The sequence below is a fragment of the Onychomys torridus genome, chromosome 7, assembly GCF_903995425.1.
Source record: "Onychomys torridus chromosome 7, mOncTor1.1, whole genome shotgun sequence".
Classification (NCBI taxonomy): Eukaryota; Metazoa; Chordata; class Mammalia; order Rodentia; family Cricetidae; genus Onychomys; species Onychomys torridus.
The window spans coordinates 115,124,245-115,196,333 of record NC_050449.1 but is presented as its reverse complement, the minus strand read 5'-3'; positions in this window follow the sequence as shown (position 1 = coordinate 115,196,333).

The window sequence follows — 72,089 nt, the reverse complement described above, 5'->3', positions numbered from 1 at the left end:
ATGACAAATCAAAGTGTGATTCCACCAGAGAGGGAACCAATGGGTTTATTGGACTTACTCACAAAGCAGTGGGGGTTGGGTTGCTGATAGAGGCATAGGTGAATCTAAAGCAGCTACGTTTCACTCAGTGTAGATGATGGCTTCCCCATGGCTGCACAGATGGAGTCCCCAGCCCTTTCCATTAACCTCCCTCAGCATTTATACTGCAGCACCTCTAGAGACCCAGAGGCCATAGTGCAGTCAGGGAAGAACTGTATACAAATGGCTGGGGGAAGTGGCTGCAAACCCAGATGAGGGTCCAGTGACTCTCTCTACCCTCTCCTTCTCTGAGGAGAGATCAACAGTCCACAGGCTCATTTCTGAAGGCCTCCTGCAAACAGGTACAGCTAATCTGATGAAAATGGTGGCTGTTTTGTTAATTCTACAGCAATTTTATCATGAAACAGTGGCAGGTTAATTGGTTAGCTTGCAGGTAGGGTAAAATCCAGAGTGATATTCCAATACAAGGGTACATTCTATTAAACAAGCTTGCTGCTGGGTGCAGTCTATTGTGTTTCATGAGTATGAACTTGTCCAGGTTGTTCATAGGACAAGCAGGTCTTACCACACTTCCCCTTTACACTTACTTATTTAGCATGTATATATGTGGGCTTACATGTGTGGGCTCATGTGTAGGTCAGATGACAACTTGCATGTGTTGGTTCTCTCCTTATACCATGTGAGTTCTGGAGACTGGACTCAGGTCATTAAGGTTGGTGGCAAGTACTTTTATCTGCTGAGCTATCTCATTGGTTCTTTTAGTGTTATAAATTGTTAGCTGGGTATGGTGGCACACTACTTTAATCCCAGCACTTAGGAGGCAGAGGCAGGCAGATTTCTGAGTTCAAGGCCTGCCTGCTCTACAGAGTGAGTTCCAGGAAAGCCAGGGCTACACAGAGAAACCCTGTCTCAAAAGAAACCAACTAACTAACGAAATAAACTGTTTTGTTCTTGGTCACAGCATTGAATGAGTATCTAATGAAAAGTGAGTAGCACGAGGAACATAAGTGAAATACATATAAAAAGATAACGATAATTCCTCAAGTTAGCTTTGAGACGCTCTCTCTAGATCTGAAAGTGACACCGATTATGGTCTTCACAAGAGTCAACATATCTTTCTGAAGCATCCAGTGCTAGAAAACAATGTGGTGCAAACCACTCTGAATTACCTTCCTATGCAATCGTTTGTAGGAGGAAACACTATACTATACACATCTGTGCTGTGCTGTTTATAGAGAAATGCCTACAAACAGCATCCTGAAGTTTCTAATCTTATCATCTTTACAAAATCTCCTAATGGTTGAGTGCAGTGGTCCATGTCATGTTCAGAATGATCCCCACAACATTCCCAACCCTGACCTCTGGCTGTTACAATCTAAAGCAGCCTTTTGAAAAGAGAAATCAGCATTCATTATTCTGAGAGCTTGGGAGTCATCCTTTTATTCATCCTTGAATCCTTGTTTCAGAGTTGTGCCTTGTCCCCTTTCCTATATAGCCAGGAGTGAGGTGAGGCCAAGGACAAGTGGGTGTTTGCCACCAGGCTGGGAGAAGGAAGCAAACTTGAATCTGCTATTTCCCTGAGGCACCTCAAGGTCTGTGTGAATGGAGAGAGACGAAACCCTCCATGTGACTCACCTGCAGCAGGCTTTGGGACATCAAACGATAGTTACAGAAAAGTAAGAAGCAACTGCAGAAGCCCATCAGAAAAACCCCAAGGAAGTGGCGTCTGCCGGGGCTGGTGAGACAGCTGGTGAAGGTGCTGACATGCAAGCCTGATGACCCAAGTTCTAACCCTGGAACCCACATCACAAAGTCAGACTCAGTGGCATGCAACTGTAAGCCCAGCACTCCTGGGATGGGAGATGGAAGCAGGAGAATCACCTGGAAGTTCTTGGGCCCGGTAGCCTGGAGTGGGCAGCACAGTGGGAGAAATGAGAGACCCTGCCTCAGCAAAGCAGGAGAGAACCACCTCCCAAAAGTTGTCCTCTGACATCCACACACGTGCTGGGGTATGTGTGCACACACACAGTTAGATTTAAAAAAAAAATCCATGGGTTTTATTTGTTTGTTGTTTATTTTCTAGATTTGGAGGAGAGACATTTTTGAAATATTATGGATTTGTAGAAATTCCCATTTGAGACCTCAGTATGGATAAACACAAGTCACCTGGAAGTTAGTGCTGCTGGATGGAGTATTGATGGAACCTTCACCCCATCCTTCATATTTCAGACATTTGTTTTGAAGAACACAGTGTGATTGGTACACAAGTGACCTATGTCCCAATAAGAGCAGCAACCTCATTAACAGTGCTCAGTGTGGGCACTTACAATTGCATTTCATAAATGCCTCCAAAGACATTGCAAAAGTTACAACTTTCATACTTGGAAAGATCAAAATGCCAAGAAAGCATTTTATTTCTTCTCTGTATTACAGGTTATCTTCTGACCCCAGGCAAGTGGGCAGTGAAGCCCCTCCCATAATTACTAAATTACAACCCACTTGCCCTGTGTTTTTCTGCTGTAGTCCAAAGAGCACTTAAGGTGACCTTGAGAAGTATAAATAGTACTTCTGTGTACAAATAGTACAGTCTGTGTGTGGGTTGAAACTTCTACAGTGTGGTTATCCCTATGACGATGTCTCCAGGACAACAGACTGAGAAAGATATGCAGTCATTTATCAGAAGGGAAACAGTTGGGCAATAGTATTTCCTTTTTACAATAGGAAAGTAGTTCTGAGAGGTTAAATGTCTTGCCTGAAATCACCCAGCAACTAACCAACAGGGCAGGATTCGAATGCAGGTCTGGACAAGAAAGCTGTGATTCTTTTTGCCTTGCATCTGGGCCCTTCACTGTGCCCCCGTGCTGACTGTGGCAAGTCCTTCTATCGCTCATCAGAACTTAGATTCAGATTTTGATTTCCTAAGAGATATCACTGTGAAATGATGTGAGTAGATGGCAGACTGGGCGACTCATCGCAGTTAGCTGGAAATTCCTGTCTGACGTAGGAACCGAGAGCTGACTGGATGTCATGGGCCTGACGTTCTGTCAGTCATGTTTCTAAGTGTATCAGGAGGAGCTGGTGTGTATTTGTGCAAGCCTCATGTTGTAAGGCTGGGTCAAGGAGACCTATGCGCTGCCTCATTGGGGCCTCTCTCCATCAGTGGCCTCAGGGCTCAGCCCCGAACCCTCTTTCAGCTGACATCTGTGTTGTTACTTGATCTCATGTTTGAATCTTCCAAATTTTATAGCCGTCTTTGTTTCTCCTTTGAGAATTTGGCCTCAATCCTCCACACACCCACTCGGCATCTCCATTTAGGTCCTACAAGTAAAGTGGTGGATTTGTCTCCTTAACTTCCTCTTGTCTTAATTTTCCAAGCTTAGCAAAGGGCTCCACACCCTGTTAGGGACCAAGATTTCAGGAACCAAACATGAACCATGGAAAGTAGTAGCTAAGCCAGAGAACAAGTCATAAACCCACCACCCTTCCTTAGAGCAGTAACACCTGTTTACTAACCGGAGGCTCCCAAAGATAAGAACATTCCACAGTCAGGTGCCATGACAACCAAATGTAAAGAGCATTCCATGGTCAGGTAGCCTAGCAACAGAACAAATGGCCCCTGACCAGTCACCTTAGCAGACTTCTTGCAGTTGCACGACCTGCACGTCTCCCATGTTCTGCACACCTTCCATGTCCCTTCCCCTTCCCTCCTTCCTGCCCCTTCCCCTCTTATGCTATATAAGCCATGCGGAGAGAAATAAAGTTTGGCAGCTTGACCAGAATACTGTCTTGCTGCTGTCTCTTGTGTCCCCTGTTCTTTCATTTGCTCCCACAGGTGGGTCGCCTCTGTTGAAACCCCGCTGGCTGGGACAACACCCCACTTGCTTCCTATATGCAGAGATGGTCTTCTACCGTCCACTTGTTAAGAAGCCGAAGAACTCCTTAAAATTTGAAAGGTGTGTTGGAAAGTTGGCTCAGTTGTTAGAGCACTGGCTGCTCTTGCAGAAGACTGGGGTTCAGTTCCCAACACTCACATGGTGGCTCACAACCATCTATAACTCCAGTTCAGGGCATCTGGTATTCTCTTCTGACCTCTGAGGGCACTAGGCATGCATTTGGTGTACAGATACACATGCAGGCAAAACACTCATATATGCAAAATAAAGTAAATAAATCTTTAAAAAAATTAAAATTTTAGAAAGGAGTACAGATTGAGAACAAAAATATAAAACTGTCTTTATTTGTAGGTGATGTGTTTTTCTGTGTGGAAAAAAAAACCAAACAAAAAACTCAAGGTATCTTAAAAAAAAAAAAAAAAAAAAACAACAACAACAAAAAACAAAACCAAAAACCTAGAACCAGTAAGCAATTTGGGTGAGGGAGACAATAAGAGAACTTGAAATTTATATGCCAATAACAAACTAAAATGAAACTAAATGAAAAAAACACAATACTATTTACAGTCACATTAAAAAACTTAGGTATAAATCTGGAGTGTGCATAGGAACCCTTTGTTGAAAATAGCAAAATACTAGTACAAGAAATCAAAGACATAAACAATGGAAAGTCAAGCTGTGTCCAGGGACTTCACATAGCAAGGATGTCAGTTCTGTACAAACAGATCCATAGAAACAATGACCTATCACCACATACTGCCCACCCCCCATTGGCTACATAAATTAACCCATTTATTGTGGGCTAGGGATGACTCAAATGGAAGTTTCTACTGGTCTTTCAGTTCTCTCAGTCTTCTGGTGGCAGACTTGTCTGTGACAGCAGAAATGGTATTGCAGGTCCAGGCCCTACAAGCCACTGTTTTCACATGGAAATCGCAGTGCCAGATGCCAACAGCCCATCTCTTCAGCTTGCCACAGAAGCAGCGAGTATATATGAGGTGTAGCTGGTTTCCACAGAGAGGCCCTATAGTGTATCTGGTGTTTATTAGGGATGCCAACTTCTTGGTTCACTTAGTCATATCACCATGACCTAGGCTTGAGCCCAGAGAGAGTTCTCTTTCTCTTAAGTAGCCAAGGGTTCACTACACTTGAGGAACCCCGGAGAACTGGAAAATGAGATTGTCACTACCCAGGCAGTTCATGCTGTAGGAAAGAATCAGAGTCCTTATCCCAGGGCCTTTTGCAAGGTGGCTAGAATGTGGTGCTGTGAGCACATCTCTAGCAAGAGGTTAGGATCAAATTCCACCCCCATCCCCAACAAGGCCTGGTTTAGCTCCCAGATGCCCTAGCTCCTGTAGCCCCTCCCCATCCCTCTGCTGACAGCAAAAGTAGCTCCTGCTACTTTTGATTCTACAGTGATGGCTTGCTTCTGACCTAGCCATTTCTTTTTATGACCTCTCTGATGTTTGGGGACATCATCATTCTCTTTGTCACTCTGTTGCCCCAGCATCTACTTGATAGGGTGGCACGGCTGTCCTTTGCCTATTTTAAAAATCATGCCTAAAAGATCCACATCTTGGCTAAATATGTTTTCCTTTCCAGAGCATGCAGCAAGGGACATCCACAGAGCTTTAAAAAGTTGAGTGTGCTTTTCTTTTTTCTTCAAAGACACTTTAAACTCTTTGGTCAACATTTTCATCATTTCCCTTCAGATACCCGGAGTCAAGGGCTATTTTTAGCCATTGTTCTCCCCAGTGGGGTTATCCTCAGAGCATCCTAACTGCTGGGGCTCCCCTTTCATAAGTTTCTTCACAGCATCTGCATCTCACCCCCTCACCCTTTGAAGTGGGTGGAATCATTTGCTTATTGCTTTTCTAGCTATTTTTCATTAACTGAGAAAACTGATTGGCGGGATAAGAAGAAATGTAGCTATGGTTGCTTTGAAGGAGTGCATTGTTTACCAGATGTCCTAGGGAGACACTGGTGCATTCGAAAGCAGTACTTTGTCAAACTGTTGGGAAGTGTTAGGAATCTCTAGGTGCCTGAGAACAGAGTAATCTGAGAAAGAAAAGAGCAGGAATTTGCAGGTTGGTCATGATTTTTTGAAAAGGGGAAGCACAGAAAGGAAGGAGAAGGAAGAGGCACAAAGGGATAGCTGCTAAGACAATATAAGGTCACATGTTCCAAGATACAACCCATCACATGGTGGCAGGAATCGCTGGCAATGTGAAACTGTATTAGTCACTGTGTGGGTGATGTGACGAAATATCTGAAAGAAGCAACCAAAGTTTGTTTTGGCTCTCAGTTTGAGGGAAACAGTCTATCATATGGTAGCAGGAACACGAGGCAAATGGTCACTTGACCTCTATCTCTGGCTATCGACAGGGATTGTTCCATGACCTCCATTCCTGGCTGTGATCTGCAGGCAGAGCTTTATAGAAAGGTCTTATTCAAGCAGACACTGGATTTTCAGGCCGTAATCTCCTCAAGACTAGTGAGCTCAGGTGTACAGTTTCATTTCCTTGTCTGTGACTGTGACACACTTTGGTTAGACCCAAAGTGTCCCCAGAACTCTCCCAAGGTGTTGATCCCCTGGCACCCTGGGAGGGGGCATTGTCTGATACTCTATACTGTTTACAGTCTGGTTTCTTCTCACTCTTCTGTCTACTGTTTCCTGGGAGTGTTTTCTGATAAATACTTAGTTGTGTATCCTTACATCTGGGTCTTTTAGAAGAGATTCAGGCTGAGGCAGCCTATTTTCTTTTTATTCAGCATCCAGTTAGAAACCCAGTAATTCTACTCTACCTAAGGAACCACATTAGTTGGGTTATTGATTTGACTCCAACAGAACCTCACAAAACTCGATTTATCATGATGAATGATTCTTTCTGGTCCTGAGACAACCTTTGGGGCTGCATGATATTGAGACCTGGGTTGAGAGGTCCCCCATTCCTCTGGGTTGGTGGCTTTTCACCTCCATGGTATAGACAGCTCCCTTCACTTTCACCCTGGACACGAGGAAGGTAGGAAAGTTGCTGTCTTCACAGATGCATGGCCACATTTCACAGGAATGGATGCTAGCTGAGTGAACACATCTAGATTATAACCTTGGGCTCTGTCATTGCTGGGGAAGATGGAGAAGCTGACACACTCACACCTTGCTTATGTGCTGGAGAGAGGTTGGATCATCATCTACATTGCTCTGTTTCACTCCCTTTCATCCTGTCCCCATACAGGCTCAAATGCTGAGGTATGAGTTCTCCAGGGAGACTTGATCTTAAGTTGGTCTTTCCAGAAATGGAGTTTACTCCAGGTTTGGCATTCATCTCAAAGCGTGCTATTTGCCTTCTATACTGAGATGTCGGAGCCTCGGTGCAATGATCTTAGAAAGAGTGACATGAAAGAAGAGGTTTGGGTTTTATTTTTTTCTTAGTTTGTAATTCTTGCAGGATAAGAAAGCAGCGAGGAGTGGAGGATACAGAAAAAGAGAGAGGGTGATTCAGAAGGGGAGATTTGGGCTAGTGAGATGGCTCAGTGGGTAAAGGCAATTGCTGCCAAGCCTTAAGACCTAAGTTTGATCCCTGGAACCCATGTAGTAGGAGAGAATCAACTCTAACCCCAACATGCATACTATGCACAAGCAAATACACATACATGTGGAGTAAGTGAAATATAATAAAAGTTTAAAGATTTTAAAAGAAAAAAAAAAGGTGAGAAAGAGTTCAGGTGAAGCTACATTTTGTCTTAACCAGAAGTCCTGGAGCATGAAGCTTGTTGGAGTAGAGGCATGTAAGCTGAGTGCTCTTGCATTCTTTTTCACCTGCCACGCATCAGCTACAGAGCCCAAGGAGGCCAGCTGCAGGGGAGCTACAAGGAGCCAGCGGGTTCCCTCTTATGGATTCTCTTCTTGGAAGGAGTAACTTCCAGTTCTGGGGGCAGTATTCAGACTCCTTGCACTTCATTTCTGGGCTTTCTTCTGGATTCCATTTGCTCACTCCAGAGGCAGGAATAAATGGGGATGGATTGTTGAGATCTGGAGTCCTGTGTCTGCAGGGATGGCTGACTTGACCATCTATCTACCCAAAGGTATAAATGCCATGACACTGGGGCCCCCAATCCAGGCATATCCCATCAAATAAAGTGGGTGGTAGATAGAGTTTAAGGGAGTCTCCATGTGTCTGTTTCTAGGTATGACTTTTAAATTAGTTATGCTTAAATTAGCCGTGATCTGCCTTTAATATTCTTCTCTCAAAGCAGCTACTGCAGTTTCAATCAGGCACCTGATTAATATGCAAAATGATTTGTTTTGATTTGTCTAGTAGGCTTTTTTCTTTCCTTCCTTCCTTCCTCCTTCCTTCCTTCCTTCCTTCCTTCCTTCCTTCCTTCCTTCCTTCCTTCCTCCTTCCTTCCTTCCTTCCTTCCTCCTTCCTTCCTTCCTTCCTTCCTTCCTTCCTTCCTTCCTTCTTCCTTCCTTCCTTCCTTCCTCCCTTCCTTCCTCCTTCCTTCCTTTCTTTCTTAAAGGCAGCTTCTTTACCAAGTTTCTTTGCTTATAAAGGACAAGAAGAAACACCTCTCCTTGAGTTCAGAGGGTGCAATTTCTTTGAGAGTGCAGATAGGAAGGCCTCTTGGAGCTGGTGTGAAATCCCAACAGCATGGCCTAGTCAATGGCAAGACTTTTTTTTTTTTTTTAAATAGTTTTCAGTCTGTTAAAAAGTGCCAGGCCTCAGCTTTAGAGATAGCTCAGTCAGTAAAGTGTTTGCTGTGCAAGCATGAATTCAATCCCATTGGCATGATGGCATGGGTTTGCAATCCTAGTGATTGTGAGGCAGAGACAGGAAGGTCCCTGGGACTTGATATCCAGCCAGGCTCTCTGACCTCTGGTTTCCACATGAATGTTCATGTACTTTCACACTCAAGTCCCAGCCCTACCTTAAGGTATAATCAGCCCCCATCAATACTAAATCTGGCCTACTATGAGTCATAATCCACATTTTGTTCTGTCAGTCTTTGTAGTTTGCTGTTGACTGTTTTGCTCTTGAGTTATTTAACATCTCCAAATGTAACCTACTATCTTTAAAAGGGATTAATATTACTGGGGACTGTGTGAAATATAAATCTGTAATCCTTTGTCTCAAAACCTCAGTATATCCAGAGTTCAGAATTTTGGGGGTTGTAGCATGTATATCATACTCTTAGCACCCACAGTGGAGCCTGGAGAGGCATGATATCATCAACATATTAATATTTCTGCAGCCAAATTCATGAATATTCATGTAGCATAGCATCAAGACTAAAAATAACCTCCCATCAGTGGAGGGCAAGGTTTGTAACTGAGTTACAAATGAGTCTTTCAGAGCCTTTGGTTGCTGGGGCTGGAAACTAGAGGCTGTGACTCTGTCAAGAGACAGCTTCTGTGTCCATCTACCCCTTTCTCAGCAAGTTGGAAGACCAGAGGACCAAAAGGGGTGCATGACATGGGGGACACAGTTTGCACTTGCTGTTTCACATCCCTCCTGCTTGGGCTAGGCTGGGCCTTTGTTAAGTCTTTTCTTCTCTGACACTTTAAATATTGTATGTGCTAAGTGTGATTCCTATAAGCACACACAAACTCTACTCTTTGGACACAATAGAAGAGACACTTGAGAGGAGACCAGTACTCAGAAGGCCAAAGCAGGAGGACCACAGGGATTTCTAGGTTGGTCTGGGCTATATAGAGACCCTGCCTTGAAATATATGAAAGCAATCAGGCATACAAAACCAACCAAACCCAAATACATAAACAGTTGCTGGTTTTAAAAATCAATATGCAGGAATGTAGAAAGCTCTAATTTTCTAAATGATATTTTTCAAAGTTCAGAACTAAATACACAGTCAAAGATAACACTTCCAGTGGCTGAAAGTCTGTGGTAAATTTCCAGAGTCCCATGGTTCCTCCCTGCTCTGCACATAGTCTGCAACTCCTGGCTAGCCATGCTTGACTCTGACAATGTTTCATCTTGGTTTGTTATGATATCTCCAAATATATGATACACAGTGTTTATGGTAATTTATCAATGTGATGAATCCCCTACACAATTCCACTTACACCACACATTCTCCTGAATATTTCTTGTGAAAATTTAAGTTGGAATAAATAAAAAATAAATAAAATGTTGTCTCAGGGATAGTGAATCAGAGGCCTAGACTACTTTTGGGTTGTTGGTTTGAGGTATAGTATTGGTGAAATTATTAAGGTGACTCCACGTAGTTAAAAGGGAGATATATTTTGTGGCGTAACTTACAAATGAAGGGATCGGTAGATTGTATGGTCTGACAAAGATATGGCACAGTCTGGCAGTGTTCTCTGGAGAACTCTGCTAGGTCTACCTACAGCATCCAGGGTCCAGGCACCAAGAGATCCTTCTCCTTTGGATCCTGGGTCTTCAGTGTCCTCTCTCGGCCCTGCCTTGTAGGGCGTGACCGTTACCGAAGCCTCAATGGGGGTTGGAACTTCAGGCCAATGCTGGGATGGCTACCCACTACAGTGCTGTCTTATTCTACTACATTTTATTTATTTTGCATTTATTAAGCAGTTACGTATGCTAGGGAGCATTGTTAGCATCTATAGTACAAGCTCAAGGATTCCTTATATAAATCAGTTAGGGCCAGGTGCCTTTGTGGGTTTTATCTTTTTATTACTTTACTTGAAAATGAACACATAAATAATCATACATATGAATGGGCTAAGTGTGATTCTTATAAGCACACACTGATCAATTCCAGCTCACGCTCTCTACCCTCCCCTTTCACCAAACTTCTAGCAATCCCTATTCTACTTTCAGGCTGACTTTTCTTTTCACGTAGCCTTCCATATGTGAGGGGAAACATGGTATTTCTTTTCCTGTGTCTGTCTTATTTCCTATACATGACACCCTAGTCATCCTTACTGCTGCAAATGACAGGATTTCATTCTTTAGTATAACATACACACACACACACACACACACACACACACACACACGCATAGTGTAGTGACACACACCTTTAATTCTAGCATTTGGGCATGGACTACATAGCAAGTTCTGGGTCAGTCAAGGCTATATAGTAACATCTCCCTGTTTTGTTTGAGACAGGGCTTCTCTGTGTAGCCCTGGCTATCCTGGAACTTGCTCTGTAGACCATGTTGGCCTTGAACTCAGAGATGAGCCTGCCTCTGCCTCCCCAGTGCTGGGATTAAAGGAGAGTGCCTCCACGAACAACCTATTTCAACCATGTACAACAGACAAAGGAATACATACACAGAGATATATTGTGCCTGCACTGTCATTGCAGCAGTTTCTGATTTCAGTACCACGGGGGTGGACAGCTCCAAGCCAGCTGAGATGTCAGTTCAGTGCTAAGAAGCAGATGCTGAAACAGAACTAGAGGAGAAAGGGATTTATTTAGGGAAAGCTGCGAAGGATAAAGGGAAAGAAGCAGGAGTGAGTAGAAGGAGCCTCAGACGACAACAGGAGTATAACCTCTGAATAGTTACCCACGTGTGTGTGTGTGTGTGTGTGTGTGTGTGTGTGTGTGTATGTGTGTGTGTGTGCGTGGTGTCTATGGCTCCCTTCATATCTTGTCTTTACTAGGCTAACAGAGAGACCATGAGCAAAGACTGTCCTCCAGAGGGGTTTTGCACAAGGTCAGAAGGTCCTGGTTCCAGTATTGCTGTTATGGTCAGTGGTTGACTGGGAAGAGTCAAGAGTCAATACATAGCCATGGCACGTGTGCACATGTGTATGGTGTGTGCAGTAGGTGGCTTACACCTCTGAGCAAGTTCCACAGAAGCACAGTGGTAGATGTCTATGGATGATCCAAGGAAGCCCAGAGCTCCTAAGCTTTTCTCAAGCTGAAGGGCTAACTGGACTTGCACAGACACTTTGTCCAAAAGCACAGGAAAGATCACGGGGACCTGTGGATGAGTGTACAGCTTCCCACCTGAGGCAGGGTCCCAGTAGAACTGAGATCACTGTCCACAGCAGTGACCTGTTTATTCACATACAATTCCTCCACTTCCCACTGCCTGGCTCTTGGTTTTTTTTGTTTTTGTTTTTGTTTTTGTTTTTGTTTTTGTTTTTGTTTTTGAGATCACTCTTTAGATGCCCTATTTGCACACAAACTCTTATTTTAGAATCTGAATTTGAAGGGAGATGTGAATAGACTGAGATTGAGCACCCTAGAGGAGCTTGGTGGTGGTGTTCAGGGTAAGAGAGTTGTAAGACTGGGGGAATGGGGATGACACTCCAGGGAAGAGCTGAGGCTTCCACCAGAGGAGATGTTGAATGGTAATAGAATTTTTTAAAATTTCATGTGTATATATGTGTGTATGTAAAAGTACACATGCATGCAGGTCCACATGGAGACCAGGGGACAACCTTGAGAGTTGGTCTTCAGTCCACTGAAGATTTTGGAGGCAGGATCTCACATTGGCCTGGGACTGTGAAAACAGTTTTCTCCAGTGCTGGGACTATAGATACATGCCAACACCAACAGAAAGGAACCTAGGACAGAGGTTATCTTCTGTATCTGTGTGGGTATCTAAGGCTCCCTATGTGTCTCTGACAGCATTGGTTGATGAGGAGAGGAACTTATTGGAGCTTTCTTTACCTGGAATTATGAGGCTTCTTGACCTTTGGCCCTTCTCCTATCAATCTAGTTTGAAATATGTGTCCAAACCAGAAGGCTCCTTTGTTCTATCCCTTTTACCCACTGCAAAGAGGAAGCTTTTGTTTAGTGGCCACTGGAGCTGAGACATTGTCCTCCTGGGCTGCTGCTGGGCCAGCTGCACTGAAAACTGTTCAGTGGATCTCTGTGCATCTATCTAACACCACTTTAAACAATATTACTTCAATACTTTTAAAAACATTCCTTTATGGCATCATTAACTGCTGGACATTGTGGTGCACACTTTTAATTCTCAGTGCTTTGGATGCAGAGGCAGTTGGATCTCTGTGAATTAGAGGCTAGCTTCTCATAGTGAGTTACAGGTCAGCCAGGGCTACATAGTGAGGCACTGTCTAGAGACAAAACACAATAGAACACAATACAACCCAACACAGGGAAGAATGAACTCAGAGGATTTGAAGGGGGCATTTTTTCTTTTTTAAAGTAGGGTGTGCTGGATAGTTTTATTTGATATAAGCTAAAGTCATCTGAGAGGATGAACCTCAACTGAGAAAATGCCTCCATAAGATCTAGAGGTAGATAAGCCTGTATTAGTGATTGATGGGGAAGGCCCCAGCCCATTGTGGGTGGTGCCACCTTTGGGCTGGTGGTCCTGGGTTCTATAAGAAAGCAGGCTGAGCAAGCCATGAGGAATAAGCCAGTAAACAGCACACTTTTGTGGCCTCTGCATCAGCTCCTGCCTGTTTGAGTTCCTGTCCTGATTTCCTTTAATGATAAATAGTGATGTGGAATTGTAAGTAAAACAAACCCTTTCCCCCAAAGTTACTTTTGGTCACAGTGTTTCATCGCAGCAATAGAAATCCTAATTAAGACACAGTATTTCTCTATGGAACTCACTATGTAGAGCAGGCTGGCCTTGGGCTCAGAGATAAGCCTGCCTCTGCCTCCCTAGTGCTGAGAATAAAGGTGTGTGCTACCACACTCAGATAGAGGTCTTTTTACTTTAACATTATTTTCTATCTTCTAAAAATAATGATTTACTTAAAATATTTATTTACTTTTGTTAATGTGTGCATGTGCCACAGCAAGCATGTAGACAATCAGAACAGAGGACAGCTTGTGGGATCAGATCTTCTCCTTCTGCCGTGTGGGCCCCAGGGATGGTGCTCACATTGTTACAAGCACCTTTACCACTGAGACCTCTCACCAGCCCTTTATTAGCTATTTTGATGCAGATACTTTTCTATTTTGATCCAAATGGAGGTTATTATGTGCCAAAACAAACAGGAATCTAAGGTGTGTACAGATGGACTATTCCTGGGCATAAGTACTGAGTGGAGGGATGAAGTGTTCCTCTTCTGAGGTCAAGAAACCTAAGAACTGTCTGCAGTGTCCACCTGCCACATCTCTGGCAAACACCTCCAAGGGCAGCCTGTGTGTCTCTGTTGGCTACACACCATGGCAAGCTCAAGCTCCTGAAATCTATAAATAACTACAGATTTAAAAATCATATTCATTTGCCAGAATAGGAATGAATAAATGGTTCATTTGTGGGTTTTTAATCCTCGAGGTACACATGTTTTGTAGAGGATCATATTTCCAAACTGTTTTGTTTGCTTTTGATACACAAGCAGTAGTATCCTGTGATCTGTTCAAATACCTGTGGGTGCTGAGTGGAACCAGGGCTGGGGGTGGGGTGGGTGTGTGTGTTCTAGGGACACCTCTCTTTGAGAGATGCTAATGTAAGGGAACACAGCCAGAATCTAAAGGTGACCTTCACTGAAAAGGACCAGCATTCCAGGTGGTAAAGAATCTCAAAGCCCCTTGGGGTGGGACAGAGAAATTGCATTTAAAAGTATCCACCTTTCCTCCAATGCTCATCTGTACTAAAATCTGAAGATCTCTCGCTGTAAATGGGGATGGGCATAGCAGGTGAAGCAGGAAAGCCTTACTTCAGATTTCTGATTCAAATGCCCTGCTGCAGGTGTCTGATCCCCTTTGTTTCCTTTTCTGTAAACACACAAAACAGCCCAGTACAATTAAAGACACACAGGCTGACGGTTAACAGAATCAAGGAAGTTCATATTAGGGGTCAGAAAATGTGGCTTCTATTCAACGTGTTTGCAGGTTTGTGACCCCAGTTCTATTATTCTAAAATATGGGTAGACTGTGGAGTAGAATTTAAAAATCCATGCTAGTGGCTGGGAAGAAGGCTCAGTCAGAAAAGTGCTCAGTGCACAAGCTGGAGGACCTGGTTTGATCCTTGAGACTAGGAAGCTCCCAGAAGCTGGGGTGGGGGATACTCAGTTGGCACAGCTCTGGGAAGACAGAGACAGGAGGATCCCTGGGGCTGGCTAGTCTTGCCCCATCTGTGAACTCAGGTTTAGAGAGAGACCCTGTCTTACAGAACAAGGTGAGTGACTTCTGAGAAAGAGGATGGCTTGCCAATGACCTGCTGCTAGCCCCAGACAGCCACGGCACGCGTTCCTTTCCCTCCAAAATTAGAGACAGTCAGCTACACCTTAGCACAGATTTGCCCAGGGCATACCTCTGGTTTTCATAGTTGAGGTAAGATAGATTGCAGGAGCAGAACAGTGCTCTCCTGCATGGCAGAAGGCAGGTCAACAGAAGGGTGCTGGAGTGAGTCTGAGGTATGAAAGGAAGAGGAAGCTGAGCACATTGTTTTGCCTGAGGACTTACCTCTGCTTTGTGTAATTGGGGCTTTTTATTAGGGAAACTGTTCTCAAGATGCAATCCTTTTCTTCTGTCCTTTCTTTTTTTGAGACAGGGTCTCACTATGTAGCCTTGGCTGGTCTGAAACTCACAGAGACCCACCTGGCCATCTCTGAAGTCCAGGGTTTCCTTTTCTACCATCCTTATGAGTTTAGGGAATTTGTCACAGGAGCATTTGTAGCCCAATAGAATCTCAAAGCAGAGGCCCTTCAGAGAGTGTAGATGCCTGACAATCCTATAAAGAGCCCACTGTGCTGACAGCTTCGTGCCTTCCTGGCTCCTCTGCTGCACTCATGGCCCTGGGGTGCTGACTCCCTACAGGGCTGTGAGCAGGACCTCCTGGCCACTCCTCTTCCCTTCGTCCATTAGAGTCTTGCCAAATGGTTGAATTCACAGCGGAAGAAACACCCAGGGAGCACCTGCAGTTTGCAAGCCACCTGGACAGAACACAGACTCCCCCAGGCCTCTCTGAACCTTGGTACTGACTGCAAGGTGAGACACAGGGAAAGACATGTGCAAGCACTGAAGGCCAGTTTCCCAGCCAGGAATGGCCTGTTTCCTGTTTGAGCCCCAGGGTGGCCCTGCTCACTAGGGCTTCTCATTCTCCCTTCCAGAGGGTGTTTTCTGTGTGACTTAGAATAAAGATTGGACTATGTAGTTGTTACCATGGCAACTGGTGTTTTAAATAAAAATAGTGCTACACCCCCGGTAGCCTGTCAGTGTGAAATGTGCCTATCAGCATGGAGGGCTGGGGGCATCTTATTTCTTCAGCTCCCAGCATCCATCTCCTGCACTTCTCCAGGCCTAGTGGGTAGAACTGGCTACACTGACAGATGCCTGACTCTGGGGCCCCTTGGGAAGAAAGTGGGTGCCTGGTACATGCAGGCCCTCCTCAGCCAGCCAGGGGACTCTGCTTGGTGCCTCTTTCCAGGGCATCTGCCAGTGCAGGAGGGTGTTATCTTCTCTGTCTTTCTGGAGAGAAACTTTGATGGAAGACTGGTTTTGCCTGTTTCTAGGAGGAGCACAGACCAGGGTGCATATGTTAGTGTTAGGTCTCAAACCTGGGACAAAGGCTGAGGTGCTTACTTAACATATCAAAGCAGACCGGGCTGTCAGGTTCTTCCAGCATCCCTCAGTCCCTACCCTACTCTAAACTTCTCCAATCCAGGGGCTGGGCTGCTCTTCCCCCAGCTGCCCCTCCTTATATAATGTAATCATTTTCGGTTACCTGGTCTCTTTTTGTCTACCCTTTACCTTCCCAGCCTCTTGGTCTGGCTTTCCCTTTCCCCTCCCACCTCTCCTCACATGGCTCAGGGTCATGTCTACTCTGGATTCTTCTAGATGTCCCTGCCTCTGGCTATGCTCTCCCTTTCATCTATAATAAACTTCCTCTTGTACATACCTAGGAGCAGTTATATTTTTCCTTTTTTATTTCTGTTTTCGTTTTCATTCATCTGGTGCTGAAATTTTGGACCAGCCATGTCCCTTCCTTTATTTCTTCTTCTTTTTTTTCATTCAGTTAGTAAAGGTAATTTTGTGAGAGTGATTGTATGGACAAGCGGAGGACAGTCTTGCCAAGACCAGGTTGCTCAGTTATCCCCTGGGCAAGAGAACAGCTATCACTATCATTAGGTGCAGCTCCTTTCTGAGGCATTAACTTTGCACTTTCAGCCTGACCTTTTTTCTTTTTATTAAGAGATTTTTCTATTTATTTACTTATCAACCATGGATTCCCCTGTCCTCCCTCCTCCCACCCCCCAGCCTTCTCCCCCAACCTACCCCCCATTCCCACCTCTTCCAAGGCATGGTCTCCCTTGGAGAGTCAGCAGAACCTGGTACACTCAGTTGAGGCAGATCCAAGCCCTTTCTCCTTGTACTAAGACTGGGCAAAGTGTCTCAGCATAGGCACTAGGTTCCAAAAAGCCGGCTCATGCACTAAGGACAGGTCCTGGTCTCACTGCCTGGGGGCCCCCTAAACAGTTCAAGCTAAACAACTGTCTCACTTATCCAGAGGGCCTAGTCCAGTACCATGGGGGTGCCTCAGCTATTGGTTCACAGTTCATGTGTTTCCACTAACTAGTTTGGCTAGTTGTCTGTGTACTTTTTCCAATCATGGTCTCGATATCTCTTACTCATATAATCCCTCCTCTCTCTCTCTCTCTCTCTCTCTCTCTCTCTCTCTCTCTCTCTCCCCCTCCCTCCCTCTCTCTCATCGATTGGACTCCTGGAGCTCCACCTGGGGCTTGGCCGTGGATCTCTGCATCTTCAAGCCTGTTTGAACGATCAAAACTAAAACTTCTGAAAACCCACAGAAGTCCCCAGGCAGAGAGCCAAGAGGTTAAAGCCTATGGCTTTAGAGGTGAGTAGCTACCTAAGAGGGTGTGGGCCCAGGGCCACATCACCTGCTAGGGGCCTCCCTGACAAGCTGCAGCACAGTGGACTCCCCACAGATCAGATCACTGTGTTGGGAAGAGGAGCCTGATCTGAAAATCTGGAGGGATCTGAAACAATGTTTAAATGTGACAGTCAGCCCGAGTCTTGTGAGAGCCTATCAGGTCAGCTGCTCGCTATCACAGCAACTGGGGAAGGGCTGTGTTGGGGAGGGTAACCCAAACAGGTGTTTTCTGTTTCTGTAGGTGTTTAAAGCTGGGCTTGGGGCACTCACTTGTAATGCTGTCACTTAGGAAGCAGAGGCAGATAAATCATGGGTTCAATATTATAAAGTGAACAACAACAACAAAAAAATCTAAAAAGTCATCATTATACACAGTTCCAACCATACAGTCTCTCTGGGAAAGGACAACCAAAGCAATGAAGAGAGAGAGCGAGAACGGGAGCGAGAGCGTGTAAAGATGGAGCCTTCAAGGGTACTACTAACACTGACACACTGAAGAGTGTGTCTCACATTGAGTGAATCCTGATGTGAACTACCGGCTTTGGGCAATAATGATGCATCTGTGTAGGCTCCTCAGTTATAATAAACGTGTCACTCTGGTTGGAGGTGTTGATAATAGTGGAGGCAATGAGTGTGAGTAAATTTCTGCCCCTTTTACTCAGTTTTGCTGTCAGACCCAGACTTCTCTTAAAAAAACAAAAAAAACCCCAAATCTATTAACAAAACAAAACAAAACAAAACAAAAAAAACCAACAAAAGCAAAAGGGGGTGGCCAGTGAGATGGCTCAGCTGGCAAAGGTGTTTGGCACTAAGCCTGACAGCTTGAGTTGCATCCCTGAGACCCACATGGTGGAAGGAGAGAACCAGCTTCTGTGAGTTGTCCTCTACCTTCACAAATGTGTCCTGGCCTGTGCTCACCCCACAAATAAATAAATGTAAAATAAAGCAAAATGGGGTTGGGGATTTAGCTCAGTGGTAGAGCACTTGCCTAGCAAGTACAAGGCCCTAGGTTCGATCCTCAGCTCCAAAAAATAAAAAATAAAAAAATTAAAAATTAAAAAAATAAAGCAAAATGGGAAAAAGCAACAAACCAGACCAGGAAACTACACAACTGTCTCCTGTTTGGATCCCTCAAAGCAGACTCTGAGACCACAGTTTATTTGAGAGAACATTCCGGGAATCACAAGTCTGGGGTAAGCAAGGAATGGATGAACCTTTTAGGGGCATCATGGGCAATGAGGCTCCATCTGCAGGAGAAAGCCTGGGAGCTGTTCTGAGTGTGGGGTGACCATCACCCCCTCCATGGTGGAAGGCAGCAGGGGTTGTAGGAGAGGGTAAAGGAGAGAGGCATTAGCTCCCAGGCACTTCCTGGATGACAGGGCTTGCCCCCAAGCTGCACTGGCTCTCAGGCACATGCACGGGGCTTAGAAAGGCTAGGGTGAGACTGTGGCACATGTCTCAAGAACTCAGAGGTGGCTGGGATGATGGCAGGGTGTCTATTGCCCCTGACATATGTGTATTTGAGATTTATGGAAAGAATCTGACTTCAGTTTCAGAGTGTGTGGTATGACTTAGGTTTTGGGAGAGTAGCAGCCATGAGTACCCCATGGCCCAGGGCTTTCATAACACAACCCACCAACAGGTTAGCTAAAGCAGCAGGTGTTTCTTAGGTGCTTCTTTGTTTGGAGTCCAGAGGTATCCAGGATCAGGGTGTCTGAGGGTTTGCTCTCTTCCAGAGCCTCTCCTGCTGGTAGATAGACACACTCCTGCTGTGTATAAGGCTTTTACTCAACTCTCTATTTATATAGAGGTCACTGGTTGTATTGGATTAAGGCCCTACCCTTATGACCTAATTTAGTATTAATTACTTCTTTAAAGGTCCTATTCAAGGGCTCGGCGCTTCATCATATACTCTTAGGGGGACACAATTCAGTCAACAATTGGAAAGAGGAGAAATCCTTATGCTCGACTTCTTCTGTCTACTGGTACTAGAAAACGCTTGGTAAGAAGCCAGAGGCCACACAGCTAGAGTGGCAACATTATGTTGAGTTAGAATTAAAGCTGTATGCCTAGGGTGCCTAACACACTAGGGACCTTTGAGACCCATGGCCTACTTCATGGCCACCATGTCTCCAAGCTTGAGATCCTGGGGCTAACCTCTGGTTCTGAGGCCTAGGCTCCAGGGCTAGCCTTGCTGCAGGCCTGTGCAAGTGCTTCTTTCTGACCTCAGCTGGGCAATCAGCTTAAATTGCCAGCAGATGGGTCTGCTCCCCTGTGACCCATTTCTCAGGTTGGTGAAAACTTTGGGGGAATGGGCATCTGTATCTGTTAGTGGGCAGGTACACTGAGCCCTCCACAAGGAAGGCAAGTTGGCTCATATTCAGAAGCTCTCAGGAGTCTGCCATAGTCTCAGAAGAGAGCTACTGGACCCAAGATTTAGCTGTAAGTTGAGCTAGGTCATTTTCTCCCATTTTCTCTTTTATTAACATCAGAACGATTAATACCAAGGGACCTGGCAAATAACACCTTATTCAAGGGTGTGTGCAGCCACAAAACACAGTTCTGCAAAGAACATTTCATGAGCTGGATTTTTTTTTCACACTACCCGAAAAGTCTAATTTCAGAGCACCCTACCATGTGGGCCTGTCCCTGTTAAGTATGAAAAGTCAGGTGAGTAAGCCAGGAGAAATCAGTGCTTAGTTGTGAAGGAGTGTGGAGACTTTAGATCTTCTTCACCACTACCCTCCACTGCCTCCTGGCCCAGGCATGTCAGCCTGGCAGTTAAAAATCTATTTATTTTTATTTTGAATGTATGAGTGTTTGTCTGCATGTATATATTTGTACTACATGCATGCAGCACCCATGGAAGTCAGAAGAGGGTGTCATATCCCCAAGAGCAAGAGTAAGATGGTTCTAAAATGCCACCTGGGTTTTGAGAATCAAACCTGTGTTCCTTGAAAGGACAGCAAGTGCACTGAGCTGTCTCTCCAGACCCTTACATTTTTGTGTTTTTAAAATGACAACACACACCTGTTCCTTTTGTAAGATGCCCCACAAAATAGTTGCTATGTTAAAACCAGTTGTGCGTTCTCGCAGATGCTGCTGGTTGGCAGCAATGAGGGTGTCAGGGGTTGCTGCTTCAGCTTTTTACTCCTTATAGTGGCGTCTCAACTCTCCCCAACATCCCTAGTTGGGACCCAGGGATGGAGTTCTGCCCAGGATTTCCAAGTCTGCTGGGTTGGAATGTCCCTGGGAAGGTGGCATCATTTGATGAAAGGAGGGCATATTACTGGCCTCTCCAACTCCCCTTTATTCCTCTTGAAATATGGAGGTGCTGACTAGAAGGCCAGCATCTTTTCTGTGATCACAGGAGGGTGGTATCACAGAGGGACAGGGTCAAAGCTTTTGATAGTATCCCCGAATTTTTGCATTAACTCCTCGATGTCTGGCTTTTTGATCCAGTTAACTATTCAGATGGAATAGCTGGGTTAGCTGTTATTTAAGATTTTGGCTGCAAGTGTCAATGTTGAGATTCCCACGTCTAGGTCCTAGATCACACCATTTCACTTTCACAGTGCCTGCATGGACAGAGGTATTTTCCCCAAGCTGGCAGTACCATCCACTTGACTATGAGCACTGTCTGTGTTTTATGTACTGAGGAACACAAGAACTCCACATGCTAAACCCAGCAGGACACTGTATGAGATGGTAAGTCACATGTCCTGTAAATTCTATATGCCAGGTGATGGTGGACAGAAGAGCCCCACGCTCTGGGTCAGAGGCTTATTTCACACCATGATGGCTGTGCACCCTGTTGAAGGGTGTGGTACCATGTGAGTGTAACAGAGGAGCCTGACTGGCTTTTAGGTTCATAAAAGGTAGCAGGGAAGCTGTTTCCTGCCTTTAATAAGTTCAGCAAGATGCAACTAATTACCAAGCCTGTCTGTGACAGCCATAGAATCACTGCTAGAGGCCTCTGCTGAAGGCTTTAGTGCCCAGATTAGTGATATAGGGGTTCTGCTGAGCTAACATATGAAGACAGTCTATGAGTCTTCCGTGAGAATAATCTAGATATGGCAGACTGGGACATTGGGGAGGGCTTTCAGCATTCTAGCATGGGCAGTAGAGGAACCCATGATTGTTCATAGAACAGCCTTGCACCAAATACCAACTGTGTACTAAGCTCTACTGTGTTGGCTTTGGGTATACACAACAAAGTAGACAATGAATCCTGCTCTTGGAGACTCATGGTCCTGTGGGAGGAAATGAGATCACAGGTAACTAATGTGGGCCCACATAGCCTCTGCTCCAACAATGCATGATTGATGGTTGCTTTAATTTTTATTTTTTCTCACTTTCAGCATGCTGTCCCCAAGCCCCAAGTTTCAAGTTGGAGACAGTTAGGAACCTTTGAAATTAGTTACTTCCACATAGCCTGGGGTGAGTGGAGGAGCTGATCACAAAGTGTGTGCAGAATGTCCTTTAGGCAGGCAAGCAGCATATCTCCTCGGGACATGATAACCAACTGTCAAACTATGGGACACTGAGCAAGTTTTTCATTGTCCTGAGCCTGGTCCTGGAACACTGGAAGAATGCTGCTTCCCTTCCCAGGGTGCTCTAGGCTCTGGAACAGTACAAATGTTTAGCATATGGTAAATATTACCAGGGAACTGGGGCCACTGCCTTTGTCCTGGATCATAAGAAGCTTTGGTTCTGGAAACAAAGGGCCAGGCTGTGTGGCCCAGGGCAGGTTCCTTAGCCATCCTGATCCACTTCCTTGGCTTTAAGATGTTGCTTCTCAACTGGTTGCCTAGCAAGCTCCAGAGATCCACCTGTCTCCCCTCTCAGCTGCTGGGATTACAAGCACATGGTGCTCCGACTGCCTTTTCTGTGTGGATGCTGGGGAACCAAACTCAGGTCCTCATGCCTGCACATCAAGCTCTTTTCCACTTGGTGCTCCCCCAGCCCTCTCATACTGATGTCTTTAAAAATAGCATTTCAAGCTCTGTGTGACACTCCTTCATGAGTTTTTGTTTAGGGAATAGAGGGAACAGCAGGTCAGATTATTTTTCCTCTGAAAATCCGAATTATGGTGAAGACCTCAGATTTCAGTTCTGTCCTCAAGGCCCACATACTCTTCCCTCATTAACAGTGTGTGCAGTTTCCTGGGTTGTGATGGGAAGTGGGACACAGCTTCCTCCTGGTCTCACCACAGCGCATATGATGGAAAAGGTCAGATCTCTTGATCTAAATTACTGTGCTTTTCTTAGGGACACTTGCCTGGGTCAGTACCTACTGAGATGCTGTGGCTTAGGGCTGGGAAGATCTTTGTCTCCGGTTTATCTGTTGTATGTATGAGATCATCCACAAGGTGAGCATAAAGGCTATTGATAACTACCACTGAGATAACAAAGATGATAACAGAAACTCATCCCGAGGTCAAAGAGGCACAAGATGTTCACATTTAATTGCAGTCACCACCTAGCCTTTAGTCTTCAGGTCAGGGTTTTCTATTAGGGGCCGATCATAAGTGGTTTTTCTCTGATCCCATGGACATAGGTGCTCTACACTGGACATTCTGGCTTTTCTGTTTTATATTTGTTCATGAAAGAGGGGCCAAATCAGAGGCAGGGCCAAGTGAAGCACTGGAGAAGACAGGTTCATGATTGCAAGGGTAAGCAGCCACTTCCTCCTCTGCAGGAAGGTTATTAAACCTCTCAAGATCCTCTTCTTAGAATGAGGTTGCCTCGAGCCTAGAGTAGAGAATGTAAAACCTTTGCATCTCTCATTGTGCCATGTGAGAAGAGATGATAAGGCTTTGCATTGGTACCTGTGGCCTCCCTGGGGCAGAGATAAACATGCCCTGGACATACTTATTCAGAACATAGGAGAGGTCAGGACTCCATAGCCCAGGGCACCTGGAGATTTACTCCTAAGATTTGGAAAAATGGGTTTTAAACTGTTATTCAATATTCAGTGAAAACCATAAGCATCTCACACTGCCGAAGATGGTGGCCTGTCACATAGTGCTGAAGTTATTTTATTCCTCCCTCCTTTCCAACAGGTTCTTGCTGGCTGGGTTTGGTGATTTTGTGTGGATGTGTTAAAGGTGTGCACTATCATGACTAGATTTTTCTTTTTCTTGCCATCAGTATGATTGGAACTCCTTTGGAATGCTGGCCAACATTCAGCACAGTCAGGGTAGGGCTGGTCAGTGGCACACCCAGTAAGTTCCTATGGGTGCTGATAAGGTTGCCAGTCCCAGAAACACAATTTGAAAAGCACTGTTCTACTTGGTATTCAGTATGACAAGGAAATGTCCTTTCTGAATACAGCTTTTCCCAAAAGTACTGGCCATGGCTAGCAGATGGTAGCCAGTCTGAAAGGCCAAGACACTGGGTTTCAAAGTGTGTGTGTGTGTGTGTGTGTGTGTGTGTGTGTGTGTGTGTGTGTGTGACAAGCCCACTGTGTTCATAGCTTTTTGTGGTCTGCATTGGGCCATATTAGAGACTCTGCTGTTTGGAATGTGGCTTGCTGCAAATGTAAGCCTCACAGAAGGTACAATGCAGAGATTCTAAACTTCCAATGACATGGCTGCTAAGAGAAGGCTACATAAAACAGTGGCTGTATGGTCTTGCTCCTTTCTGGTAAGTATCATCAAGTCCACCTAAGTGGATGGTCTGGTATGTTCTGGGGCTGCAGTTGATGTTCTCAGTGAGACAGAATGCACATTAGAATAAAATCCATACTGTGAGCAGATGTATGTGGCTTGGAGTGGTGCTCTGGTGGGGTTAAGGACTGAGAAGAAAGCCCAAAGTTGTGTTCTCCCAAACACTGAGTTCTGAAGGGGCCCTCATCTGAATTTGCAGCTTTGGTATTTGAAGGTCACACATAAACCTCAGAAGAACTTACTGTTATCACGCCAAATTAAAGTCCACTTTCTTCTAGGTCTTATATGATTCCCTCATTTTCTCTGGGTGTGTGACCCCATTTATACTTTATAAGTTTTTAAGTCAGGTCCCATTATGAAGCCTTTCAAACAAGGTTAAAACCTCTTACAAATGACTGTGTGTGTGTGTGTGTGTGTGTGTGTGTGTGTGTGTGTGTGTGTGTTGTACCTGGTTAAAGACCCCAAGGTGGAAGATTCTGAGAATAAAGAGGACTTTGCTAGGTCCCTAGTAGTGACCAGCTCCTCAGCCTCATGGCACAGTGGCTCAGGGAACAGACATCAGAGCCTAGGTTTGAACAGCAGGGTCACTGGTGATGAGTGGTATGGATGATATCTCCTTGGCATTTTCTGTACAGGTGGTTCCACGACCAAGCTGATAGGAAAAACTGAGGCTGATTTGGTCAAATGCTCAAGGCAGCACCTGGCAGAAGATCCACTCTACAAGTGGCTGTTGGTGCAACACTGTCAAAAGGAAATAAACAATGCAGGACTCAACAAAAATCAAGAGAGCCTTGGAGGATGCTCACAGCTTGTACACACTCACCTATGCATTAGCAGGCATTACTGTTCTCAGTGAGCTGGGCCCAGGCTCTCACAGTCATGAGCAGAAGCCCTGCCCTCCAGGCAAAGACACATCCTGAAGTGGAAGGCAGAAGGGCAATGGTGTGGGTGTGGGTAATGAATGCTCCAAAGGACAGGAATTACATCTTGCCATGTCCATGGACCAGTAGCTACCTGTCCCTCTTAACTGGGGAATTAGATATCTTTGAAATATATAAACCATCAATCAGGTATCAATCATGGGAGGATGGGCTAGGAGTATCCTAACAAAGGCCTGGGTGTGGAGGAGGGCAGGAGGGATTTTAGAGAGAGAGGAGATGGATGGAAAGGGAGGGAATTGGAAGTAGAAGTCAGAATCTGTACCCCTCACCAGTCCTTCTATGGGGGAGGATGATGCCAAGTCCTTGCAGATAGCTCTAAGCCTTGGGAGGAATTGCAGGTCTTAAGGTGTATTCTTGAGAAGATGATTTGAGCATACAGAAAGTATGGGGTTGGAACAGATGTTGGAGAGGATGTAAGGAAGCCACAGAGACAAACAGTGAAGGAACCCTGGACAGACTGTTACCAGTTACCACCTGGCTCACTGAACTGTGAGTCTGATGCAGCATGGGACATGGGGCCAACGATCCATATGTGCCCCACACTGAAGCTGTGTCCAGAGGCCGAGCCATGAATGGTGCTGATCTCATCCTTTGTGGTATCAGGAATCAGGAATAGATGGTTTGTGTATTCTAAGGAGATGGTAGGAAAGTCTTTCTGAGAACTGAGTTCCTTTCACACAGAAAGAAAACATGATTTAGTACAAATGCCATATCCACCCTTGGGGCTCAGGAGTGAGGTGAGGAACAGAAGACTGTGGGAAACAAGAGGCTCTTCTTCCAGACTCTAGGGTGACAGAGACAGAAGTGGCCCAGGATCTGTCTGAGTGACCTTCATGCTGGGCAGTATTTGCATAGGGCTTGGTCTTGTCCACTTCTGCTCCCCATGGAACCTCAGCCAAAGCCCTGTGCAAACAGCTTATAATACAAGGGTCATCAGAGTGTCTTGGCTCTTTATCCTACACAAAGGCAGAGAGGAAGATCTTTACTTTTCCTTGGTACTTCAAAAAGGATGCCATACAGCTCTTGAGAGTCTGCCTGGGCTCTGAAAAATAGTGTCACAAATAAGATTTATTAGGCACAAAAATACTCAAGTTTGGGAGATCTTAGGTCTTCAAGTCTAAAGGGTGGGGCTAGGAAACCACTTGCCAAAACAAGTAAGAGGAGCCTTGTATACCTCAGTGCCCTGTGATGCCTAGTGCTTGGCCCTTGTTGGTCTTTGTGTTGCTGGCAACTGTGCATGTACGTAGGGCAGAGCTGTGGAAATCTCAGAGGATGGAGTCAGTTGCTTAGGGAATCTGGGACCATTTGGGATAAAACACAGGCTGCCTCTGTACGGGAGCCCTTTGAAGGTTACAGTGAAGTCACCCCTTAACCAGGTTCTCCCTCCTCCACTGCCAATATCAAAACCAAGGGCTGGGGAGGTGGCTCAGTCAGTAAAGTGCTTGCTGGCATGAGGATCAGTATTAGGATCCCAGTACCCACTGGTGACACACTCCAGTAATGCCATTTCTGGGGAGGCAGAGTCAAGAGGGTCCCCAGGGCTTGGTGACCAGCCAATCTAGCTGAATGCATGAGCTCCAGGCTCAGTAAGAGACTCTGCCAAGAAAATAAAAACTGGTGAGATGGCTCAGCAGGTGAAGTTACTTGCTGCCAAGCCTGGGACCTACGTGATAGAAGGGGAGAACCAACTCTCGAAAGTTGTTCTCTGACCTCTACATCAGCGGTTCTCAACCTTTCTAGTGCTGTGAACCTTTAACACAGTCCCTCATGCCATGGTGATCCCTAACTATAAAATCATTTTGTAACTACTTCATAACTGTAATTTTTGCTACTGTTATGAATCTTATTGTAAATAGCTGTGTTTTCCCAATGGTCTTAGGAGACTCCTGTGAAAAGGTAGTTTGATCCCCAAAAAGGGTTGAGACACAAATTGAGAACCATTGCTTTGCATGTGCATGTTTTAGCATCAGCGTGTACATGTGTGAGCACACAGACATACACAATAAACAAACAAACAAATAAATAAAATGGAGCTGTGGAGTTAATCATCTGGGGTTTAAGAATGCTTGCTGCTCTTGCATAGGACTGTGTTTAGTTCCCAGAATTCACATGGCTGCTCATGACCCCATATAGCTCTAGTTTCAGGAGATCTGACATCACTTTCTAGACTTCTTGGTCACTTGCACACATGTAGTACACATAAACTCACATAGGCATATACACACAAATAAATTTAATAACATTTTAAAAAGAGAGCAATTGAGGAAGATACCTTTGGCTTACACACACACACACACACACACACACACACACACACTCACACCTACACATATACAATTTTTAAAAAGGAATAACAGAAAAATAAAAAAGAAAGAAAACAAAAAAGGACAAAAAGGACCTGGTTCTATTGTCTCCATGCGCTTCCAGCCCCTCTGAGGAGACATTCAGTTGAGAGTGCTCAGCCTTTCTAAGGGCCTGAGAACATCTTCCCTCACCCTAGGAGACCTGTCTGTGCTGTTGCCTTTGTGGGAAGCTAATGCTGCCTGGAGTGGTGTGCTCTTCTGAAGTGAGCTATTTGTGTTGCAATAAACAGCAGCTTCAGCTGCCCCATCAGAACAGGAGTTGGAGAGTCACCACTTGGGGCTGGAGCCAGCTGGAGGAGTCCTAAAATGACCTGGGGTGGGAGGTTGTCTTACAGGCTGGTGTCCAGGTGCTCAAGTGTCCGGATGCTCGCTGCTCGCTGCCTGTAGTGCAGTGTGACCCTGGTGTTGTGAAGTAGCCGTTCTCTGATTGGCAACGGCCTGATTCACAACACCAGCTGTCCCGCTACACCATGCCAGAGGTCTCTGGAGTGGCCGATGGAGGAGAGGTCGTCTCTGCAGTACCTGAGCTGCTGTTGGGAGGTTCTGGTGACAGTAGATAGTCGATGATTCAAAGGTGCCTGCTGGGAAGAAGTACAGACAGGATGACAGTGCAGTAGGACCAGGATGCTAGCCCTGACTCCTACTGCAGAGACTTTTCCGTGTGTGTGTGTGTGTGTGTGTGTGTGTGTGTGTGTGTGTGTGTGTGTTCAACCTTTTGTGTCATTCCTCAGGAGCCATCCACACATGCCAAGAGCAACTGTCAGAAAAACCAACAAAAACTGAGATAGTCATCAAGTAGTCCTCATGAAAACAAGGGGTTGCAAAGACATGTGTAGTGAGTTAGATTCCTAGAACCTACATAAAAGCCAGACTGGTGCATAGCAAAATGGGGGAGGCAGAGACAGATGGACCCCTAAGCCTTGTGGGCCAGTCAGCCTAGCCTACTCAGTGAGTTCCAGGTCAGTCAGAGACCCTTCCTCAAAAACCAAGGAGAATGGTGTCCTGAGAGCCAACATCCAGGGTTGATTTCAGAACAACACGCGCGCACGTGCGCGCACACACACACACACACACACACACACACACACACATACACGCACGCACACACACATGCACACACACGTACTTGTGCACTAGCTGGCAGAGAAAATCCCTTTTCACTATGTCTACCTTCAACAAAACAGAATGTAACAGAAAAGCCCACCTCCAAATGCAGGGGAAGGCAGGTGCTACATAAATGGCCTATAAAGGGTCATGATGCTGGGGGATTGGTTGGGGCTTTTGAGTCTCAGACCAGATCCAGCTTTATAGCTCACTTCTGTTCTTGGGGCCATCTTTCTCTTCCTTCTATCTCTATCCTCATTCAGTGTTCCAGTTCCAATTCTTTGTTGCAGTACAGAAGAACCTGGAAACCTCAGTGGGTGCCACTCACACCCTGACTCACATCTTTGATATCCCAATGGCCTCAGCAATCTTGCACACAGGCTGTTACCCTGGGTTGGGTGGCTTCTTTGGGGGAGTGTGTCTAGAATGTGTGGCAGGGAATTACCCTCCATGGACAACTACCAGCCAGGGACAGTAGGGAGCTCATAGGTAACTACCAGGCTCTCTTGTGTGGAATGATGAGATATGTTTTACAGGGCCCCTCAGAGGTCCTCCCCTACCTAATTCTTCTCCTCTGTTGTTCCATTCGTGGGACTATACCCAATACTCAGCTGCCTGTTGGAAATGTATTGATTTTGAATGGGTATGGTTACACTCTTCCTATGGTAACCCACAGTAGGGTAGTCTGAGGGGCAATGCATGAGTCCTCATGTGTTCACCTTGTTCTGAGAATAAGCCAGACCATGGTACCTCCTGAAATGTCACATCACTGGAGTCCTGCTTGCTCATGTTGGTCCCATACAGACTTTCAAGGAATAAGAATACACAAGTCAGGTCAGCAGCCTGGGTCAGGTAGGCATTTTCTTTTTAAATTTTATATTTTGTATTTTATGTGTTTTGCCTGCATGTGTGTCTATGCACTATGTGCGTGCAGTGCCTGTAGAGGCCAGAAGAGGGCGTCAGATTTCCTAGAACTGGAGCTAGATAACTGTTAGCTGCTGTGTGGGTAATGGGAATTGAACCTGGATCCTCTGGAAGAACAGCCAGGGCTCTTAACCACTGAGCCATCTCTCCAGCCCCAGGTAAATATTTTCTACATGTGTTTAACCTGCATTTCTTCATTACTTTTTCATAGGTAAATAATCCTGTAAGTGGGACCTTGGCACCTGAGTTTTGAGGCATTAAAGGTCAGTAAAGGGCAGGTGCTGTAGCAGGCACTGAACACATGGTGGTTACTTGAAGACAGTAACAAAAATAAACTGAAGGTAGCCAGTTTATATATCTTGGCAGATGCCACCAAGATGGGGTGTGCAAGAACAAAGTTGTGGTTCAAAGAGGCTACCAGGCTGTTGGAGCCCAGCCTGAAGTTTATTACTACAGTTAATATTGCATGCAAATAGATTTCCCCACTTTGGTCATACCAGTCCATTAATTCAGGCTCTGTCTGCTACATCTTTATTCTCAGCAGGTTAATCTGGCCAAATGCCTTTTCTGGAGTTCACATCATGCTGTGCTTGTGTGTAACAAAGCAATTGTGCTAATCCTGTCCTATCAGCTTTGTGGACCTGGCTGGTCAAGGCAAGGTGGAAGAAGAAGAAGAAGAAGAGGAGGAGGAGGAGGAAGAGGAGGAGGAGGAGGAGGAGTAGGGGAGGAGGAGGAGGAGGGGAGGAGGAGGAGGAGGAGAAGGAGGGGAGGAGGAGGGGATTAGGAGGGGAAGAGGAGGAGGAAGGGAGGAGGAGGGGAGGAGGAGGAGGAGGAGGAGGAGGAGAAGGAGGAGGAGGAGAAGAAGGGCTCGTAAGATTTTTGTCAGTATCTTTCTCCTGCTCCGGTGCCCGCCCTGCCTTGTCACTCCTTCCTCCCTTCCCTTTTTCCTTCCTTTCCTTCCCTCCCTCCCTCCTTTCCTTTTCTTTCATTTCCTTTTCTTTTCTTTCCTTCTTTCCTTCCTTCTTTCTTTTTAAATTATTATGTTTTTCACTAAATGGACCTAGAGTCAACCATAGTGTTGGACATCTGCCAAGGCCAATGTTTTGTGAACAGGAATGCCAAAGCTCTTGGTGATCTCCAACCTTTTTCTAGCAGCCCCACACAGCCATCAGCTAAACATGCCAACAAAGGCTTAAAATGGAACGCTCGGCTATCTTGTGCCTTTCTAGGCAGAATCATTAACATGGGCTGTAGAAAGATGGTTTCTGCCATCACCAGATGGGGGAGGAGCATGTCCAGGTCCCATAGAATGTGGTTCCTCTTGTCCATGGCTCAGTGCTGTTAAGGTCTTGGATTTGAACCTGGACTTATCCCCAGAGGAGGGTTTGGGAGGTGTAGCTCAGTTGATAGAGTGATTTTCTAGCATTCAGGAAGCCCCAGGTGTGGTGGTATGTGCTTATAATCCTGGTACCAGGAGGTAGAGGTACTAGGGAATCAAGGTCAAGGCTATCCTCAGCCACACAGTTGAGTCTGAGGCCAGCTTGGGCTGCATGAGACCTTGTTTGTTCATAAAGAAATAAACATTAAAGCAAATCCCAGGGAAGTTGCCTTCTGCCTCTGACTTTGAGTATGCTGTTTCCTCTCTGGCCTTCACGTGGCTTGTTTATAAAATGGCCACACCATAGACCCCCTGCATATGACATCTGCAAGGATTTAGTTGTTGAGACTTGTTAGCCATGCAGAATGCTGCTGACATGCACTCAGCAAACATCAGGTGAAGGTTAGCTCACATTTTCATGGATCCAGAAACTTAACTATTTGTAGCTTCCTCTACTTCCATGTACACTGAGTACATGGTGAAACTTCACACAGGCATGTCTTTGAGGGTCTTCAAAGGGGAACTCTACTCTCTTTTCTGTTAATTATAGAAGCATAGCAATGCGGAGACCTGTCTACCTTACTTCTCACCATTACCCTTCTGCATTACCCTGGCAGACTTTGCTGGGCACAAGGAGGCACTTCAAGGGAAGTAAGTATCTGTGATTCTATTCCAGCTCTGGGTCCTTCATCAGCTACTGTGACTCTGGGCAAATTAGTCAACCTAAGGCAAGGGGATCTTGAGTTCCAGGTTATCCTGGGATACATAGCAAGACCCTGTCTCAAAACAAACAAACAAGCAAACAAGCAAACAAGCAAACAAACAAACAAATAAATAAAATAGAGGTTTAGCTGAGGTACCTGGCACTCTTCTACCAACACAGTAGTGCCTTCTAGTAATGGCTATTGGGGGACTTCATGGCTATGGAATCGCCTGCAAGGTACCACGGCTTGTTTTCTAATCCTCATCCACCTGCCTTCTAGTCTCTCCACAGCATTCATAGAGATGCTGTTACATGAGATGTGGAAGGAAATCCACATATAGCACCTGGCTTCCAACTCAGGCTAAGGAGGTGAAGTGGCCTCATTGTTGTCTCACTGTGGACAGGTAGCTTGTGTCTGAACATCCCATAGAGCCTGTCCATGTAACTCAAGCATGTGAGGGAATGCTTTTAAAGTATGGCATTCATGTATAGATTTGAAACCACCCCAAGTGTGACATAGCTGATTATGTATGTGTTGTGAATGTTCAACATCTTTCTGGTGACCTTGAGCGTAGAACATTAAACCTATCTGGTGTCAGATGTGTCAGGACAAGATTTTCTACCTTGTCATGGAGACAGAATTATTTTGCTACAAGGAGGTGTTGTATGCTGCCCTTAGTGGCCAAGGCACTCCCACTCTTTTCTAATTCCTCTCCTAGATCCTGATAGAGCTCCTCAGAAACAAAGTCCCATCGTAAGTTGAACCCACATTATGTCCTTATCGCCAGACTCCACATCACATTTGTTATCTTTCCTTTAAAACAATGACAAAGACCATTTATTTATTTATTTATTGTGTGTGGGGTGTGGAGGGAGGTGTGCATGCCAGGTAGCTTGTGTGGAGCTCAAAGGACCACTTGTGACACTCAGTTCTCCCCTTCTACCACACGGGTTCTGGAGAAGTGCATTGCTATGAGCCATCATGCTGGCCCCCCAATTAATTTTCTTATTTAGTTTCATCTAGAGTGAGACACTAGTGTTTTACCAGTTTCTCACCCAAGGAAACAGAGGTGTGGCATGGTAATCAGCTTAGTCACAGCTGCAGATAGCAGATGCCACAGACCAAGGCTTGAGCCCCGATCTGCTGGCTCTAGGCCACTAAACTGTAACATGCATCTTTGGTGTGATGTCATGGCTGTAGTGATATATTGTACACCCTAATAAAATTTGCCTGAAGATCAGAGAGACAAAGGAACAAGCCCTGCCATGTCTTACCTCTAGGACTCTTCAGCTTGAAAAGCTCTAGTTCCTGTCTCCTCATGCCTTATATACCTTTCTTCACCCAGTGATCACTTCCTTCCTAGTGCTGGGATTAATGGCTCGTGTGCTTCCCAAATACTGGGATTAAAAGTGTGAGATGTCAAGTGCTGGGATTAAAGGTGTGACTCCCAAGTATTGGGATTAAACATTTGTGCCACCACTGCCTAGCTCTGTTTCTCTCCTAGACTGAGTCAATTTCATGTAGTCCAGGGTGGCTTTGAACACAGAGATCCAGATGGATCTCTGCCTCTGAAGTGCTAGGATTAAAGGTGTGTGCCACCACTGCCTGACCTCTATGTTTAATCTAGTGGCTTGTTCTGTCTTCAGGCAAATTTTATTAGGGTGCACAATATTTCACCACACATGGCTGCTATGGGGCATGGGTGGGCTTCCTAAATTATCAGTTTCATCTAGCATTTCCTTATTCCAAGTTGTAGCTATGTCTCCCACAAAAATGCCAACCTCATGTTCCCCTTATTATATATTTTTAAGACAGAGTCTCATGTATCTCAGGCTTGCCTCCAACTTATTATGTAGCTGAGGATGGTCTTGAACTTCTGATCCTTCTGTCTCCAGCTCCTAAGTGCTGGGATTATAAGTATCTATCATAACACTATGTTTATGCAGCACTTGTGCAGACTAGGCAAGGACTCTACCAACTGAGCTACATCTCCAGGCTCCTTTTATTGTTTTGATGAATATTGTACTTAGGTTGTTTTGGGAGGGTGGATAGGATGAGGGTATATATAAAAAAAAGGAGGGGTAAAATTAGACGACCCCAGTACACGAAAACACACACACACACACACACACACACACACACACACACACACACATCTTAGCCTAGTTTTTACTTGCCAATCTGTTGAGTAAAATCAGTTGGCAATACCATGCTAATTAAAACATGATGGAATCAGGCTATTTGCAAAATTAGCAGTTCTGACTGTCTGGCCTCAGTGACCCAGGGGAGGCCCACTGAAGCCTGCTTCTGCATTGCCTTGTCATGAATCTGTGCTGAGAAGACTGTTTCTTCATCATGTCTGGAGCAAGCCTTGCCTACCTAGCAGACTGCAAACATCTCTGAACTTTGTTCACTGGATAAGAGAGGACATTAACTTCCCATTAGCATCCCTGCACATTTCCTCCAGGAAGATCAATCACACTGCAGGCCAGACACATGGCCCTGGCTCATAATTCATCTTGGGAGGAGGCATAGATGGATCTAGGGATCTGGGTGCAGCTTTGGTTGGGGGAACAGAAGGAAATTAGGTTTAGGAGCAGAATAATAAGTAGGGCTTTGGGAGAACACTGCTTTGTGTCATGTGGCCAATTTACTGTCAACAAATTTGCTTTATACGTGCATGCTCCTGGAGTTTGAGTTTATGATGCCTTCTTTTCTACACTTCAAACTTGGTGTCTTATGTGTGTGTATGTGCATGTGTACATGTGTGTGTGTGTGTGTGTGTGTGTGTGTGTGTGTGTGTGTGTCCTCCTTTCTCTTTTTAGCCCAATCAATGTTGGCTGTGCTTCATGTCTTTGGTATTCTAGGGGCCAAGTAAGAGACAGAGTGCTTAGCATTCTCTCTTAAAATAATTCAAATATGGCAATTTTAAAATGTCCTAACTTCCTTGTACTTTGTTGTTGAAATTCTGCTTTTCTGACTCTGCCCCTGCCCCCTGCCCTCTCTTCCCAACACTGTTCTCATCTCCATCCTAGGCTTCTTAAGGGCTGGATAAGTGGAAGTGAAACCCCACAGGAATCTATCAACACCAAGGAATTGTGGGATGAAGGGTTCCCTGAAGAGTTGTGGGCTCCTGTCTCCCCTGAACCATGTTTGTTGCTATTTTAAGGACCAAGAAACATGCAGGGGAAACTTGCTTTCTAGAAATTCAGTACTTGAAAGCCTCCATCTATAAACATAAGAAGCTACTTCCCCTGGAGCTATCGTAGGGCCTGCTGAAAGCTGCCTCCTGCCACCCTGGCATCCCCGTGAGACACACTGTATTGGGACACACTCCCTGGGTAGAGAGAGTTACTGTCTGCATACATCCCTTCACCAACCCATCAACAAAGGGAGGATAGACATGTACCACAGATAAAACTGTTCATAGCTTAGACAATTCCTCATATCCATGCTGACCACAAGAACCTATAGCTTCCCTTCCTTGCCTGTCCCATCAGAACTTCCAGGGAAGTCCCAGACCTTCTGGAAGGCTCCAAGCCCAGGGCACATGAGCTGTTGTCCTTTCCTGTGGGGGCTCTAGGCAATTCCATTTTCACAGCACCAAATTTTCCCTTTTCAGATAAAATATGGAAAGAAGCTTGAAGGAGCAGTTTTTCTCATGGAAGACAATAGGTTTCAGTTGGGGTGGGGGGTTGGAACCAGCATCAAGACCTGAGCTGCCTGCCTGGTGATTCTATCTTCATCAGATCCACTTTCTCTCCTCCAAAGTCCTGCTTCCTTCCCACCGTTCAGCTGTGGAGCCCTGTGAGGCTTCTCTTGAAAGGCCTCGAGACTTTCATCATGACAGGTTTGCAATTTGTCCAGTATTACTCCTAGGAAATTCTCTTTGTAAAAGTGCAGCCATCAATATAGTCACAGAGGAAGTCAAATCTTTAATGGATGGAACATTTACAGATCAGCAGGAAAAATCCTACTCTAGGACAGAATAAGTTACCAATAGCCACAACCAGTGCTCAGGGACAGCTTCTGAGAATGAGGGAGTCTCCACCTCTCACACCTGATCCCTGAGGATTCACCCAAGCAATGTCAACAATGTCACTGGCATCACTTCACACATGCTGACACATTGCCCAGCCACTATTGAGAAAAATTAGCAGCAAAAGTGAAGGTCAAGTCTCAAGTTTACATTGCTCTGGGCAGCTCAACCATCTCCTGGGCACAGGGACCACTGGCTTTGAAGACCTTGATTGGACTTCACTGGGATATTACTGTAGCAGCAGCAGCTGAGGACCACTGCAGCCCTGGGCTATCTATATCACCTCAACAATGTGTTTAAGGGGCTGGGGAAATGGCTCAGTCAGGAAAGTGCTTCATGCAAGGCCCTCACCTGCATTACAGATGTTGAGGGCTGGAAGGTCCCTGGGGCTTTCTCAACAGCAACTCTAGCTCAACCAGTGAGTTCCAGGTTTAGGAAAAGACCCTGTTTCAAAAAATAAGATGGATGGCTCCTGAGGAATAACACCTGATAATGATCTCTGGTCTCCAACACACATGTGCACACATGAACACACCACACACACACACACACACACACACACACACACACACACACACACACTTACTTCTGAATTCTGGGAACAGGAGGCAGCTTACTGCACACAGAGGCACTCTAGGCCTGAGTAGAGTCATGTGAGGAACAGGAAGGTGAGGCGCACAAGTGAGATACCATTAAGGGAGCCACGTGGCTTCCCTGGTAACCCTATTGAAAATGAATCTCTGAATAAATATTGATATCATTAAATAAGGACTACTTAGACAACAATCCCAGAGACTTTGCTCAAAGTAAAGCCTTTTTGTCACAGAGGGCAGCAAGGACATCAAGACACATCTCCATATTCTAGAGAAGATGTATTACCTGGAAATGCTCATCCTGTGCTGGTCAGTGCTCCACCTGTGCCTCAGTTTCCCCATTGCTAAAATGGGATTGACAACACCTTTGAGTCTCAAAATCAAACACTACGTGACTGTTCTGAGGATACAGCTGTCACCAATTCAGATCCCATCAGCTGGCTCAGAATAAACCCACTGACCTGTGGGTACAGCAGAGCCTCTCCAGTGTCACCCTGGAACAGCCACATTCTTCATTCTGTAAGAAATTTCCAGAAATTAGTCATCTACACTGTCATCCTATCAACTCAGCCAAAGCAACTTTGGAACACAGGTGAATCTCATGGCCAATGGAGGGGTCCCTGAGTTACTGCTGGCCTGACCTGATGTTGTGCTGCAAAGCTGAGGGTTGGGGGAGGGATGGTGACAGGGTTTTCTGCCAGCTAGGGTACTTCATGCAGGGTTCTCCCCTGTGTGAGCAAGTTCTTAGACAAAGATATAGGGTAAGCTAACACTATCACAGTCCCCTCGAGTGAGTCTCGGTTCCTGTTCTATTAGATGCATCAAGTAACATGCTCTCATGGGCCCTTCAAGCACAGACAGAGAGAGCACTTAGAGTTCCTGCTGTAAAGCTGGGGCACCTGGGTCCATGTTTGTCTCTGACATGGGCCTTTCCAGCCCCCTACCCCACCCGCCGGCCCCTTCACACACTGTTAGACACAAAAGAAATGGTGCAATGCTCTGTAGACAAGGCACCGAATGCACAGCCTAGTCAACGATATTCTGTGGTCTCTCCTCCCTCCTAGAGGCTCCACAGACAGCTACAGAGCTGAAGGCTCAGAAAGATAAACTTACAAGAAAAGTTGGGGAGAAAGGAAAAACCCTCAACTATGGTGTCTTTCGAGACCAAGTGACTCTGGTCATGGTTCTGTCTCCATTTTGCAAACAGAGAGACTGAAGCAGAGGAGCTTTCCTGGGAGCAGTCTGTCAGTCTTTATGAAAGTCACAGGTTGGAAGGGGTGTCCCTGTATCGCAAACATCTTCAGCAAACATCTTGGTTCATGGCTAGTACTATTTCTTTACTGCTACATTGGGCTCATAACAGCAAAAAAAGGGCAAAGCAGCTCCTTCACAGAGTTTAACTAGGCTGGTGGACAAGCTGTACTTGAGAGGTCCTCAGGGGGCACCCAAAGACACCTGAGTAGCTGGGGTGGGGGGGAAGGTCAATAAAACAGACTTTGTAATGAACTAAGTCCCCTTCCTTGGCTGCAGGAGAAATAAGGTAAATAAAGATTTATAGCTATTTTTATTTACCATACATAGTTACGTGGATGAGAGCTCACACGGGTGTCCTTGTCACCACAGAAATGAGCCCTAACAACACAGTGAGTTGTTCCTACAACAACTCTGACAGGCAAGTCCTGAGGGGTGCTGTACACTCTGACAGACACACACTCTCTCTCTCTCTTTTTTTTTTTTTTTAAGAATAGGAGCTCCAGGTGTCCAACTGTAGAGAAAGAGGAAGGACTGCAAGAACGTGAATTGTTGAATCCAAGATTGCAAAAAGCACAGGGACAAATAGCCACTCGAATGGAAGCATATGAATTATGAACCAAAGGCTGTGGAGCCCCCAGCTGGATCAGGCCCTCTGGATAAGTGAGACAATTGAATAGCTTCATCTGTTTGGGAGGCTCCCAGGCTGTGGGACCAGGACCTGTCCTTTGTGCATGAGCTGGCTATTTGGAACCTTGGGCTTACACAGGGACACATGCTCAGCCTGGAAGGAGGGGACAGGACCTGCCTGTACTGAATCCACTAGGTTTAAATGAATCCCCAGGGGTGTCTTGGTCCTGGAGGACATGGGAATGGAGGGGAGGGGCTGGGGGAAAGTAGGGGTGGGGGTAGGAGGGGGGAGGACAGGGGAACCCATGGCTCATGTATAAAATTAAAACACAATAAAAAAATAAAAAAATAAAAATCAGTGGAATAAAAATTATTATTATTATTATTTATTATTATTATTGTTCATCAGGAAGATGGCCTCAAGTTTGGGGGTGCACAGATTAAGGTTCTCAGAATAAAAGCAATGGATAGTGTTATACAACCAATGATACTAGCATTGAGAAGACATTTTGGAGCTCATTAGCCACCCCAACTACCTCATACCCAGTAGCCAGCAGCTGAGAGCTTGCCTCTCGGCCTCTCCTTCATGGTGACCCACCATCCCTTTTGAAATCAAAGAGCCCGCCCCCTTATACTGGGTGGTTTTGTGCGTCAACTTGACACAAGTTAGAGTCATCAGAGGAAGGAGCCTCAGCTGAGGAAATGTCTCCAGGAGATCCAGTTGTAAGGAAGGCATTTTCTCATTTAGTGATCAGTGGGGGAGGGCCGAGCCCATGGTGGGTGGTGCCATCCCTGGGCTGCTGGTCCTGGGTTCTATAAGAAGGTGGGCTGAGTAAGCCAGGGGAAGCAAGCCAGTGAGCAGCATCCCCCATGGTCTCTGCATCAGCTCCTGCTTCTGGGATCCTTCCCTGTTTTGAGTTCCTGTCCTGACTTCCTTCAGTGATGAACAGCAATACTGAAGTGTAAGCCTAATAAACCCTTTCCTCCCTAACTTGCTCTTCGGTCATAGTGTTTTGTCATAGCAATAGAAACCCTAACTAAGACACCCTCAATGGCAGACCCCTCACCTGGTTCCCAGCCACCCCACATGCTCAGTCACACATTACCAGGGACCTTTGTAAGAGACATTCTCCAAGCCTACTGCGGAGACAGGCTAAGGAAGTGGACATGTAGCATGCGTTATGATAAATTCACTACAGTACATAGATTCCCAGAACATTTCATACACACAGATACCCCTGTGGCCTGGGAGGAAGACACCTTCTCTTCTTAGGGCTGAGGTAAGGCTCTCAGACCCTAATCGTCCTATCTTTCCAGGGACCTCTGACATTTTTGCCAGTGTAAACAGTTCTCAGGAACTGAAATTCTCTGACAGATACTTGTTTCTATTTTAGTGTCTTGCCAGAGGTGAAATCTTGATTTCAAAGCTGAAGAATCCTTTTGACCTAGAGGGACTGGAGGGGAAGGAGCCTGAAGCAGGGCTCAGCAGTTCTTTCACCAGACCCAGAAGTCTGAGGTAGCCATCAGCATGCTGACTGAATCCAGGAGTCTGAGGCTGTTCCCTAGTACTTTCTGGCCCAACCCAGCTGCTCTTCTGAATTAGTCTTCATGGGCTGGGACCTAAGAGACAATGTTCACTTCTACAGTACCTTCTTGCTCCAGACACCAGAGACTCAACCTAGAAAAATCAGCAGTAACCTAGTTCAGGGCTGCTCAGGAGGGACAGAGACACTCAGCCTGGCTTGGATGTTCTAAAAAACACCACCAAGCCCCACTGCTCACATATACCTCCACTCCTAGCTCTGTAGTGTGCTGGCTAGTTTTATGTCTGAAAGGAGGGAACCTCAATAGAGAAAATGCATCCTAAGATCCATCTGTGAGGTATTTTCTTAGTGATTGGTGGGGGAAGTCCCAGCTCATTGTGGGTGGTGCCTTTCCTGGGCTGGTGGTCCTGGGTTCTATAAGAAAGCAGGCTGAGTAAGTCAGTAAACAGCGTGATGCCATGGTCTCGGCATCAGCTCCTGCCTCCAGGATCCTGCCCTGTTTGAGTTCCTGTCCTGACTTCCTTTATGATGAACAGCAATGTGGAAGTGTAAGCTGAATAAACCCTTTCCTACCCAATAGAAACCCTAAAGCCAGGCATGGTGGAGCACACTTTTAATCCTCGAGAGGCAGAGGCAGGCAGATCTCTGTGAGTTTGAGGCCAGCCTGGTCTATAAAGTGAGTTCCAGGATAGCCAGGACTGAAACCCTGTCTCAAAAAAAAACAAAAAACAAAAAACAAACAAACAAAAAAACCCAAACAAAACAAAAAAACCAACCCTAACTAAGACATCTAGTGAGGAGGTATCATCAACCCTAGTTTGGGAGTAAGAAAATGAAGACACCCCCACCACCTGCATATGCTTCCTGTGATAGGAGGCCAGCCAGGATGCCTGCCTGGCTTTGAGATCCCCAGATGGTAGCCTGCAGCAGTGTGCCCATCACAGTAGTGGGAGGGTAGGCAGGCTCTGGCGCAGACACTGCTGCAGAAGATTCCTGCCATAAGCCCCTCCCTGCATAACACTAAATGTACAAAGCGGCCTCTGCAGTGGACTCAGCAGGGAAATCCTCTTAGACTTTAAGAATAATTACTGACCAGAGTGTGCAAGACTAAGAATTCTTAAAGTTCAGTGTGGGTGTGCAAGTACAAGAAGAGGCACATCTTTCTCAACTGGTAGTTAATTTGTTTTTATTTCAGTGTTTGGCAATGAGGATAAATTCCTAGATTATAGTTACAAACTGTGTGTGTGTGTGTGTGTGTGTGTGTGTGTGTGTGTGTGTGTGTGTGTGCACATGCATGCCTGTGTATATGCCTATGGAGGCAAGAGGCCATCTTTGGGTGCCATTCCTCAGGAACTATGCTTGTGGTTTGAGAAAGCCTCTCATTAGTACCTAGGGCTTGCACGTTAAAACTGGTGAGTCAGTCGGCCCTAGGGATCTGCTGTCTTTGCCTCCCCAGTGTTGGGATTACAAGCAGGTGTCACCACATCCAGTTTTTTCCTGTGGCTTCTGGGAATTAAACTTAGGTCTTTATGCTATGGGAGAAACATTTTATGAAAATGAGCTATCTCCCTGGCTTGCCACCCAACTCCCCACTTTTTGACAAAATGTTGTTATCCTAGGCTGGTCACAAACTCACGAACCTCCTATTTTTGCCTGTCTATGGCCTCTGTGTCCCCTATGCTGTGATTACAGGTACATGCTGTCTGATAGTTACAATCTTTCTGAAACATAAGCTTTGGAGAGAACATTGGGACTTTGGGTCAGGCGATGCTTAAGCTTACTTCTCAGCTCTGTAGTTCCCCTGCTGCATGCATCTCTGTCTCCTCTTTGGTAGAATGGGGACAGTGTGTCCCTTGGAGGGCTGCTAGGAAGATCACTCCAGATGATGTGGGGGAAGAGGAACCATCAAAGGGCACCAAAGAGAACAGGGAAGTCCAGAGCATCTTAGTTTATTCTTCTTACCTTTGGGACCTCTGTTCTGGTCACAAAAAGAGAATTTTCCACCTGGTCCATGATTTCCTGTGAGAATTCCTTTCTGATTCAATGTCTAGGAAGCTGGGCTCAATACTATAGAATGTGTTATTCAAAGAACATACCAGCAAAAAGCACGCAAGCATCGAAGTTAAGCCAGGAGGGTATACGCTGCCACTGAGAGCATGACACCCAGGTAGCCTGTCAGGCTTTCTCCTGAGGATTAACAGACGCAATGAAAAAATTAGTCAGCGATTCCCAGTGACAGCTCTCCTTCCAAACAGTAAGAGAATAATCGAACACTAAGTCCTTCCAGTCAAGCTGAAGAGCAGGATCTGAGGAGTAAGTGCATCCTACCTGCCAGTCACTGGGAAGGAGGGACAGAGGTCTGCTGCAGCTTCAGCTTTTATTGAATTCCCAGGATTATCAGGGTCTGGAAATTCTGAATTCAAAAACCACAAGGCAGTGTGTGGTATGAGTGCAGCAGGTGGAGACTTCCAGGTCTGGTTTGTGTCTGGATGGAGTCAAAAGTGTAACATTGAGTCATACATAACTGCTGAGGTTCTGGTGCACCAGGGTCTGTTCTTCCCCTTCCACTGAGATTAGACCCATCACAGAGGCTTTAAATACACTGGTACCTCCTGTGGAGATGTGGCCTGCTGGAAATTGTGTTTTATGCTTTGGGTCTGATTACCCTGGAAGGTCACCCATCTTGGCATCTTGATTTTGTTTCTGGTCCACTTTGGAACAACCTTCCCTGGCCCATCTTTGCACTGCATGCCCCTCCCCCAGCCTTCAGTCCTGGCTGCCAGGGCTGAATTCAAGAGTGTGAGCGTCATTAATTGACATTCATCAAAACACTCCTCATTGTTCGCAGACACTCTGGGCCCGAGAGGTGGGACTCACTCGGTATTTCATGTTAATCTGTATTGAGGACTTGCCTGACAAAACACATTACTGTAAGAATTGCCAGCCTGAAAATGAAGCTATGGTTATGGCTCACCCCCATTTTTCCTTCCTAAAGGAAATGACACTTCCCCTCTCCATCCTTCCCAGCCTTCAGTGGCTCACCCTCCCCTATCATCCACACAGCCGTAACATTTAATTTTTCCTTCATGAGTGAAGCTTTTGTTGGTGGTATCTGCAAAATTATAATAAACATCTTGTGCTTCTGCACTGGTGTCTGAGATTAAAAACACAAAACAATGAGCCTCGACATACTGCTTTTAATACGGTGTGGTAAGTGGCATTTCCCAGGGGACCACATTGTGGCCCTCTAACTGCAGCTACATGGGCTGTGTGCTGGGGCGGGGTGCGGGGTGATATCACAGAGGATACAAGCCATGAGGAATGGTGACAGTCAGGACTCAGTGTCCATGTGACACCTGCAACAGTGTCAACTTGTGTTCCAAATTACTTTCACATGTAAAAACAAACAGGGTTCCTCTCTCACAGGGAAGATCTTTTATTTTATGTTTGTTTGGTCTGTCCTCTCTGGATGAGGACACTTCCCTAAGTGTCACTCTCTTGCTCTTGCTCCTTTCTTACCTCTCTGGCTTCTCTTGTCTCTCTGTCTGTCTGCCTGCCTCTCTCATGTCCCCACTCTGAAATGGCCTTTCACTTCTCCCTCTCTCCTCCCCCTCCCCCCAAAGCCCTCTTGTGCTAACTCTGTTGTGCATGGCCTGTTTGCTTAGGGGCATACCTAAGCAAGGTCCACCGAAGGTTACCCACTTTGCCTTTCTTTTGTTAATCCTTTCAGGTGGGCCAACCATATGTCATGAGAACCCCTAGTTCTTATGACAGGGAATCATGAGCTTTGTGTGGGAAGGACTGGTGGGGTCTATTTCAGACTGTGCAAGCCTGTGCAGAAGCTGGCTTTGGAGGCCCCGGAACCTGGCTGGATACGATGGTTCTGTCTGCTCTCCTTCTGCCAGGTGAGTGCCTTAGATCAAGTTGTGGTGAAAGTGTATCTGCTTTGGAGACCCTGGATATGAAATGGCTCACAGCTAAATTCATAATTCAAGCATCCCAGGTTGGTGCTAAAAGAATCCATTTCAATGACTTAAAATGTTTCTAATTAAACCTTGATGGGTACAGCTGTCTCCTCTTTTTTTTTTTTTTTTTTCATTGCCATGACAAAATGTCTGAAAAGACCAATTTAAGGAAGGAGGGCTTGCTTTGGCTTGTGATTTGATGGTTCATTCAGTGCATCATGCTGGGGAAGGCAGGGCAGCAGGAGCCTTATGTGTCTGGTCACAGCTCAGTGAGCTTTCTTTTTTTCCCCTCTTTATTTATCTGGGACCCCTGAAGGATAGCACTCCTCACCTCCAGGTGGTTCTTTCCTCCTCAGTTAATTTCTCTGGAAACATCCTGACAGACAGACACTCTTGGAAGTGCAGATCTCAGGTGATTCTAAACCAGTCAAATTGACAACCAAGAGTCGCCATCAAGATGTGAAGAAGTAATGACTTTGCTGTCTGAAGCAATAACTGCAGTCCTTTACCTTCTGAATTTGAAGGATAAATAACAGAGGAGAGTCTTGCGTGGCTTCAATTTGAGGCAGATGGACGAGAGTGGTGAAGACTAACACTGACCAGCCACACAATGTCTAGACAGCAGAAACAAGGTGACATCTATTCTAAATCTAAGCACTGTGTCTCAGTTAGGTTTCTGTTGCTGTGATAAAATACCATGACCAAAAGCAACCTGGGGAGGGTTTATCTCAGGTCTCACTCTACCCTGAGGAAAGTTAGGGCATGAACTCAAGAGAGGACCCTGAAGGCAGAAACTGAAGCAGAAGCCACAGAGGGACTCCACTTACTGCCTTGCCCCCAGGAGTGGCACTACCCCCAGAGAGCTGGACCCTTGCACATCAATCATTAATCAAGACAATACCCCACACACTTGCAGACAGGCCAATCTTACAGAAGGCATTTTTCCCAATTATAATTCTCTCTTCCCAAGAATGTTTAGATTTGTATCAAGCTGACCATAGTTCTGATATAAGAATTAGGTTAAATAAATATGCTCTATTAACTTCTTGAACAGATTATTAAATGGATACATTCAGACCCTTGACCCAGGCTCAATCCAAGATGGCCACTCTGCCTTGCCTCTGAGAGCTAGCTATCAGAAAGCTTGATGCCTCCAGAGACTGTCTGTAAAGAGCTCCTGGACCATGTTGACCGCTGTCTGCAAACTAACCTCAAATCCAGCCAAGGGAAAAGAGGGAGCAGACAGGAGGCCTGAATAGAGACATGCCGGCTCAAACCCCACAGGCATACTATCCAGCAGAGACCAGACCTGAGCCTGCAGAAGATCCTGCTGCTGCTTGTGGACTTCCATGCCGGCACACGATTCTTATCATAGTATTTATGCCCATCTCTTGTATTTCTGCACTAGGCACATCATATATCTCTCCACAGAGGATCCACAAGAATGGGAGTTTCTTTGACTTGCTCAGCTCCGGAACTCGAATGCCAAGCTCAGTGTTTAGCATGTAGCAGATGCTGAATCAGCTTGCTGGTGAAGGAGTGAATGAAAATGGGAAGGTGCATCATTGTTCCTACAGCTGCCCTCTGTACTTTTGGTATTTGCACAGAAGTAAGGGAGGCAAAGAGAATTCACAGAAGCTGATACAGAGCAGGTAAGAATCTACTCTAAATTATGTAAAAAGGTAAAAAGCCTATTGTTGTTGTTAATCTTTGTTGCATTGTGAACTGGGCATCACAGCCTGTTGATGGTGCTGTTTCCAGCCTGTACTTTTAAGACTGGTAGTTACTGCAGAAACATGGTTGGGTAGGGGAACAGCAGGAGAAAAGAATGAAATTGGATACCAAGCAAAGCATGCTTGAACCGAGAGGGCAGAAGGGTCTCTTAATGCTGTCTGGAACTCACCACATACATGTGCCGGTGTCTGTGGGTGAGAATGACCCAAGGTCAGTAAAAATTCATGGCTTAGACTCAGATATTAAAAATTCCCATTCTAAGGGCAAGGGGGTTCTTTAAACACTTCTTTCAAATCCAACTATATGTAAACAAATATTTGTGTGTGCACACACACATCATCTACAAAACCCTTTCCTAACCTATCATTGAAAATCCAGGTGTATAGTGGAACCAAGTGTATTCAATTGAAGATATATATATATATATATATATATATATATATATATATATATATATATATATATATATATATATAACTGGCAGGTTATATATTTATTTCGCTGACTTGAATGTAAGCTCTCTTCCACTAAGCTGGAACCCAGCACCCATGGACTTCTCTTTCAACTGTTATTTACTAATTTTTTGGCCTTACCAGTGACCTTTACTCTTAGCTCTTCAACTGACAAGCCAACCTTTCTGTAAATGGTTAAGATTCTTATGAAAACTAAACTTATGGACAGAAGGTCATAATGGAAGTGACTGCTTCTTTTCCAAGCTCTACAGCTCCCCACGGGAGTGAAAAAGAAACTGGCTTCATGCTCAGCCAACTGACTGCTTTTCTATGCTGGAGCAAGTCCCTGCATGCTTGTCAGGGGATGTCTGCTGCAGGCTGAGCAGTAACACATGAGAGCTGAGACCAGAGCCTGAGCTGAGACCAGGGTCCTATGCTAGCAGGGTGGTTGGGCACTCAGAACTGAGAGCCATGCCTAGAGTAGATATAAGTTAGAGTGACAGGACTCATCTTTGCTACCCGTTTTGAATGTGATGATCACATAAAGGGCTTAGATTACACATAGGAACACTGTACAACATGATTAAAAATGTGCCTTCTGGGGCTGGAGAGAAGGTGAAAAACCAGCCTGTCTCCATCTTAGATAAAGCCATCTTATAGTAAAGACAAACTAGGTTCATTCATGTTTATGATTAAGTCTGTTTCTCAAGGACTGGGCTCTGCCTCACCTGTCACCTTAACTACAAATGGTTCTGTACTGCCTGGTCCAGGGGAATGTAATCATGTCTTTGTTTTAAAGTTGTTAAGATCACCTTGCAACTGGGTCTTTGTTTCAGGGGTTGTTATGACCAACTTATTTTTTTTTTATATAACTTTTATAACTCTACCTATTTGCCTGCCAACTCTCCCATTTAGAAATTCCCTACTCATCTACAGCCATTCCAACCTGAAGGTGCCCGATCTTGTCTGAAGGGCCCCCTACTCCTAAACTAAAAACACTTATTTTTCCCATGTCCAATGCTGAGCTCTTGAACCCCACCACTAAGGAGATAGAGCCTGTGCACATGAATAATAAAGCTTGCTTTAATTAATTTGGCCATGGTGATTTGGGTCAGTGGTATTTCTCCTTGCATCTATGGGGCTAACAATGGCTCAGAGGTTGAGAGCAACTCTGCTCTTCCAGAGGGTACAGCTTCAGTTCCCAGAGCCACACAGTGATAGCTCTACTTCCAAGGGATACGAAGCAATCTTCTGGCCTCCTTGGGCACTTGGCACACACACAGTGCACATATATACATGCAGGTGTACACACACACACACACACACACACACACACACACTTAAAAATAAATAAATCTTTAAAAAATGTAAAAAAAGAAAAGTGTGTCTTCTATTTAACCATGGGGAAAGGGTAGAAGAATCCAAATAGAGGCACATTCTCATTTCTTACAACAAAAATGCCAATGTAGGGGTAGGGGTTTGGGGCTCAGCAGCAGAGCCTGGGCCATTAAGCCGGAGGCCTGAGATTCCTTCCTCAGCACCAGAAGAGAGGTGTGAAGGAGGAAAAAGGCTTCAGGTCACACAGAGTCAGAGTCCTTCTGGGCAAATGCAGCCTGTGCGACTGCCTGGGTCCAGGTGATGGTGATGCCCACCTTTAGTCCCAATATTTACTTGGGAGGCAGAGGCAGGTGGATCTGCATGAGTTCAAGGCCAGCCTGCTCTACAGAGTGAGTTCCAGGACAGCCAGGGCTACCAAGGGAGGGAGGGAGGGAAGGGGGAGAGAGAGGGGGAGAGAGAGAGAGAGAGAGAGAGAGAGAGAGAGAGAGAGAGAGAGAGAGAGAGAAAGAGATATTTCTGTAAAGCACATCATTGGGATAAGGAGGAGAATCAGAAGGTAGACCCTGACACTGTACCAACTCAGCCAACACAATACCACAAACAACTGAGCTAAGACTACCCCACCTCATTATCACACTTTCCTAACTGTACGTATTTCATGTTCTCAGTAAATATATGCCGAGATCCTAAAAGATATATGAACTCCCAAAGAGTTTACAATTTTTTGAGATATATTTATTTTTATTTTATATTTATTGTGATGGCACTGGATCCCCTGGAACTGGAGTTACAGATGGATATGAGACACCATGTGGATGCTGGGAACTAAACCTGGGTAATCTGGGAGAGCAGCCAGTGCTCTTGACCACTGAGCAGTCTTTCCAACACTCTTGTTTCCCTTCAGTTCTGAAACATGCCAGCCATAACTACATGCTTCTCTCCAAGGAAGCAAAAGCCACATGGGAAATAACCAACATCACTACAATACCTGTTTGTTTATTGTGGTATTTCTGTACATGCCAGTATCATGTGACCCCAGTGAACATGCCAGTATCATGTGACCCCAGTGTCACATAAAAACTTAAACTGTTTCCTAACTTTTGGGGTCTTGTTAGAAAAACTGCTTGGGAAGAGAAATGATATTTTTATTTTATATGATATTAAGTACAACAGATGATTTCTGCTTTTCTTCCCATAATATAACAGGCCTGGAATCATATAATACCTTCAGTTTTTTAATTATGTCAGAAAAACAAATTCCAGAGTTATTAGCGTCTTCTATTTGGGCTTCTGAGGGCCAGTGTGGCATCTGCCCCAAGAAGCCAGACCATGTCTCAGGCATGTTCAACCACTGAGGATAATTCACTTTTAGCAAGGAATACACACACACACACACACTCACTCACTCCCTCCCTCCCTCCCTCCCTCTCTCTCTCTCTCTCTCTCTCTCTCCTGGACACTGAAATATACTTTCTTCCATTCAAGTTGCAGATAATCAAAAGGATACAAGCAAGATTATTTTGCTTGGCACGTGGCCTAAAAGTTCTAAATTTATGTATTCTATTTTTGCTTCTTTCTTAGACTGGATTAGTTACTAGGCAACTGAAGTATTTAATTTCATTTGCTAATAGTTCCATGTGCATAGTGGCAGCTAAGCATGTGGGACTGTGGACGCCAATACAAACACAGCCCCCCACCCAGCCTCTGCTCAGCCCTCACTGTACCCCAACACAACCCCATCCTTCCGGTCTGTGTGTCTGACTTGTGCTTATGGGGAACTCACATTTCTTGTGGAAATGTTTATGGTACAGATGCTCTAGGGGTCTGTCATTCTCTAAGATCCTTGTGTGCAGCATTCAGAACCCTCTTTCAGACTTCTGGTTCAAAATGGCAGACCAAGCACATATGTTTTCTTCCCTTCCTAGAGAAAGGAAATAAAGTCTTTAGTAATATACTGTGTAGGAAAACAAACAGGCCATTGTGAAAAGAACAATCTGAGAGCAAGAAGAGTCCTCAGAAATGAAGAACATGTAAAAATGTGCTCAGGGTTTTGTCTTGAGGGGAGGGCAAGCTACAAATTCTGAATAAAATCCCATTTTCCTATTAGTGACAAGGGTTAAAAATCCTGCTTTAAGTAACAAAAGTATATCAGTAGAATATAGAAATTCTAAATCACCTTCTCTTCACAAACACACACACTCTCTCTCTCTCTCTCTCTCTCTCTCTCACTCACTCACTCACTCACTCACGCATGCTGCTTAAACAAACCAACCCCATTGAATACAGTGAAGCAGAAAAGGTGGGTAAGGAGATAATTGTTGAAAAAGCATGTTAAGTTAAGCAGGAAACAAAAATAAATGACAGGGATAAGCCTAAATATGCCAATGGCACAATACAAAGGACTTACAGTTCTCCTATTAAAAGACAGACTTTTAGATGGAAATGAATATAACCACCTATATGCTACACTGAAAGGGACTTAAAATGCTATGGCATAGAATAATTGGAAATAAACATAGTGTGTTATCAATAAGAAAGAGAAAGGAAGGAAGGAAGGAAGGAAGGAAGGAAGGAAGGAAGGAAGGAAAAAAAACCATTGATATAATTAGACCAAAGCAGAATCCCAGTACAAAAGGGAACATTGTTATGTGGGTTGGATTAAAACACAAGGGGGCACCTGGGAAACCTGGGCTCAGAGGAGGGATTTTCCAGGCTTCTCACTCAGAAAACCATGAATCAAGCACAGGGAAGAGAGGTGGCTTGAACATACAGGCCTTGAACTGGGTGGTTTTCAGATTCCAACTCAACTCTCAAATAACAACACATTGGTGGTTGAATCTCCATGGAACACCTGGAAAATCTCACCTGTACTAGGTCACAAGTAATATCTTAATAAAACTTACTTGAAAAGAGAAATATTCCAGGCTTCCTGGAGCTCTAACTCAAGAGTAATGTATGGAAGGAAATCAAAGGTGAAATGAGAAACAGTACTGTGACGAATGGCTTCGGAGCATTCAGCTCAAAGTCTGCAGGAGGCAGCTTAGAGACTCCACCTTTAAATGCACCCAGCAAGGAGAGAAGCCTGAATATGGCTGTTATCTCAAGAAAAAAAAATTTTAAAGTTGAAGGGATTCAATGAAGAAAAAAATGATGAAAAAGAAACAAGTTGGTTTGATTGTTAGATTTTAAAGGTGTCACAATGAATAAAAAGGCGAGTCTAAACAAACAAACAGAAAACTAAAACTTAAAAGGTTGAACAATGCAAAATTAAGAATAAATAGGGCATTGCAGCCATGGATTAATTTCAAAATTACAACATGCATGTATGTGAAAAGTACTAACAGTACATTTGAAAATATAAATGAGGAAATGGAATAAGTGTTATTCTAGGAACACACACATTACTATAATGAACCAGTAAGGGGCAGAGAATGAGGAAGCTGGAGGCGGAGGGTCCCACATGCAGATGGTTTGGGGACTTGGTGCGTTCTTTGTCCTTTGGCAGTCTCTAAAGTACACTTTTGCTCCTGTGCTGTCCTGAAGAGACATGAAGTTATCAAAAGCTTTTCTGTTTGCTGCATGAAGCTGGAGGAACCTGGATACCCCAACAGCTTGAGAGATACATTGTTGAGGAAGTTGTCCTGCATCAATATTCCACTGAACTACGAGGCAGAGAACAGAGAATGCCTGAGAGGTAAACCTGACTCAGTCTAGACAGCTACCAGGCCTGGGTGCACCCCCAAACACTGTGGCTGTCATTTCCTCCCTGATTTCCAGGTCATCTCTGACAAAACAGTGATTGACCCTGGATTGAAAAGAATAGGTGACATCTAAAACAAGCCCAAGGACTGCCAGGTAACTAAAAATCACAGTGACCTGTGATACCAGCAGCATCTACCTAACTAAAAGTGAACAGTTCTTCCTGCTCACACACCTTGCCTAACTGTTCCAAAACATGGCAAACACATTTGTAAAGCCATCTTCGGTGACCATATGGTTTTGGAAAATCAGTTGCTTTCTGTAGGCCAGGATGTAAATTCCTTCTTGCAACTGGGAAATGATGCTGATAAATTACTTATTATGTTATTAATTTTCTTCTTAATCTCTGTGCTCCTGCTAGATCACTTCTCAAATGTGCTCATCTCAGGGTGGCCTGTGTCCATCCATGTGCAAAGTGGACAAGATAGTAACACCTCCATTGTGGACATTTTAAGTTTACATTAGAACATACCTCATGGTGCTCTTCTGAGAGCCTTCACCCACAAACCCTTTGGAAGCATGTAATAACCCCAGGAGGCAGGCAAACTGAAGTGATATCAAGAATTAAATGACTGATGCTAACATTTCCCAGTCAGTGGGTGAGACAGAAACCAAATGAGATGCTCCTTCTTTCTATTGTATTGCACTTCTTTTTCTGAAAAGCATGGTGGGGGAGATAAGTATCTTCCTTATTACTCTCTACAAGATAGGAGTGGTCAGTGGCAGCATAGCTGTCCTGCTTTATGCTTTCTGACACTGGTTTCAACTTTTTACCTATTCTGCTCAAACATGAAAAATTTAAAAATAGGTAGATATTTATTAATGATTCACTATAGTTAATGATTTAGAGATCAACATTTTCACTGTGGAAGGGCCTAACAATTTCTAAAACAACACTTGATGGAAGAAGCAACCTAGAATAAGGGGGTTCTTAACTTAAAATTATATATATATCTCCACACCCAACCAGAGAAATGTTAGGTTTAGTAATTCAATTTAGTAATTCACACATATATGAGACTGGACATACACATATGTATGTATGAATGTATGTATAGTGGCATATGCCTGTAATTCCAGCATACAGGAAGCTGAGGCAGGAGGGTCACAAGTCTGAGGGCATTATCTAGTAAGACTTTATCTTGAAAGAATGTGTGTGTGTGTGTGTGTGTATGTTCGTGCCTGCCCATGGAGGCCAGAGGCACTGGATCCCTGGGAGCTGGAGTTATAGGTAGTTGGTTGTGGGCTTCTCAGTGTAGATCTTGGGAATTGAGCTCCAGCCTACAGAAGCAGTCAGTGCTTTTGGCTGCTGAACCATCTCCAGCCCTCAGAATAGGTTCTTGCTTTTAGAAAAAAAAAATCTGTTCAGTGCAACAAAGCAACTCCAGTGGGCCTGGGATGTCTTTGCTGGTGTTGTAAAAGAGGCAGACTCACTGAGTAGGACAAAGAGTGTACACTCACCTACTGCCTAAGTTTAAACACCTTCTTGGGGGAGAAATGTGACCAGAAGCTGCTGGACCACCTTTGGAGAGAGAACATGGCTGATGTCACATGACACAAACACAATCAAATAAAAACACACTGGGGACAATATTGAAAACAGTGATGAGGGAAGCCTGCTCAGTAAGAGGGAACTGGGATGCAACAGGAAGGCTGTGTGGGTGAGAGGCTGAGGAAGGGGCTGGCTCAGAGGGAAAGGAGGCTTCTTTTAGCAACCACTGAGAGAACAAGGTTTGTGATGAATCATACATCCAGCCTCAACCTGTGTTTTAGAAACATACATTCCTTAGTGCTTCTTAAGCCAAAATTCACTATAGGAAAAGAAGCCTGGATTGGGCCTGGACTAAAAGTTCCACATGTTTAAGGTGTTTGCTTTGAGAGATGTTGGCTCTCAAACACAGTTGCACGGTGGATGCTCAGGAGCTACTTGACCAAGTTATGTAACCATGTCCTTTCTCCAGCTCTGTCTACTCAGTATTGGTGAAATTATTAAGGCCACTCCACGTAGTTAAAAGGGAGGTTTATTTTGTGGGGTAACTTACAAATGAAGGGGTAGGTTACAGGGTCTGGCAAGGGTATAGTGCAGTCTGGCGGTGTTCTCTGGAGAACTCTGCTCGGTCTACCTCCAGCGTCCAGAGTCTGGGAACCAAGAGAGAGACCTCTTCCCGATCCTTGGTGTTCCGCTTCTTCCTCCGCCCTGCCTTGTGGGCATGACCATTACGAAGCCTCAATGGGGGTTGGAACTTCCAGGCCAATGCTGGGATGGCTACCCACTACAACTCAGTTTAGGGCAAGTCTTGAAGGGTGCTTCTTTTCTCTTCACTTTTTCTTGTACTTCACCTTTTCTTTTCTTTTGTCAGTTAGGGTCTCATGTAGCTAGCCTTCAACTCACTATGTAGTACAGGCTGGCCTTGAACTCCTGATCCTCCTATCTCCCAGGTGCTGGGATTAGAGGTGTGTGCCTCTTTATCCAAAGGGTGCTAGGAATCTAACCCAGGGTTAATCTACCTCATGCATGGTAGGCAAGCACACTACCCACTGAGCTACAACTGCTGACCTTGAACTTAGATCCAAGCAACCCTCCTCCTTCAGTTTGCCCAGGAGCTGGGACCACAGTTACCACCACACCCAGCTAGAGAAAACTCCTAAAAGAGGGAATCACCCAGGTACTTAAATCTACTGAGGCATAGAGAAGCATCCTGAGCCCTAGATAACTTTTACCCCTCTATCCTGTGCCTGGTTGTAGTTATCAAAACAATAACAATAACAACAACAAAAACCAAAACCTGAGGGGATGGCAGAGAGTGGAAGAACATGGGTAGAGGGACTCCAAGGAGGGATGTCCATCTTTCCAGGCAAAACCAGCTGTGAAGTACCTTGGGAAACCTTCATTTTTACCTTTACCTAAGGATGTCGAAACAAGGTAGGAATGAGGCTTGGTGTTCTCTGCCTTATGCAGGGCCTCAAGGGGTGGGGGAGTGCTAAAAGTGGCCTCCTAATGGTCTTTCTTAAAATTTTCAGACACTTTCATTTTAAGCCAGTGGAAGGGCTAAGCCATTTATCTCTGCCCCATCTGTACTGGAAAAAATTAACCTTGGAGTTCACCTGACAAGTCCCATTTTCCCACACCAGCCCGAAGAACTGTTTCCTCTCCTGACATAGAAACTGGTACATATTCTCTCTCTCTCTCTGTCTCTCTCTCTCTGTCTCTCTCTCTCTGTCTCTCTCTCTCTGTCTCTCTCTCTCTGTCTCTCTCTCTCTGTCTCTCTCTCTCTGTCTGTCTCTCTGTCTGTCTGTCTGTCTGTCTGTCTTCCTCTCTCTCTTTTGCCAGGCCTACTGGCCATCGAGCTCCAGGGCTTTCTTTGTCCCCTCCTCACCAGCTGTCACATGGGTGATGGAGACTGAACTTAGGACTCCACATTTGGGTAGCAGATGCTTTACTGGATGAGCTATCTTCCCAGGCCACTAGAAATCTCTTGAAAAACAATGTGAGTTGAGATTAAAGAAGAAAACATCTGTTCCTCCTCCAGCTGCTGTGGGTGAGATAACCTCGTCAAAGAAGCAGAGATCTCATAGACAAGAGATCAGTTTGCTGAAGTGAGCATAAAACAAAGACACAAGAGAAGAGATACAGATGTGTAAAGGCCCCTGAGCTAAGCACAAAAGGAAGATCTGGAAGTCTGACCCTGGGGGAGTGGGAAGTGAGGCTGGGATGCACCAGCAAGGACCCCAGGGATGCTGGAGAGCAGCATCAGCTGACCGACTGACTTAAGATGAAAAACCAAGGCTTTGATTAAGACCATCAAATAAAAAGGCAGAGATTACCAAAGCCTTCATGTCTCAAATGCTTTTACCCTCCGGTCTTCTCCCACAGGTCTTTAGAAACAGACAATTAAGACAAATAGCAGCTAGAACAATTGATATCTTGGCCAGTCTTGGTCAGGCCATTCTGAGGGCTGGGGACTTGGGAGCTGGGATCTGTTCTCAGTCCTATTGGCCCCTGTGCACCAGCCGCTGTTGATGCTCCCTCTACCAATTAAGTGTTTTCGTTATCATCCTTCCCACTACTTATTCATCCAGCATTAATCCCCTTAAAATCGGTCTTTGCTAGGGAATTTTGCTTTTTAAAACCCAGTATGCATTTAATAAAAGCAGCCTGCCACGGCCCCAGCTTGGCTGATGGGCAGGCGGCCTCCCTGCTTCTCCTTGTCTGTGAGTCCCACCTGTCTCTGGCACTTGGTTGAAGTCTTGCCTTTCTGGGTTAATAGACTGTCTTCAAAAATGGCAGTTAATCCTGGGATGACAAAATGTTAAGCCACCCAAGGAAGAATTAAATATTTCAGAAGAAGAGGCGGTTGAAAATTGGCAAGTGCTATTTTAGATTCTTTGAAAATTTAAGTAGAAAAGCAAAAAATAGAAAATGGCTTGTCTCGGGTAAAATGGAGCAGAGTTCATTTATGAGACTCTTAATAACATGGGGAGGGACAGTCAGGGACAAATGACAACTGCAGATTCTGGATACAAAGTGATGGGCCACTAAGTCCTAGCACACAAGTGGGGATGCTCAGGTTGGGGGGAACCAGTTGCTTAAGTTTGGTATATCTAGAGACTGCTGGAGTTCCTCTAGCATGGCAAGGAAATAGGATTTGAAAGCTGAAAACTGACCTGATTTCTTCTCATGGAACAGAAAGCAACCCTTGCGTCATTGAAGAGTAGGTTCTGGAGTCAGGGTTGGGTCCTGGGTTTGAACCTTGTCTCTACTTGGCTGAATTAAAATCAGGAAGGCTGGGAGATCAGCAGGCGGAGAGGGTAAACTACTTGGTTGCAGGCCTTGAGGTATCAAATCATCAATACAAGGTAGGCTGTGATGATATAATGGCCACATAGACTTAACCTGACACATTTTTTTACTTCGTGTACACACACACACACACACACACACACACACACACACACACACACAGAGAGAGAGAGAGAGAGAGAGAGAGAGAGAGAGAGAGAGAGAGAGAGAGAGAGAGCACTTTTCCCTCCACAGACAGAGGGAAACCAGGTAATTGTAAAAACGCTGCAATCATTTTCCTACCCTGCACTTTAACAATCCAATTTATTGCTCTGCTCCTCACAGCTGCTTTCTAGGGCCTACAGACTGAGGTTCAAACCTATTAGTGGGATCCGAATGGCAGGTTTAAGGATTTATGTATTTATGGCTCACTTCAGAAAGGCACAAGGGATGTGACTTCAATTGTTTTAATTCGCTATACCCAGTCTCCAGCTGCCTTGGAGTGTTTGGAAGGGGCTGGAATTCCCTGGTGTGTGCTGCAGGGTTCTGGGTGGTATTCATGGGCTGGAGGTGGCACATTCTGGGCACCATTCATGGTAAGTGCAGCTCAGACCACCCAGAAAGTGGCTGGTAGAGTTCCTGAAGGTACCTCATGGGGTGCTAAAGTTGATGTAGCTCCAGGAAACTAGAGTTTATGGTTGAAGGGGGGACAGACCACACACACTATCCATGCCCCAAAGATTCTGCAGGGCATGTGGCTTTCCAGGGTGGGGGACAGTTCCCCTGCTACAGAGAGCCAGGTGTGGGAGTGGGAGCAGGGGTGGAGATGCAGTCCCCCAGAGGACACAGTGTGTTTCATTCTCTTGAATATGTAGATATGTAACTTGGAGCCAGTCCTTGGCCTTTCTTGGTCTCAGTTTCTCCACCTGTTATATGGAGATTATAAACCTACTGCTGAGGGCACAGTAAGGATGTTGAGAATTCAGTGAGAATGCATAAAAGAGACCAGCAGGAAGGAGGGGGCACAAAAAGAGGGCATTGGCGTATGTGTAAGTGTGAATGTGCATGTGCACTCATGCAGATATGATGTATGTGTGTATATATACATTATATATAATGTATATATATATATAATACATGAAATGTCATAGTGAAGACCATAATCTGTACAATTTAATATACATAAATAAAACACCTTTGAGTGCTAGAAGGGAATTTGGGACTCTAGATGTTGGCTGTGGTTTGAGAGACCACATGCCTGCTTCTCTTGAAGACTCCCTGGCTGTGACGCATCAGGTCCCCACATGCTCCCATTTGTCCACTACAGGAGAGACCTCTCTCTGCAGTGCACTATCCCTTCGGGGCTTTGACCGCTTTCCTGGTTTCAGTTTCCTACCAGTTGCCACCACCTTCTTATGTGTCCCTGTTCTCAGCTGTCCTGCCTCTCTGGCTTCCTACAGCACAATACAAAGCAAATGTGGCAGGTACCATGCCATGACCATACCACTGCCCATGACTCCTAGGCCCTAGACACAGAGCCCATGTCTTAGATGTCCCTTCTGGCCCCTGCACTGAGCCCATGTAGGGCTTAAATGATGTGGAGAGGTAGGTACACACATGGGCCCCATCTTGTATCCTCTCATTCAGTGAAATCACCTGGCTTTCACAGCTCTCTGACTTAGAGGCCTGGCACTTTCATGGGCTAGACACCCACCTCAATCAGATATAAAAAGAAACACTCCATGCAGACCCTTCTAGAACCAAGGCAAGGCCTCAAGACTGAGGCTGTCCAGCACTCAGAAGGAAGTGCTCACCTCTCACTGCATCTGCGTACCTGGAAAAGTCCATGGTGTCAACAGTGGGCTTGGTGCTGCTCACTGAAGGACTGCACCTAGTTGCAAATGCTGGTGAGACACACTTGAAAGTTACATGGACTGTGCTTCTACATCAAGACCTTGATGTTGTTGGATTACAATGCTTTAATTAAGAGGCTATTTTAATTTTAACTTCTCAAATGACCACGGAGTTGGGGCTGCATCTTTGCTCAAATGTTAAGTAGTTACTGGTTAGGGATTGGGTGCTGGAGTCTTTAGACCTGATACCTAGTCTTTGCCGAGGATTCAGGCATGACCCCCTAGACATCTCTGTGACATGAGAATTGATTGTAACCTCAGGGGCATCTGACCCAGCAGAGGGCTGTGCTATGTGCAAGAATTGGGTTGGAGCTTACAGCAGCTACCATCCCTGTAGGATGGTTGAGATGGAGGATAAATGGGGTCCTCATGAAGTAAATGAAGCCCCCATAATCTAGCATAGATGATGGGTGACCTTGTTCTGCTTGGTCAGTTTAATTGGGTGCATTGAACATAAATGGGAAAGAGCAGAAATGAAAACTTTGCCAGGTTTGGCAAGACCATAAGGCTGACAAAAGGGACTACTTTGGTTTTCAGAAAGTTTAGCACTCAGAAGGCTGAGGTAAGAGGATTGTCATGAATTCAAGACCATCATGGGCTAGAAAACAAAACACACCCCACCCCCCCAGGCACCCCAAAAAGCAAAAACTAAGATAATTTAAGAAATGGCAGAAGAAGAAAGCTTATGTATTTGTGGCTCACCTCAGAGAGGCATGAATGAGGGGACCTGCTATTTTAACTTGCTACACAAAAGTGGGTAAAAGAAGATTGGACAGGCTTTCTTTTCCATAGAGTTAAGTTTTGAAAATACCTGTTCTCACAACATTAACCACATCCCTAACTTTCAGCTCATTGCTAAGTAGTCTTAGGAAACAACTAAATGGCAAATCTCAGCTTTTAATCCACACAGGTTGTCTGTCTTTAGGAAGGAGGCTAACAGCTAGGGCTTGAGAAATTGCCATCCAACCCCTTTGCTTTTTAAAACCAGAAAAACCACAACAGCCTCTTCAACTAAGAAGCTCAATGGGCTCAGATTTGCTGGTGGCAGTCAGAGGGATTGTGAGACCCGCCTGCATCATGGTTAGTGGTGCTAAGGAGGTGGTTAAGGGAGGCTGTGAAGTATCTGCCTCCATTCTCGGACTCAAATTACCCCAAGGAGCCAGAGGAAACCACTTTCCGAGTGTGCAGCAGGCAGCAGGGGAGGGTGGTGCTGGGGAAATGTCTGGCTGTGAAGCAGAGTGCCATTTCAAGAAGGAAATCAGCAACCCACAGGCCAAGCTATTTACCATGTCCCTGCTATTCACAGGTAATTTACTGAGCGCATGAGAGCCTGCTGCCCACATCCTCTCTGGCTTTCATGTAGCCACATTTCTGGGTCCCAGTGGAGCCCAGCTCCTGGGACTGCAGGGCTATTTGTTCTGAAGGGTTTCCTTAGGGAGATGTTCACCATCTAGTTTCCATCCTGTGATCACCTCACCTCATGTTTGACTTTTATTTTTTATTTTGTTTTACTTTTTAAATTCTAGTCATTGGAAACAACAACAAAAAACCATCTTGTTTCTCGTTTCTCACGGTGGCTCCAGAGACCAACATCATCTCCCTGGGAGCGGTTAGACAAACCCTAACTGTGGGAAATGCTTTTTCACAAGATCCCCATGTGCACCCACAGAGCATCAGGAATCCTATCCCTATGTAGGTTTTCATGGGCTGCTTCTCATCAGGTGATTTAAGTAAATTAGTCTACACTGTGAGCTGGGTCAGCTCTTCAGGGAAAGGGAACAAGAGAGTAGGTGGATTTTGGGCATTGTGGGTTCTTGTTAATCCCCTCTTTCAGCCTCTCTCTCTTCTTTTCTTCTCCCTCCCATTCTCCCCTCCTCTACATAAAACAGGATTTTATGTACTCCAGGCTGGCTTTGAACTCGAGAGGTAGCTAGCCAGAGATGATGCTGACCTTCTCATTCTCCAGCCTCCATCTCCTGAGGGCAGAAATTCCAGTCAGGGTTTCGATTATGTTAGGCAAGCACTCTACCAACTGAACTACACTCCTAGCCTGATTCTTATTAATTTCATAAGAAGAACACTGCAGGGCAGAAAGCCTCCTCAGCTGCAGGCCACTGGCACTCTTCACCCTTACTCAGCCACATGGGTTATTCGGATACACATCTTCTGTCATTATTACTCTTATTCTGGAGGGAGGGCTAATCACATTCTGCTTGATTCTGGGACTCAGACCTACCCCTTTCCATTTTGGCTGTCCTCTGGTTATGACCCTGATTTCTCTTCCATGTTGTCACTACAAGAGTCACATTGGCTTCCAGTTTCCATCCATCATGGGCTGGGGTTGCCCAGGACTCACCTGCCTCCACTCACCCTCTCTATTTTCCTACCACTGTGTCACAGGGCGGGCGCTCAGTGCTCCCCCACTTGATAGTCTGACTGTGATGCTTCCTGCTCCCACCTCTGCATGCCTTCTTCCCCCTCTGTCACCCTGCTGTGGCTTTGGGAGGCTGACAGGAAGGGCTCCTGGAAGCATAGATAAGCCAGGATTCAGGTTCCCTTTCTACACAGACCCATCAGCTCAGATCTTTGCAGCTCTCTCTGGTACCTGCAGGTCACTATAGTTCCCAGACTAGACATGGCCTCATCTCTGCAAGTTCCTTCTGTTTGGTTCATAATCCCTTTATAAAACATTTAATGCAATCCCAGTGTGGCATCTGCTGCCTCTGGGGTCTGACCAGGCTGTTCTACACACATCCTATTCCTGAAGATCCCACTGGTTCTTTCTCTCTTCTTTGTTCTCTTTCTGCTATACCCAATAGACAGTTCCCCTCACAGCCTCACACATGGCATATTCAGAATGTCTCAGGTAGGTCATCCTGTTACTCCTAGCTGGCCAGAGTGTTATCACTTGCTCTGTCCAGGTTTTCATCTGCCATCACCACCCATTCTACCTTTGACAGCATCTCAGGAGTCAGATGGGGAGGGGCCTCAGACTTCTCGTTCTAAATCAGGTCTGGAGAGTATTCTCCCAAGCTCCCTAGCTGGTGTAGAATGTGGGGGCACACAGATCTTCCATGTCCCATCTCAAGTTCCTGATCCCCTAAACTGCCCTCCCGATGGCCTCTCCACTCCCATCTCTTATTCCAATCAATCCATCCCTGTGACAAAGACACTTTGGAATGTCAGCCCAGCTTAGACACTTTCTTAGGTCCCCAGGATGCTGTGTCCTGGCATACAATCTAAGTGAGCGATCATCTTCCTAGCTAGGGGACAGCCAGCAGTCCCTCCCTCCACTTCAGTCCTGGCAGCCTTTCCTCCCCTGCTGCTGCCTAGTAGAGGCTCTGTCCCTCTCCTGATCATCCCTTTGGAGTCTAGACTGCTTGGGAAAACCCCAAAGGGCTCTGCCTTCCCTTCATTTCCTACAGACTCTTTCTTTCTGTCCCACTTACCATTAAACAATTAATCACGTCCTACTTCTGGCTGGCTTGAACAACCTCAAAAGACAGTTAACTCTTTAGCAGTCTAGGCCAGATAGCCCCAATCACACCATTTTCCAGAGGTGTGGCAACTGAGCATTTCTTCAAACCCCTCAGCATCCAGGATCCAACAGGGTAGGCTACAAACTAAAGATAAGCACAGTCCTCCCACTTTATGACATGACATTCATAGATGTAAATTGGTAAAGGCCTTTTTGAGTCTCACAGTGCCCCTGTGAGCCGAAGGAGTCACACTGAAGGACACTCCAGCTTCCATTGTCCTCCCAACTGCCCAACTTTCAATTGGCTCCTGATTTCTATATAAACCTGGCCTCATTACAGCAGATTAAACACACTGCAATTTCTACTCGAATATAGGTTGTGATGTAGACAACTTTTTTTTTCTGAAGACACCAAAGTGCTTCTGTGTCAATCCTCATGTGACACTCTGCTGTGCAACAGTTACACACCTCTGCCCTAAGGTACAAGATGCCTCACTACATCCTACCTTGGCGAAAGCAGTGATTTTTAACAGGCTCCCCTTCCCTTCTGCCGCCCAGTCAAATCCACTGTCCCCATGGCAGCAAGAAGGATTGATCAAAGAGTTGATTAGGTTATTCTCCACCATCTCTGTTCCTACAAGGCTGCCCTACAATGTTTTCCTGCCCGGAGGATCACCTCTGCCTCAACTCTTCCTCAGTCCCTCATTGAGTGGCCTAATGAACCCATCCATTCTGGTTAGTTTTTAGTGTCAACTTGGCACAACCTAGAGTTGTCTGGGAAGAGGGGCCAGTAGCCAGTATGGATTAAAAGAGGAGGTCAGAAGTACAGAAAATGAAGAGTGGCCACAAAAGCATAGACTCAGGCTCTTGGAAGACACCTTATAGACAATGCCTCTCACTATCCCATGTACTCACACATCACCTGTGTGTTAAGTGTGGTACCCTTGGGAGAGCCCAGCATCTGATCTAACAAGCTCCAGTGATCTCACCTTGAGCCCCAAGATTCCAGGTGACCTAATTCAGCTATCTGGTTTTATAAGCTGAAGACAAAAATGGTCGGGCAGGAAGGTCAATGTAAGAAATGGGAATAGTCTAAGGCAGTGCCTGTAACTCGTGCCCTCAGACCCTTTCAAGAGAACCATTAAAATGGACCCGGATGATGGGGTAAGTGCTTCCTCTGCCCTCACAGTCAGCTTTGGGTGGGATGTCACTTGTAGACACTGCTCTGTTTTGAGGCCTGGTAAGAACTCAAAGCCTGAAAAGCAATTGATTTAGTGGCATGAACCTAAGACAAACAAATAAACAAATAAAAAATCTGGGACTCTTAAAACAGAGGACTCTCAGGATCATGGAAATCGAGTAAGTGACCTGGGACATGCAGGACTCAGATGCTGCTGGAATGAGAACCTCTTGCTTTAACAAGACATTTGCATAACATTCTTCAACACTGCCAAGTCTTACTGACCCAGGATGCTAGTTACTTGTCTAATTTCTGTGATAAAATACTCAATTCAAGCAACCGCAGGGAAGAGTGATTGCTTTCAGCTTGAAGTTTAAGGAGCACAGTTCAACATGGCAAGGAAGTCTTGGCATCAGAAACAGCCATGGCTATGGCTGTGGCAGTGGCAGTGTAAGGGGCTTGCTCACATCTAGACAGATCATAAAGCAGAGACATGACAGGAAGTATTACTTAACAATAAATCACAAGGCCCACCTCCCTGACTTCTACTTCCTTCAACTAGGCTTCATCTCCTAGAGGTTTCAAAACCTTCCCAAACAGCACCCTTGGCTAGGGACCAAGTGTTTAAACACATGAACCTGTGGGGACAGTCCCCATCCAAATCATGTTGGAAAGGAGAGTAGGAATCGGCTTCTAGGACAGTTGATCATTTCCAATGGGAATGGTCGAGCAGCTCAAGTGACTTGGCAGTTTCCAAAAAGATCTTACCCTTCAGCTCCACCCCTGAATCTGGATCATAGAACCGCAATGAGCAAAAACCCTGTACTGATTACAACATCATCCTAACCCTTAATTAACAGCTTAGTAACCTGTGCTCTGGGATAAAGCACTGTTTGGTCCAGGCCCAGGCTCAGAACCCTGACAGCTCATTTTAATGCCTGAGTTCAGGACTGACCAGGCTAGATGATCCCCTTCAACTGCATTTAGCCTAGGGTGGTGCAATCAAGGACACGGTGTTGCCTGTGTGCCCTCTGGTGGTCATATCAGAAGGTGAATCTAGCTGAGGAGGGGTGGCGCACACCTTTAATCCCAGCACTAGGGAGGCAGAGGCAGGCGGATCTCTATGATTTCAAGGCCAGCCTAGGCTACATAGTGAGTTCCAGGACAGGCTCCAAAGCTACACAGAGAAACCCTGTCTAGAAAAAGCAAAAGCAAAGCAAAACAAACAAACAAAAAACAAAAACAAAAACAAAAGCAGAAAGAAAGAAGGTAAATCCAGGGGCCCATTGCCTGAGTTGAGGAAGGAAAAAATGAAGGGGGCTGGGATCCTCTACCTTCTGATTCTGTTTGAGAAGAAGCAATATTACTAACAATGAGGACAAAGAGCTTCCTTCATTATGGGAAAGGCAATCTAGATATTTTAGAATGTATCAAATGTGAAGAAGGGATCAAAACTGAGTTGTCATCTCAAAGAACAGAGGGAATCGTTTCTAGAAGGTGCTTTTCAAGTGCATTTGCAACTAACTGAACATTTGATGTTGGACAGATTTCCCCTGCACGTGTGGGCAGCTTGCTGATGAATTCTGAGCCATGTAGAAATCACAGCTATGAGGAGAGAGGAAGGAGACTCCACCAAGTGAGTCTCCAGGGATGAGGAACTGAAGCAGGAACATTACTAGCTCCCATTCTTATCCTATCCCCTTCCTCTGTCTTGAGAACTTGCCCTCACACTCACAGGGTGGGGAGCATCCTTAACTTTAGGTTGCCCAGGCAACTTTCTTTGGCCAATAGAATGAGGCAGGTGGATGGTGTGCTGCTCCAGAGTCCTTGTCTTAAGAAAACTCAGATGTATTAGCTTGTTTATCTGTTTCTGCTGTAAAGCAGGCTCGCCTGGTTACCTGTTGGTCCATGGAAAAGGTCCATGGACAAAGAGCCAGATGAGTGGAGGTATTCAACCAGCCCCAGACCTGGGGAGTAGGGAACACACACAGCTGTGACACCTGAAGCTCTGGGGCCCACTGAGTCAGCCCAGAGAAGCTGAGCTATAGTAGCCCTGTGGGCCTGTGATAACACTTGTGGACCCTGGGACAGATGCAACTGGCACCAGCCCCTTTCAGACTGCCAGGTCAGGGCTCTGCTCCAGGCAGCTCTTTATCCCAGAAGGCAGACTACTGAGCTACTAGAGGAGGGGCTATGACAACTTGAGTAGGGGGTCATTGATGACTCCAATTTCATTATCCAGTTGTCTTTGTTCCAGCATTCTGCTGATATTTCAGTATGCAAAGAGAAATGAGACTTTTTGTCCTGCCCATTGGCTGGAGAGACGGACACTTTTGCTAATAATGAGCTTGCAATCATTAATGCTTTGCCATGCCACATGCCTTTCCTAGGGTCTCCTGGTGTCTCCTAAGCACTTCCTCATCCATCATCTGGAGGCCTACAGCTCACGTCTGCGCTGTGGGATCTCTCCCAAGCTCTTCAGTTAACAGTTTTCTGGGAGGGAAGGACAAGGAAGTGCCCATGGTCTCACTAATTAAATGACTCCCTACCAGCTCAGTTACTCACCACAAATCTGGCTGAGGTCTTCTTTATGACTAGCTTATCTTAGGAAAATCTAATTTTCTGTGCTTCTCATTCCTCTACAAAAAGCTTAAAGGTTGCTGTTGTGGTTAAAATAGCACATATCTAAGTAAAGCCCAAGCTTATGTTTACACATGGAGATACTTGTATTAACATTATGTTACTGTATCAAAATGCCTTATATAAGAGAAACACTTTACTTTGGCTCACAGGTTTAGAGGTTTTAAGTCCATATTTGGTTGGGTCTGGTTGTTTTGAGTGTGTGGTGGCACAAAACTGCTCACCTCAAGGCAAGGAAGAGAAATGAACTGGGAGCCCATTGTCCCCTTCAAGGACATTACCCCAGTGATCTAATCTCTTCAAGATTCTGCCATTCCCAACAGTGTCATTAACAATTCTTTAACACATGGGGACCCTTGTGGGGTACTACTTAAGGGTAGCCATTTGATTTAGAAACACAAAGTAAGCAGGGTTGCCATACAAGGCAGTGGGGGTTGTGGGCTACATAAAGATTCCTAGTCCCAGAGTTAAATGGTGCTAAGACCCAGCTCCACATGCCTTGCCTCTCAGGAAGCCTGGAGCTGCCCAGAAGGATACCTGCTTCTAACTTGTGCTTTGTGGCAGCATGCCCATGGCAGTAAGCCTGAAGATATATTTGATATGTTTTCAGGAAAAGTGAAGAACATCCCTTCACTCAGTGGCATGAAAAGAAGAATAAAAAAGAGGGACTAGAAAAAAAGGCTTCCTCTTTGCCCCGAAGAGTTTAACAGGGTGTATGGAGAGGCTGGGACTGGAGTCAGGGCCTTGCTCATTCCCAGCAACTGCCCTGCCACTGAGCTACATCCCTAGCCTTTGCTCTGTATGAGAGCACGTGTGTGTGCATATGTATGTGTGTGTGTGTGTATGTGTAAGAGAGACAAGTGAGTGTCTGTATGTGTGTCTCTCTGTGTGTGTATGTCTGTCTCTGTGTGTAACTCTGTTTATGTCTCTGTGTATTTGTGTGTGTGTATGTGTGTGTGTGTGTGAGTGTGTCTCTGTGTGTGTGTGAGAGGGGAAGAGAGAGAGGAGGAAGGGGAAAGGGAGACGGAGGGGGGGGGAAAGATACTGAGAGAGAGATATTAAGAGAGAGAAGGAGATATTGAGAGAGAGAGAGAAAGAGGGAGATATTGAGAGAGATAGAAAGAAAGCTCCTGTGCATGTACAACTTGTGCAGAGCTCAACCTTAAATGTTGTTTCTCAGAAACTGTTCCCCTTGGTTTTTGAGATACCTGGCATAGAACTTGCCAACGAGGCTTGCTGGCCAGTGCGTCCCAGGAACCTGCCTCACTCCATCTCCCCAGTGCTGAGATTACAAGTGTACACTAACATACTTGGCTTTTTAATTTTTTAAGAAATTCTTTTATGTGGGTTCTGGGGCTGGTACTCAGATCTTTGTGCAAACATTTTACCAGCTGAGTTATCTCCCTTAGCCTCCTTGGTCTCTTCCTTTGTTTGGTTGTCTTTTGAAACAAGATCTCAAGATGGCTTTGAACTCACAGCACATTCCAGGCTGGCCCCTGACCCTGCTGCCTCTGTTTCCCAAAGGGCTGGGATTCCAGGCATGCACCATTAATACTCCAGAGGCCTTGGAATGTCCTCAACAGCATCCTGGGAGCTGTTGGTACACAACTAGGTTTGAGAAATGCTGTGATGTTTCTGGTCTCTTTGATCTAGGTTTAGATTCTCAGAAGCCAACAGCAGGTCAACCAAACAGACCAAAAAAGAAAAAGAAAAAAAAAAATCACTCTAGCAGTTTATGTTTAAATTGAAGGGTTAAAGTTCCAGCCATATCTTTTCTGTCTTGTTAACAATCCCTTAGTGAGTCAGAACCTCCCAGTGTTTGGGCCAGGGAAAGGGACAGGGCCTGGAAGGGGATGTCGGGTGAGGGAACAGCTTGGGAGGTGGCCTGGTCCCTGCCAAGTGGCCTCTGATGGCACACTAATGATAGGAAAGAGCTCGGCCACCAAAGGCAATTAGGGAGGATGAGACACCACACACGCCAGGCAGCCAGGGGAGCACAGGGGGATCTGATTATTCCTCTGTCTTGTTTAATAGGAGTTAATAGTTGGAAAGGAATAAAAGAATAGTGTGTGAAGTTCACTGCCAATACAGTCTAATATGCATGCTATGTTTTTATTTCAAAGAGGATAAAGGCCTAAATTTTATACTGAAAACAAATGTTAAAAATTAATTATAAAGGAGATACCAGAGGGCCTCCAGCCTGTTCCCTGGGTGACTGATTAAATGCCTGCCTCATTTAGGCTGGTATAAACCCAATCTGTTGGAAGGAGGCCAAAACTACTTGCCAACGTCCACAGAGACTCTCCAAGAAAATGATCTTGGTGCCAGGGAAGAGAAAAACATACTTACCACCACTGCCTGGAGCCAGCCACCACCACAGGGTACCACCCGGTCACAGGAAGGACACTGAGCCATTCTGCAAAGTCACTGGGGGGCAGGAGTGTCCTTTATGACTAACTAGTCACCATTGAGCCAAAGGAGCAGGGCTGCTCAGGCCAGGAGAAGGCAGCCTCCACAGGCTGGGACTGGATGGGGATTTTTTTTAATCCATCTTTGAGTTTTGTTTGGTCTCGGAAAATATCTTCCCAATTCTCAGAACGTGCAAGCTCTAACTGAAAAGCTTTTCCAGAGCAAGCCGGGAAGTAAGCCAATGACTCCACTTAATCTTTGAATTTTAAAATTAATTTTAATGTCAAGATAACATTGTTTTGTTCAAATAAAACTAGAGGACTGCCCCCAAATGACCACAGCCTACACTGACACTCCTCACCCCAAACCCTGCCCCAAAGGTAGTTGCTGTGAACATGCTGGTGTGGGTTCTCCCAGTCCCTCAGAAAACACAAACATGGAGGGTTGTGTTGTGTAGTCTCTATTTCACATGTAAGGTCAAAGTGGCCTATTTTACGATAACTTGCTTTTTTTTTTTTTTTTTTTTTATAAAACTGCAGATCACAGAAATTGACACACACCAATACCTACACTGAGTATGGCATGGTTATCCAATATGTGGACTGACCATGCCATGTGATAGGTATTTGGTGATATCTATAATGAGGCCCTCACCTAGGTTTTCAACTGACTGTCCCTTGCCCCTCCACTTCTCTAAGACACTAAACACAAGCTGAATGACCCATCTGTTGACCCCAGGAAAGGAAGCCAGGCATTTCCATAGAGACCACAGTGTTTACGTCCTTTAAGGGCTACCCTCTACTCTCAGCTGGTGGTCACTGCCCACTGCTCTGATTTCTGACCCTTGGGCCCCACCTTTGCCTCTTCTGTTGCACTGCTGAGCGGTTGTGGGAATTATGGGGTATTCTCACCTACCCCACCCCCCAACTTTGAAAGAGGATCTCATGGAGTCCAGGGTAACATCAACCTCTATGTGCAGCAGAGGATGCCCTGAGTTCTGGATCCTGCCTCCATCTCCTGAGTCCTTGGATCACAGGTGCATACCGCTATATGGCTTTTTCACCTTCCCACTTCAGTGGGCAGCTCCTTAAGAGCAAGAATGAACAGAAAGGATAGAACAGATGTTCAACAAATTTTTGTTCAATTAAAAAAGGGCTGGGAGCTAGCTCAATGAGTAAGAGTACTTGCTACACACACACACACACACACACACACACACACACACACACACACACACCCCACACACCAGGGCATGGTCACACAGGCCCTTAATGCCTAGGTGGTAGGTGTGAAGACTGGAGAATCACTGGGGTTTGCTGGACATCAAATTCGATGAGGAAAATCAGCAGATGGCCTGGTTGCAAGGGGCTACAGAGAAGCAGGCCATTGCTTGGAACTGGGCGCAAGGCCTTGCACTGGCCTACTAAAGAAGCAAGTTTGAACAAATGGATGGACAATTAAGGGCAAGGCTGCTGTCTAATTCTGACATTATATCCCACCAGTCTCTTCTCACTGAGCTCTCTAAAGTCCACAAAACTATCCCTTTTTTTCCCAGCATGGATACGTCTGCCAGCCCTGCCTGGTCTCTGCAGCAGCATGTGTCTAGTACCCCACTTCCATTTACTCCATATTAGTCTGGGCATCTCTGAGAAAGAGCACTATCCTGCCAGCCATTCATCTGGCTGTAGCTTCTTATTTCCTGCAAGTTTCAACTCTACATTAGAGACTATCACCACTGCTTGTGTGTGTGTGTGTGTGTGTGTGTGTGTGTGTGTGTGTGTGTGTGTGTCTGCTTGTCTAGATGTGCACCACGTGTGTCTGGGTGCCCTGGGAGGCCAGAATATAGTATCAGATTCCTAGAAACTGGAGTTACAGGAAACCATGAGTCACCCAATATGGGTGCTGGGAACCAAACCTGGGTCCTTTACAAGAGCAGCTGGTGCTCTTAACCACTGAGACATCTTTCTAGTCCTTATGGCTGTACTTTTGATTCTCCTGCCTTCCACCTTCCATGCACCACCCCTGCCACACACCCACATCCTCTTTTCTTAAAACAAACCAGTGTTGGTGTCCCTGTAGGTTGCCTGGGGACAGGGACAGTGATGACCCGGTCCAAGCATAGGCTGAGCTCTCGGCCAATTTCCGATACTTGGGTGAGTTTCCAGGGATACAGTCAGTATGTTCTAATGGACACACCCTCAAGAGCCAGCCAGCTTGGAATTACTGAGCAGAAAGCATAGGTTTGAAAGGATTCAATCAAATACTGACATGAAGGACCCAACGTGCTTCTGCTGCTAGGACCTAATTCCCGTCAACTTTTTCCAGGGTATGCAAGCCAGAGCTGTGCACACAAACAGGTGTCAACACTACCCTCGTTGTTCTATCAATCATAGTTATTGCACGGGTCTAACAATGTTATCTTTGCTCCCAGGTCCGAGATCCTGTAATTTAACCCAAGCACTTTTCCACAAAGTGTAAGCCAGGCTCTTTCACCAGCTCTCTCAACTCCTTTTGTGCTTCTAAATTAGAAAACTAAAATGTCACTTCTCTCAGATCTAAAAAAAAACCAAAAACCAAAAAACCAAAAAACCAAAACCAAAAACCTCTCAAGGTCAAGGGAAAAGAATCAAAGCAATTAACTTTTTGGATAAATCATAAAATGGTGGTAAAAGAACACACCTGAAAAAGTGCTTAAGAAGTAAAGGCTGTTCCTGAAGTGACCTCTCTGCAGTTCCTTTCCCTGGGCTCCTGTCATGTGAGGCATCCCCAGATAGCTGCAGGAAAGACTACTCACATACGGCTGGTGGGGCACACTCCTGGCTGTTTGGTGAGGCACATCTGTGGCTGATTTCTTTGCTTTGCTTTCTTTTCTTCATTTCTTTGAATGCCTTCTTTCATTTTCCCTAATAACACGAGTTTCATTTCTGAATTTCCAGGGGCCACTGTGGTCTAACAAATGATGCATACTGACTGTGCACACGGCCTTCTGTCACTGAGCCCAGGAATTAGGAAAAACAGACTTGTCTAGAATCAAAAGGAGGGAGTAGGATTCCAACTAGCTGGTCACATCTTCACCTTTTCTCCGCTGGCTTTGATTCATATGATGTTTAAAATTTGCCTTCTCCTAGTGTCTCTGTAGAAGTGAAAAATGCATTTTGAATGGCATGTTTCTTTCCAATAGCCAGCATGGTAGCTTGGAGGGTTAAAGGTACCTGCTGACCACATCCAGTGGGTTTTAAAGTCACAGCTTAAGCTAGGTATGGTGATGGACAACTGTCATCCCAGTACTTGGGAGGTTGATTCGAGAGGGTTGTGAATTTAGGATTACCCTGGGACACATTGTGAGACCTTGACCTAAAACACAAACAACAAAACCTACCTTGAGATGTATGCAAGGCTAAGCTCAGCATCCTGGAATTTTCATATTCACATGAACCTGACCTGGGCTGGAGATGTAGCTCAGTTGGTAGATTACATGCTTACCATACTCGAAGACCTGAGTTTGATTATTGGCACAAACGAATGAGGTGTGGCAGCTACACTTGTCATCCCAGTACTTGGGAAGAAGCTCAAGGTCACCCTCAGCTACACATGAATCCCAAGCCAGCCTGGCCTGCCTGAGATGGAAGAGTGCCACAAAATGTGGTCTCCTGCACATGGTGTAGCTGTTGAGCTCACAAAGTCACACAGTTGTGACTACTTGTACAAGACTGGGTCTATCAACTGTGAATATGGGAGGGTCTTGAGAGGTCCTATTTGCTATTCATGGCTACTGGGGATGGGGAAGTCATTTTCCTTAATGATGTAGCCCCTGGTCAATTGCTCACATTCCAGTAAATAATCTCTCACCCAAGCTCAACCCTAATTAAACTTGATGGATCACATCCCTCACTCGGAGACAAACCTTGACAAGAAGGGGTTTAGTAGGAACTGGAGTGGGAGAAGCAAGTAATTGGGGATGAGTATGATAAAAATACAATATATGCATGCGTGAAGTCATCAAATGATAATTTTTAAAAGTAAGCCAACTATGAACCAAATATACATGGCATAAAATTTTAAATTACCAGGGAGAAAAAAATGTAATTATAAACTTGATTACTCTAGTAAAGAAGGAATTCAAAAGATTAAATGTAGTAAAACCAACTGTAATTGATAAAAATTTTTAAAAAGAGAAGGGGGAAAAGACACCTAAAAGACTTTGATCTGAGAACACTAGACAGTGCCTGACCCACTCCAGGGTGTTCCCGAGACAGGCAGAACCCACCCCAAGTGGTGTCTAATCAAGACCTTGGTAGGTCTTGTCACCCTCCTGCTATAGTTATGGTTTCATTTGTAAGAGTGACACACACCTGACTCCGAGGGCTATGAAGTTCCTGTCCTGGTGGCCACATGTATGTCTATGAAGCTGTGGGCCATAGGTTCTCAACAGACACTGGAGAAAGACAAGTCTGGCCATAGAACTGTTTTCTCCACTTATTCTCAGCCAAAAGGTACACAGACAGGGGCTTGTAGTAATTGGAGGTCACCCAGGGCCGTGACTTCCCAAACACATCTTGAAGCAAAGGCCAGTCTCATTTCCTCCAACCTCCCT